Raw genomic sequence first — 57021 nt, forward strand, 5'->3', positions numbered from 1 at the left:
GATTCCCTGTAATGAGGCAGATATAGGCCACTGTGGATGCCGTCTAGCCTGGGATCCCACGGTGTCATTTGTTTTAGGCGTGCATAAAAGTGCGGTTGGCCACAGTTTTGTGCACTTCTGAAAAAAAGGACACCACTAAACAGAGGCCAGACGGAGTCCAGAGTAACTCTGCTGCCTCATTACAGTGAATGGATCCTGCAGGGGTTTCATCTGAATTACATCACTTGGAAAATTAGATGGAAACCCCGATGTAAGTGCTCAGCCTAGAGCGCCGGATAAATGTTACGTAAAATGTTCCCAATAAAAGCTTCAACTCAGTCCTCAAAAAAAGCTAGTCCCCACTCAGGTCCATCATCTGTTAAAAATATAAGGGACTTCCAAGTTACTGGTAGCAGAAAGGCTCTGGAAAAGCAAAATGGTCCTTGCCCCCCAAAAGAAATTCAGAAAATTTTGTGCTCCCAAATCCAAATGCCTATTCTACAATAATTTGTTCTCCAATTGTCAAATAGCGCTCCTTCCCCCTCAAATCTCACCGTATGGCTAAGTGGTACGATACAGCCACATATGGGGTATTGACACTTTTAGAAGAAATTGTGTGACACATTTCGGCACCATTTTTACCCATTGCCCTGTGTGAAAATGTAAAATCTGAGGGTAAAACATTTTTTTGTGGTAAAAATATAATTATGCTTTTTTCACTGCCCAATGGTATAAATTTAAAAATTAAAAAATGCTCACTACTTCCCTAGATGAATTCCTTGAGAGGTGTAGTTTACAAAATGGGGTCACTTGTGGGGGTTTCTGCTGTTTTGGCATGTCAGCGACTCTTCAAATGTGACATGGTGTCTGCTGCCTATCCCAGTCAACATAGCGCTCCTTTCTCTTCTGAACCCTGCCGTACACCAAAGCAGTGGTTTTCCCCCACATATGGGGTATCGGCGTACTCAGGAGAAATTGTACAACAAATTTCATGGTGCAATTTATCCTGTTACCCTTATGATAATGCAAAATTAGGGAATGAAAAACATTTTTTATGGGAAAAATGTGAAAATTTTATTTTTACGGCTCAATATTATAAACTTCTGTGAAGCAGCTGGGGGTGCAAGGTGCTCACCACACATCTAGATAAGTTCCCTAAGGGGTATAGTTTCCAAAATGGTGGCACTTGTGGGGGGTTTCCACTGTTTAGGCACATTAGGGGCTCCCCAAATGTGACATGGCGTCCGCTAATTATTCAAACAAATTTTACATTCAAAAAGTCAAATGGCGCTCCTTCCCTTTCAAACCCTGCCATGTGCCCAAACAGTAATTTGCCTCCACATATGGGGTATCGGCGTGTTCAGGAGAAATTGCACAACAAATTTCATGGTGCAATTTATCCTATTACCCTTATGATAATACAAAATTAGGGAATGAAAAACATTTTTTGAGGGAAAAATGTGAAAATGTTATTTTTACGGCTCAATATTATAAACTTCTGTGAAGCAGCTGGGGGTGCAAGGTGCTCACCACACATCTAGATAAGTTCCCTAAGGGGTCTAGTTTCCAAAATGGTGTCACTTGTGGGGGGTTTCCACTGTTAAGGCACATCAGGAGCTCTCCAAACGCAACATGGCGTCCGCTAATTATTCAGACAAATTTTACATTCAAAAAGTCTAATGGCGCTCCTTCCCTTCCGAACCCTGCCGTGCGCCCAAACAGTGGTTTTCCCTCACATATGGGGTATCAGCACGCTCAAGAGAAATTGCACAAAAAAATTTGGGGTCCATTTTTTCATGTTACCCCTGTGAAAATAAAAAAATTGGGTCTAAAGTAACATTTTTGTGAAAAAAGTTAAATGTTAATTTTTTTCTTCCACATTCCAAAAATTCCTGTGAAGCACCTGAAGGGTTAATAAAGTTCTTGAATGTGGTTTTGAGCACCTTGAGGGGTGCAGTTTTTAGAATGGTGTCACTTTTGGGTATTTTCTGTCATAAAGACCCCTCAAAGTGACTTCAAATATGATGTGGTCCCTAAAAAAATGTTTTTGTAAATTTTGTTGGAAAAATGAGAAATCGCTGGTCAACTTTTAACCCTTATAGCTCCCTAACAAAAAAAAATTTGGGTTCCAAAATTGTGCTGATGTAAAGTAGACATGTGGGAAATGTTATTTATTAACTATTTTGTGTGACATATCTCTCTGATTTAAGGGCATGAAAATTCAAAGTTTGAAAATTGCAAAATTTTCAAAATTTTCGCCAAATTTCCGATTTTTTCACAAATAAACGCAAGTGATATCGAAGAAATTTTACCACTATCATGAAGTACAATATGTCACGAAAAAACAATCTCAGAATCAGGGGAATACGTTGAAGCGTTCCAGGGTAATTACTTCATAAACTGGCAGTGGTCAGAATTGAAAAAATTGGCCCGGTCACGAAGGCAAAAACAGGCTCTGGTGCGAAGTGGTTAAAAAAATGTAATAAAAATAGATCAAAACATTGCATATACTCCTAAATGGTATTACTAAAAATGCTAGTTCACAACAAAAAAAAAATCAAGCCCTCATATAGCTCAGTTGACAGAGAAATAAAACAGTTAAGAGTCTCGGGAATCGGCAACAACTTCAATTTTTTTTTTAATTAATTTAATTAATAATTTAAAAAAAATGGTGCAAATTTGGCATCACCGTAATCATCCTGACCTGTAAAATCAAGTCACTAGATGTTTTTTTTTTTTTCTCACAGCACTTTCGGTGCACTATTTGGTAAAATGAATGGTTTGTTCAAAACTATTAAAAATAAGTAGCAATAAAAGAAAAAAATCAGCTCCCTCAAGGAACAAGGATCCCTGATGCGCGGATAATGCTTTGTAGTATGACAAGAGTTCACATGCAGGAAAAATGTAGAAATCCAGCAAAGGGGTCCTTAAAATAATATCTTTATTGAAGATCCATTAAAAATCCAATGTGGAGTAGCATACATGTATCTGAGGTAATGTCCTTAAAGAAGTTGTCAACTACTTTTCCATTGATGCTCTATCCTTAGGATAGGGTATCAATGTTTGATCGACCAGGGTCCCGCAGCCGGCAACCCCGCCGATCAGCTGTTATCGGTGCCGGCTGCCGGAAGTACTTACTTGTGGAGTTGGCCGTCTAGTTGTAGTGGCCACCACGGGGTACTGCACATCCGCCTCCTATACAATTCAATGGGAGGCGGACAGCAGCTCTAGTGGCCTCGCTCCATACACTTGTATTGAGTAAGGACGCGCCCACTGGATGGGTTCTGCCCAGGAGTATGTATAACGCATATATCACCGCCATTCCCAGCTCAGAAACCGCCAAGTCCTCGCAGGGCACAGTGTGTGCGCTGGGGGGGGGATTCATAAGTCTGCAGTCACAAAAAGTGACTGCAGACTTATCAGTTTAGACCAGACAACCCCTTTAAGGACCCCATTGCTGGATTTCTACATTTTTCCTGCATATTAAAAACAATCCGTCATACAAAAAGTTATGGCTCTTAGAAGAAAGGGAAGAGAAAACAAAGGTGCAAAAACTAAAACTGGAAGCTGCGGGATAGCGTTGAATACATAATTTGAATTAACCTTTAAAAATTCCATTTTCTGATAAAAATGTTTTAGGAAATCTTGCAAGAAACATACACATGAGACCATAACCTTGGGCTTGAATGAATACATATGCATGAACAAGCAAAATCTTATGTAAAAAATTCCAAGGAAGTTTATTAATGACAAGTAGAGTAAACAGTTTTATAACCAGAGGTAACATAAAAAAACAGCATACTTGAAGTTCCAACAGAGTATAAAATCCTTCTGAGAAACATGGCTTCACGTTTCTTCCATTCAACAAGAGGAATATTAAGGACTGGTAGCTGGCAGGCTTCCCGTGGTATCCTAATCTCCTGATCTATTATTTATGGCTTGTGGATAATCTATGATGCGTGTCTACGTCAAGTGGACAACGGGAGGTGAGGGGGAGTGAGAGATAGAAGGGAGAGATGGAAATTCAGAAGTGATCATATGCAGATAAAAAAAAAGAAAAGTCAAAAAGAAAATATATTGCACAAATATATATCTATCTATTTATGTGTATACATGCCACTCAGGTGAATGCAACTATGACGAATAGAGAAACCCAGCTGATCAACCAAGATATTTCTGCACACCTACCTGCAAAATCAATATCTAGCCTAGACAATACTTACTGTAACTGGTACACACCGCACCGTTTGTCACATCTATTACACATGAAATGCAAATAAACTGACCGCCATCAAATATCAGCGCATTGCTTCCTATTCCGAGATCGGACGCCTTTCTCCTATACGTGCTGGTACTCTATAAATGGATGGATGACGGGTCTACTTTATATATGCCGTAGAAAAATTCATAACAAAATACGAAATGTGATGAAACTTTATATTTATGTCGAAAGTATTCTCCAAGGGAGGCTGGTAAAGACGGCTCGTTAAGAGGAGAAGATAGAAGTGACTCATACATGACAGAATGTGTGATATTGAGAATTACAAGGGGGCAGAGTGTCAAGGAAATAGATAATGAAAGAGCAATGTTCTTGTAATACTTGTAAGAAAACCCAAAATGAGGAATGAGAGTGACCATAAAATATATTTGGGAAACCAGAGCTGCGGTGCCAGTTGGACGGTAAAACCCTGTGCATACATTATTACTGGTTACAAAAGCCTCTGAGGGTCAGGGGTTCGGAAAAGGTGTTTGACAGCTGTTCCTATTCTTCATTTGGTGTCAATGATTGTTGAAAAGCTCTGTAGTGTCTAATGAGGAACGTATTGCAAGAGCCGATCTATTCCTCTTCTTGTATAGGTAAAAACAATCCAAGCTGTAGGTGCCTGCAAATCTATTGCAAACCCTTCTGATTCCCAATGGGTCAAGAGGTGACTCCCAGACACCCCAAAAGATAAGCAAGAGAGCCCGGCTGGAGACTCTTTCCTGAGCGAGGCCTTGTAGCAGCACATCCTGAGTAGAAGGTAAGACGTGGAAGGAGGGGGCAACCTGAACAAGGTCCCTCAGGAGCACTTCCACACACAAATAGCCAAGCTGCCCCCAAAAAACATGTAAAGAAGGTTCTTGACTTCATGAGTGATCTCAAAACCAAAGCCTTCCCCGATCACTACGTGCCATGAGGATCCAAACTTCTTGTCCATTGTCTCTTTTATCATCTTCGCTGCACTCTGAAAAAAGAAAGATTAACCATTTCAGAATATCACAAGCATTAGCTAATGTCAATTTAAAGGAATTGTATCTTTTCTTTAAAGGGGTTGTCCAGCACTAGGATGTTTAGCCCCATTAAAATAAAAACATCCATACTCCCCTCCGATGCCGGCGCCATTCCAGCGGTGTCGGCACTCACAATCCCGGGGCTCACATGAGGTTATATCACGTGAGCCCTGGGAACAGGAGTGCAGACACCGCTGAAACAGTGATGGCAATGGAGGGGAGTACAAGTGTTTTATTTTAATGGGGCTAAACATGAGGAATGAGAAGGGGCTGTCCTAGTACTGGACAACCCCTTGAATCACCCATCAATTTCCAGATTTCGGCATCCTGTCAGTGAATAGCATTCTCGTTTACATGTGGATGTCTTTGCATAGTTCCATGATTGTTACAAATGAGTTTTCTGAGGTTGGGGGGTATCACAGAGTGGTCATATCTTGATCTAATGCCACTAGGGAAAAATTTACAGAATTAAACATGAGGTTCTTAGTTTGGGTGGGCTTTATACGGTCTGATCAGAATGTTACACTAAGAACTTCATGATCAGTTTTGTACATTTTTGCCTAGCGGCATTAGATCTACATATGATTTTTGGATGTGCGGTCCAAGTCTTTTTTATTACTATTATGACATATCGCATACTGTCCCCTCCTTTTTTTGTGTTTTACTCAGAACAGCAGTCTTCCATTTGACCTAGGTATTTTTAGTTAGCAGGAGACTGCAAGACGAGTTCCTCCTACTTTTGTTCTCAGCTAATACTTAGAAAACATTTAGAAGGTGAGTTTTTGTTTCTCCTTTCACTTGTGTTGTTGCTGTGTGCGGCCATTGCTGCCATGTTGGTATGCCTGTAGGGTGGAGTGGCCGGGAGCTATGGAGGCATTGCCTTGCAGCATGGGTGCTGTGGGGTGCCGGGTTGCTCCCCCTGCTGTTGTGCTGTCACTTCAGCAGTGGTCGGCACATTGCGCCGCACCTTTTAGGCTACGAAATAGAGACCAACTGAGAAGTTCACCGTGACGTGGTAGTGGGCTTCATACAATCTGATCAGAATATTAAACTAAGAACCTCATGTTCAATTTTGTAAATTTTTTCCTAGCGGCATTAGATCAACGTATGATTTTTGGATGTGTGGTCCATGTCTTTTTTCTACAGTTATGGGACCTTAAGGGTAAGCCAACAATATATAACATCGTTTGGTACAAATCGTTTACCTGTGTATATAGGCTATCAAACGACCATCGATCGGTGAAGGCTTACCGATTGGCAGTCGTTTAGTGCAGCTGGTCCTTGTAAACGGACCCTTAGTGCACTTGCATAAACTAGGGCAGTGACAAATACAATCATTAATTTATTTATTATGATTTGCTTATGAAGCACCATCATATTCCACAGCGCTTTACAGACATGGTCATCACTGTCCCCATTGGGGCTCACAATCTAGATTCCCTATCAGTATGTCTTTGGAGTGTGGGAGGAAACCATGCTAACATGGGGAGAATATATAAACTCCTTGCAGATGTTGTCCTTAGTGGGATTTGAACCCGGGGCCACAGCAAAGCAACAGTGCTAACACAAAAAAAATAGCTTAAAAAGTGTTGTCCGGCCTTAGGCTACAAGTCTGCAGTCACTCCTTGCGACTGCAGACATGTGAATCTTCATATCGCGAGCACTGCGTGCTGTGAGGATTCTCCGATACCGGCGCTGGGAGCGGGCGGTCTGCCGACTTGACATATCCTGACTAGACTGTATCCAGCCTTGCTCAATGAACTTGCACTGAGAGACGCCGCACTTACCTAGTCGGAAGGTGACTACATGGTAATGGTCAGTGCGCGCGATGTGAGGATTCACAAGTCTACAGTCACATAGAGTGACTGCAGATTTCTAGCCTAAGGCTGGACAATCCCTTTAAGAGAAATCTGTCAGCAGATTTTTGCTTCCTCATCTGAGAGCAGCATGATGTAGGGGCAGAGACACTGATTTCATTGATGTATCACTTATCGGGCTGCTTGCTGCAATTTTGATAAAATCGCTGCTTTATCTTCTGCAGATCTAGCAGTTCTCTGCTGCGCCCTTTATAACCCCATGATATATAGAAAATGGCAAGACACAATCAACCTTTCTTCAATGCTTCATTTATAAAAACGCAGTTTTCATTTCCGATATATAGAATACTATTCCTTAACATTATAAGGACCCTCTTACTTAATGTCTGGACGGTATCACTGGCTATGCTCCCGCTTGGTTGAAGCAAACAGGATAATTTATACGGAGTTTACTGCAGTGAATATGGTGATTGGAAACGGGTTATTACATTATAATATTCAGGAAAAGTATATACCGGAAATGAAAACTGAATGTTTATAAATGAAGCATTGAAGAGAGTTAGGCTGTGTGCCCACGATGCACATTTAATGCGTTTCCGCGGGACCATTTCTGCCACGAAAACGCATTAAAAACGCATGTTAAGATGTCTGCCATGTTTCCCCATGATAATCCGCATGTGTACATGCTGCGGAAATTTCCACTGCAGATTATCATTGCGGAAAAATCTGCAGCACTACCATTAATTTTGTGAAATCGCGGAGAAATCGCCGCCATTGACTTGCATTGGACCGCATAACATCTGCATGATTACATGTACACATGCGGATATTATGCGATTCAATGCGAAGATGGTATCCGGGTCTGGAGAAGAGGAGACTCTCCTCCAGACCCGGGTACCATAGTACCTGTAGTTAAAAAAGAATTAAAATAAAATAAAAAAACATATACTTGCCTTCTGATGGCCCCCTGTCTGCTCCCGGCGGTGCTGCTGGCCCTTCGGCTGCTCGCGGTGGTGTAAAAGGACCTTCCATGACGTCATTTAGTCATATGACAGGTCACGCGACTGCTGACGTCGGCGGTCGCTTGACCTGTCACATGACTACATGGTGTCATGGAAGGTCCTTTTTAGAGCACCAAGAGCCGCCGAAGACATCGGACGCACCATGCAGGAGACCGGGGGCCATCGGAAAGTGAGTATAATGTTTTTTTTTCAACACTTTTATTCTTTTTTTTACTATTGATGCTGCATTTGCAGCATCGTAACTTGGTCACACAACATAAATCCATGCCGGTTGCCTGGATTTATATAGTGTGACCAAGTTGTCAAGCACTTTTTCAAGTGATGCTAAAATCGCTTGGAAAACGCTTCTACCTGGCAGAAAAAAACGCATGTACAATCCGCATGCGTTTTTTCTGCCACGGAGATGCAGAAACGCTCTGCAGCATTTCTGCATCGTGGGCCCATAGCCTTATAGCATGTCCTGACGTTTTTCTATTTAGCATGTTGTATGGCAGTAATGGGAACTGCATCTTGGCGTTAGTCACACAAGGTGTAACCATTATGGAATCAGGGTCTGGTTTTTCTCTATATGTTTCGTCCTGTATAGCCCCACCCACAACACTGATTGGCAGCTTTCTGCCTATTCACAGTGTACATAGAAAGCTGCCAATCAGTGGTGGGGCGGGTTATACAGAGCTCATGAATATGGAGGACTACATGGCAGCAGGTTTACTAGTCCTCTAGTGATAATCTCCTGCTGATAAAACTGTGATTTTATCAAAACCACATCAAACAGCCCAGTAAGTGACACATGGCTGGAATCAGGGTCTCTGTCTCTACATTATACTGCAGATTAGGTGGCAAAAAAACTGGTCACAGATTCCCATTAACACTCCGTACAAATTAGTGCAGTAATAGGAAGAGTATTTTATTCTGGAAGTGAACGCTGACATTACCTCATTATTACTGGCAAACTTTTCACAGGCTGTAACACAGAGTTCCATGGTTTCTACCCTCATCTCTTCTGGCATGTCTGTGTGCTGGAGAGAGAATATACTGTTATACTCAGAGAAATGCTGTTAGGAATTACTTATACTATGAGGAAAGCTAACTGTACGCTATATGACCAGAATTCTGTGGACACCCCTCAAAATAGTGGGTTTGGCCTTTACAATTACACCCACTACTAATAAGCCATATGAGGGCTTGGTTTTTGTAGACCGAGTTGTAGTTTTAGCACATTTTGTACTGGAAAATGGGGGAAAAATGTTAGTCAAGTCTGATGAATTCTACCATTGTTTGGGGTTTTTATTTTTAATTTATTTTATGGTGTTCATTGTACCGTAAAAATGAACTGTCGACATGATTTATCAGATCAGTGCAATTATGGCGATACCCAACTTGTTCTTTTTTTTAGCTCTTAGTGGTGGTGAAAAAAAAAAAAAAAATTTGTAAAAATAAAAATAAAAAAAAGAATATCTTTATTTGTAATGGAGAAGAAAGGGGGCGATTTTTTTTAAATTCCATTTTAGGGACTTGACCTGCAATCATCGCTCACGGTCTCTGTAGCAACTTGACCTCTACGCTAAATACTGCATAAAAAGACAGAGAAAACAGTACAAAGATAATGAAGATCTAGCCCCAAAATACTACAGTTTATATGCGCTAACTGGGGGTATACGGGGCTTTTCACATGTCCGTGGTTTTTTGCAGACCGTATGGCCACAAAAAAAAAATCTCGGAGACAATTCTGTTTTTTAATCTGTGTCACGGATGAAAATCATTTGTCAAGTCTATTAACACTGCAATGTACAGGAGAAGCTTTGTAATTTATTTATTTTTTATTTTCTTTTATTTCTATTTTCCAATACATGAAAATCACTGACAAAATACTGATGGAAAAAAACGGACACACTGACGAAATTTGGATCCAAAAGTTATGAAACTTGTACTTTTTTTTTTGCATACATGAAAAATCATTGATGTCTGATAGGGGCTAATACAGAAAACTGGCTTTATTTAATTGGTGTAGCCATTCTTTTATAAACTTTCAATTGTGGAACAGAGGTGTTGTTACCCGTATTAGTGGGAAGCTGTGCATCCTCTTGTAGTCCGCCTCGTCCTTCTTGCCCTCTCCGGGATCTGCCATGACTCGTTCTCTTCAAGTAACAGCAATTAGTGATGTGCAAAACAGAACATATAGTGAAGAGTCAGGAGAAGCAGGCGACTTCAAATCACTAAAGAAAGACAGAATATATAATGTAGCACAAGCAAAATCAAATCAGCTCTGCTTCCCCGTCTCTTCTCTCCCATTATACAATGCCTTGATCTTTCTATTAAACATTGCAACGAGTCCCTGGACTAATATGCCACATTCAGAGAAAGGACAAACTGTATCAAGTGTTGGAAATGTTCTACGTATGAACTTTAGTGGCACCAGTGTGCGGATGAATTTATTTTTACTTCCAAATAATAGCAGCCTAAGCATTAAAGAGCACAGCCCGACTCCGTATCACCAGGGCAACTGGCAGATAGGATTGTGTTCAAAGAGAGAAAGGCACAAAGAAAGAAACCCTTTAAATGCTACAAGACAGTCGCCAGGAAATGATCCTTAAAGGGATAGCACGACATTAAATAACACCTCCCAAAGCCGCCCGTGGGCTGACTCCATCACACATGGTGTAACACTATATTTCTGCAGAATAACAAAAGGTTAGATGCCGCCAGATATTCTGGGCATCAATCTTTGTTTTTATTCGTGGAGGTGGGACAAAAAGCTGAGACATGAGGTCTCGAGAAAATTTTAAAAGGGTATTCCCATTTCATAGTTATGTCATATCAATATCTATCTTAAAAGGAACTCAGCACAAAATGACTGTTCAAATTAAGCACAGACACTCGGTGCTTCATGACGGGGGCAATCATTCATATACACCTTCCCACCTACTTGTTTGCCCTCTATTTCCACGCCCCCCTCTTCTTTGATTGACAGCTCTGGCTTCATAGAACCAGAGAAGGTGGAGATAGATGGAAACAAGCAGGTGGGAAGGTGTATATAAATGATTGGCCGCCGTGAAGCACCGAGTGCCTGGACTTGCTGACAGAGCCCCTTTAAGAACAGGGCCCTTTGTGTGATGCTTTCAGCTCTGCATCTCAGGGGATGGATGCAGGTCCCATCGGTGGGAGGGCATATACCATACATTTATGGCATATCCTGTGGATACCCCATAAATGTATGCAATAGGAATACCCCTCTAAATGAGCCAGGAGAGGAGAGTTTTGGGAGATTAGCAGTGTGAATTTTTTTTTATTGTCCTTTAATTTAGCTCTACCTCTTTATTTCACTTTACAGTAAGCGCCATCTAGTGGTGGCTGAAGAACTTTTCGGTTTTCATACATTTTTTTTTGTCCTGTCGACATTGCCATAGTTTTTTGTGGGGCAAGTTGTGTCATTTAATTTATCATTTAACCCCTTAATAACAGGGTGATGGGTTTTTTCCTCCCCATAAAATTTTTGCCTTTTTCTTTGGGCTACGAGTTGTAGCTTTGAATGACACCATTCACTTTACCATATAGTGCAGTGATACATGGGGGAAAAAAACTAGTGGGGTGCAATTGTTTAAAACGCAACTCTGTCATTATTTTTTGGGTTTAGCTTTTACGGTGTTCATTTACAGTAAAAATTACCTGACAGCATGATTCTGTTGGCCAGTACGATTACAACAATATCAAAAGTTGTACGGTATATATACATACAGCACAGACCAAAAGTTTGGACACACCTTCTCATTTAAAGATTTTTCTGTATTTTCATGACTATGAAAATTGTACATTCACACTGAAGGCATCAAAACTATGAATTAACACATGTGGAATTATATACTTAACAAAACAGTGTGAAACAACTGAAAATATGTCTTATATTCTAGGTTCTTCAAAGTAGCCACCTTTTGCTTTGATGACTGCTTTGCACACTCTTGGCATTCTCTTGATGAGCTTCAAGAGGTAGTCACTGGAAATGGTCTTCCAACAATCTTGAAGGAGTTCCCACAGATGCTTAGCACTTGTTGGCCCTTTTACCTACACTCTGCGGTCCAGCTCACCCCAAACCATCTCGATTGGGTTCAGGTCTGGTGACTGTGGAGGCCAGGTCATCTGGCGTAGCACCCCATCACTCTCCTTCTTGGTCAAATAGCCCTTAAACAGCCTGGAGGTGTGTTTGGGGTCATTGTCCTGTTGAAAAATAAATGATGGTCCAACTAAACGCAAACCGGATGGAATAGCATGCCGCTGCAAGATGCTGTGGTAGCCATGCTGGTTCAATATGCCTTCAATTTTGAATAAATCCCCAACAGTGTCACCAGCAAAGCACCCCCACACCATCACACCTCCTCCTCCATGCTTCACGGTGGGAACCAGCCATGTAGAGTCCATCCGTTCACCTTTTCTGCGTCGCACAAAGACACGGTGGTTGGAACCAAAGATCTCAAATTTGGACTCATCAGACCAAAGCACAGATTTCCACTAGTCTAATGTCCATTCCTTGTGTTCTTTATCCCAAACAAGTCTCTTCTGCTTGTTGCCTGTCCTTAGCAGTGGTTTCCTAGCAGCTATTTTACCATAAAGGTAAAATGAGAAGGTGTGTCCAAACCTTTGGTCTGTACTGTATACATATACACACATATATACTAGCTATTGAACCCGTTCTACGCCCGGGTGGCGAGCATTTTTATTGGTATATGGTCTCCCATGCTGGTATGTGCTGCCTCCCTCCTGGTATTTGTGCTGCCACCATCTTGTCCCCACCATCCTATCCTGGTACGCATGGCACCCCTCATCCCCTATCCTGGTATGCATGGCACCCCTCATCCCCAATCCTGGTATGTATGGCACCCCTCATCCCCAATCCTGGTATGCATGGCACCCCTCACCCCCAATCCTGGTATGCATGGCACCCCTCACCCCCAATCCTGGTATGCATGGCTCCCCTCACCCCCAATCCTGGCATGCATGGCGCCCCTCACCCCCAATCCTGGTATGCATGGCGCCCCTCACCCCCAATCCTGGTATGCATGGCGCCCCTCACCCCCAATCCTGGTATGCATGGCGCCCCTCACCCCCAATCCTGGTATGCATGGCTCCCTTATCCCCCAATCCTGGTATGCATGGCACCCCTCACCCCTATCCTGGTATGCATGGCACTCCTCATCCCTATCCTGGTATGCATGGTACCCCATCCCTCATCCCTATCCTGGTATGTATAGTACCCCTCATCTCTATCCTGGTATACATGGTACCCTTCATCCCCGAATCCTGGTATGTATGGTACCCCATCCCCCAATCCTGGTATGTATGGTACCCCATCCCTCATCCTGGTATTCATGGCACCACTCATCCCCCAATCCTGGTATGCATGGTACCCCTCATCCCTAATCTGGTATATATGGTACCCCTCATCCTGGTATGCATGGCACCCCATCCCTCATCCTGGAATGCATGGTACCCCTCATCCCTATTCTGGTATGTATGGCAACCCTCATCCCCCAATCCAAGTATGTATGGCCTCCTTATCCCCCAATCCTGGTATGCATGGCACCCCATCCCTCATTCTGATATGCATGGTACCCCGCATTCCTATCCTGGTATGCATGGGACCCCTCATCCCTATACTGGTATGCATGGCTCCCCATCCCTCATCTTGGTATGCATGGTACCCCGCATTCCTATCCTGGTATGCATGGCTCCCTCATCCCCAATCCTGGTATGCCTGGTACCCCTCATCCCCCAATCCTGGTATGCTTCGTACCCCTCATCCCCCAATCCTGGTATGCTTGGTACCCCTCATCCCCCAATCCTGGTATGCATGGTCCCCTCACCCCCCCCCCCCAATCCTGGTATGCATGGTCCCCTCACCCCCCCCAATCCTGGTATGCATGGTACCACTCATCCCCCAATCCTGGTATGCATGGTACCCCTCATCCCTCAATCCTGGTATGCATGGCACCCCTCATCCCCAATCCTGGTATACATGGCCTCCCTCATCCCCCAATCCTGGTATGTGTGGCACCCCTCACCCCCCAATCCTGGTATTGATGGCTCCCTTATCCCCAATCCTGGTATGCATGGCTCCCTCATCCCCTTATCCTGGTATGTGTGGCACCCCTCACCCTCCAATCCTGGTATGTATGGTACCCCTCATCCCTTTCAAGCTGCACACACATAAAAAAAATAAACAGTTACACTCACCTTTCTTCCCGCGTTGCTGCATCCTGTTCTGCCGGGGGAGGAGTGCGGCACCGGAGTAGCGCGTGCCCATACCGCGCTGTCCAGCGCCATTTTGCTGAAGACACACTACAAATGTGTCTTCAGTAAAATGGCACCGGATAGCGCTATGCGCATGTGCCGATTCCGACTCCTTCACTCCGCCCCCGGCGAGAAGAGAGGCGCTGTGGCAACGCTCCTCCCGGTCAGATAAGTATGTAAGTATGGCGCCGGAGATCGTGGTATGCATTCAGTGTCTATGCATACTGCGATCTCCGGCGCCATACACTCCTCTTACCTGTAACGGCTCCATGTGTGCTTCTGTCTGGAGCCAGACTGCGTGTTGCGCATGCGCAGTCTATAAAGGCTTCAGACAGAGAAACACATCTCCGATTATATTATAGATATATATATATATATACACATACATACATACATACATACATACACACACACACACACACACACACACACACACACAGTGGGGAAAAAAAGTATTTAGTCAGCCACCAATTGTGCAAGTTCTTCCACTTAAAAAGATGAGAGAGGCCTGTAATTGACATCATAGGTAGACCTCAACTATGACAGACAAAATGAGAAAACAAATCCTGAAAATCACATTGTCTGATTTGGAAAGAATTTTTTTCCAAATTTTGGTGGAAAATAAGTATTTGGTCAATTACAAAAGTTCATCTCAATACTTTGTTATATATCCTTTGTTGGCAATGACAGAGGTCAAACGTTTTCTGTAAGTCTTCATAAGGTTGGCACACACTGTTGCTAGTATGTTGGCCCATTCCTCCATGCAGATCTCCTCTAGAGCAGTGATGTTTTGGGGCTGTTGCTGGGCAACAAGGACTTTTAACTCCCTTCAAAGGTGGCCCAACCAGTTATTAGGTTTAGGGGGCAATCACTTTTTCACACAGGGCCCTGTAGGTTTGGATTTCTTTTTCCCTTAATAATAAACACCTTCATTTAAAAACTGCATTTTGTATTTACTTGTGTTATCTTTGTCTAATATTTAAATTTGTTTCGTGATCTGAAACATTTAAGTGTGACAAACATGTGATATTTCAAAGAAAAAATTGACCATATCCGACAGGAAATTTTCTCCCAATCCCCAAATGTTATGCATGCTCTCCCGCGCCACATTGTATCCTGCTCACTTTCTGATTTCGAACCAGTCACGGAAGATGAAGTGATCAGGCTCCTTGCATCTTTTCGCCCTACCACCTGCACCAGTGACCCTATTCCCTCACATCTCCTTCAGTCCCTTGCTCCAGCTGTCACCACTCACCTAACTAAAATTTTCAACCTTTCCCTCTCATCTGGTATCTTTCCCTCTTCTTTTAAACAGGCCAGCATACAACCTTTACTTAAAAAACCATCCCTTGGCCAGAACTGCACAGCCAACTACAGACCTGTTTCCAATCTTCCCTTTATTTCTAAACTCCTGGAACGCCTGGTCCACTCCCGTCTCATCCGCTATCTCTCAGACAACTCTCTTCTTGACCCTTTACAATCTGGTTTCCGCTCTTTACATTCTACTGAAACTGCCCTCACCAAAGTCTCTAATGATCTACTAACAGCTAAATCTAATGGTCACTACTCCCTGCTGATTCTCCTGGATCTCTCTGCAGCATTCGACACTGTGGATCACCAGCTCCTCCTCACTATGCTCTGCACTATTGGCCTCAAGGACACTGTTCTCTCCTGGTTCTCCTCCTATCTCTCTGACTGCTCCTTCTTTGTGTATTTTGCCGGCTCTTCCTCCTCTCTCCTTCCCCTTACTGTCGGGGTTCCTCAAGGATCAGTCCTAGGCCCCCTTCTTTTCTCCTTATATACTGCTCCCATTGGACAAACAATCAGCAGATTCGGTTTTCAGTACCATCTCTATGCTGATGACACCCAATTATACACCTCTGCTCCGGACATCACCCCTGAATTACTACAAAAGACCAGTGATTGTCTTTCTGCTGTGTCTAACATTATGTCCTCCCTCTGCCTAAAACTGAATCTGTCAAAAACTGAACTACTTGTCTTTCCTCCCTCCACTAACCTACCTGTGCCCGATATTGCCATTTCTGTTTGTGGCTCAACCATTACTCCCCAGCAACAAGCCCGCTGTCTTGGGGTCATTTTTGACTCAGATCTTTCTTTCACTCCTCACATCAAATCACTCGCTCGTTCATGTAATCTACACCTCAAAAACATCTCAAGAATCAGGACTTTTCTCACCTTTGACTCGGCAAAAACTCTTACTGTCGCTCTTATTCATTCTCGTCTTGACTATTGCAACGCTCTACTAACCGGTCTCCCTCTTACTAAACTCTCCCCTCTCCAATCCATCCTTAACGCAGCAGGGAGGATCATATTCCTCGCCAACCGCTACACCGATGCCTCTTCCCTGTGCCAGTCATTGCATTGGTTGCCCATCCAATATAGAGTTCAATTTAAACTTATCACGCTTACCCACAAAGCGCTCCATGCTTCAGTACCCCCCTACATCTCCTCTCTTGTCTCAGTCTACCACCCTACACGTGCCCTCCGTTCTGCAAATGACTTAAAACTAAAATCCTCCATAATCCAAACTTCTCACTCCCGTCTCCAAGATTTCTCGCGTGCTGCGCCAATTCTTTGGAATGCACTACCCAGGACAGTTCGATTAATTCCCAATACCCACAGTTTCAAGCGAACCCTAAAAACACATTTCTTTAGACTGGCGTATCGCCTAAACACACTCTGTCCGTCCCAGTTTTCCCTCATATTAAAATCTTCTTCAACTTCAGGTTCATACCAACCATGCACTTAATAGCCTCTGTCAGGACTGTACACATACTGGCTGGCGACCAGTCCATGTATTATTATTTATCCTATTTAGTATATCAAGGCTGCATTATACAATAGATGTACTTTTAACCTTTTGTGTCTTCCCCATTTCCTCATAGACTGTAAGCTTGCGAGGAGGGCCCTCACTCCTTTCGATATGAGATATGCTTATTCTGTATTGTCTGTATATGTCCCCCCTAAAATTTGTAAAGTGCTGCGGAATATGTTGGCGCTATAAAAATAAAAACTATTATAAAAACTATTATTAACATGCAAAAGAATAAGAAATCAGAAAGGGGGCAAATACTTTTTCACACCACTGTGTGTGTATATATATTTATATTTTTGAAAATAATACACTCCCTGGATAAAGTTATGATTCATTTCACCTACTGACAAGTCATGAAGACGACCTATCAGAAATCGTGAGCGGCGTGAGCCCAGATGCTAAGCATTGATATTTGTGGGACAAATTGTAGATTTTTAAGGGATAATTTTGGAACAAATAAGTTAATTTTTAATTTACATTTAGAGGGGTATCCTAGTCTCAAACATTGATTGCATAGGCACAGCATATTCCACAACTATATTATAAGTGATGATGTCTGTAAAGCGCTGTGAAAATTAATGGCGCTATATAAGTGAATAAAATAAATAAAGGTGTCTAAGAGGGAACGTTTCTGTTTGTGGAGAGTGCCAAGCCTGTGTTAGGAGACTTATAGGCCTGCAATGCTTCCCAGAGAATTTTTATATGCAAATAGCTTCTTCAGAGAGGAAGAGTACTAGAACTCCAGTGCCATCTATTGTATGTAGCAATCCTAAAAGTCAATATCGACTCTATAAGGAGCTTTGTCACATGACATATTATAAGAAGCCAAACCACAACCTCGATTTGCAGACACATGTTTTGAGGTGTTTGCACCCCCTCAGTACAAATCAGAAGATCTCATTTTGCTAAAGCCCCCGTCTCACATAGCGAGATCGCTGCTGTGTCACAGTTTTGGTGACGCAACAGCGACCTCACCAGCGATGTCGCTATGTGTGACACTTTGCAGCGATCAGGCCCCTGCTGTGAGGTCGCTGATCGCTGCAAAGTGTCCTGGACCATTTTTTGGTCGTTGCTCTCCCGCTGGTCAGCACACATCGCTGTGTGTGACCAGCGGGAGCAGCGATCAGGCTGGTAACCATGATAAACATCAGGTTACTAGGGGCACAAGCGCACCTAGTAACCCGTTGTTTATCATGGTTACGAGCCTGCTAAAGTGAGCGGTAACCTCCCGCTCACTGTAGCAGAGTGGTAACCATGATAAACAATGGGTTACTAGGAGCGCGTGTGCCCCTAGTAACCTGATGTTTACCATAGTTACCAGCCTGCTCCTGCTTCAGCAGGCTCGTAACCAGGAGCAGGACATCGTGGAAAGATTCTTTCCACGATGTCGCTGCTCCCCTGATCGTTGGTGAGCCTGCCTGTTTGACAGCTCACCAGCGACCACATAGCGACACAGCAACGATCCCTGACAGGTCGTATCGTTGTCGGGATCGTTGCAGCATCGCTAAGTATGACGGGGCTTTAAGTGAGAGGCCACTGATTGGGGTCTAAGGGGGAATGTGCCTCCTTATGGAGGGTGTAGGATTGCTACATTCAATAGGTGGCACTACATTTCAAGTCCTGTTCTTCTCTTATGAGGCTATTTGCATATTTAAATTGCCATAGAAACATTTCATGGCCTATAAGTCTCCTTACGCCGGCTTTGCACACACTATAAGTAGAAACGCTCCTCTTTAGACCCCCAGTCAGAGAGGCTCTTCAAATAGCCAAATCAGATTTCCTGCTTTGTACTGAGGAGGAGCAAACAAACTGAACGTGTCTGCAAATCTAGTTTATGCTTTGGCTTTTTATCCGAAGTCATGTCACAAGGCTTGTTAAAAGGGTTGAAACTAACTTTTAGAATAGCTACTTAAAATAGGTGGCGCTAGAGTTCAAGTCCCCTTCCTCTCTGAAGAAGCTATTTGCATAAAATAAAGAAAAAAATAAATAAAACACCCATGCCGATGTTGAGAATGCCCCGCTCCTTTCCCTTCCTTGTCTTATCTAATGAGGTGGCCAGATGCACCTCAGCATTCAGGTGGAGAGAGAATAGAAAGTCATGGAAAAAAAGAAACAAAGCATGATCGTTTCCTTTAGTTATTCCCATAGTAGGGAACGATCAGTGTCACGCTCTGTAAACAAATCTGTTCTTTCTTGGCCTGAATGCAGCCGTCATTATCTAGTGAGACAGTCCTTCTGGACAATGGCGCAGATCCCAGAAGTGGATGTGCACCTATTAGACATTTATGGTACCTCCTGTGGATATGTCATAAATGTCTGAGCTACAAATAACCCTTTCATTTTTTATAAAGGAGAGTTTCACCACTGATTTTCTGTTTACCCATTAGCAATAAAACACATTAGGTTTATTATGGTTAATACAGGCATACCAAATATCTAACAATTATTTCAGAACTTCTGTTTAATAGAAATATTTTTTTTTTAAAAAATGGTGTTATTTTTTTTCTCTTCTGGTCACACTACAGGGACAATAGTATGAAGAGTATTGTGATACCGCAATTTCCTCCGGGATAAAATAAAGTATATCTTATCTTATCTTATCTTAAGAGGAGACCAGTCCTGTCTTGTATGGAGACTTCCCTCCCTTTTATGATCAGATCTGCAGTAAACAGTATTCAGTTGTTGTGTCAACACAGAGCTTAATGGAGAACAATGGTGACCTGCCAAGTCCACTGTTGTGTAGCTTTGATGTTTTTGCTAGGGAGCTCTGAAGTGCAACATCCCCAGTGTTTTGGGGAACAAATAAACCTTGAGGACCTCCCTTATTGATGTGCTGAGAAAATTGTCTAAGGCCGGTTTCACACGTCCGCATATCTCCGGTACCGGAAAAAACAGTACCGGACATATCTGTGTCCTGTGTGTGTTTTACGTGTAGCATCCATGCATGGCACGTGTGCCGCATGAGGATCACACGGACGGGTGCTCTGGGAATCATCGCTACAGTTGGCGTTGTTCCCAAGCGCCGATGCTGAACACTGCCCTCATCATGATTCCCTGCCGGCGCTGTGATCAGCACCAGCAGGGACCATGATGAGGGTAGTAGTAGTCTGCTCCGGCTGTCCCCACCTGTTAAAATAAGAATAAAATAATAAAATCCATGTACTCACCTCTTCAAGGTGTCCCCTGCTGTAATCCATGCGACCACTGAAGTCGATGAGAATGAGCCGCTCCGGAGCTGCGCTCAGTGAGTGACAGGACACCGCTCCTGAGCTGCAGCTCTGGAGCAGCTCATTCTTCCCGGCAGCAACGGTCACATGGATTACAGCGGGGAACACCTAAGAGAGGAGAGTACATGGATTGTATTATTTTAACAGGTGGGGACACTGGGAGCAGACTACTACTACCCTCATTATGGTCCCTCCTGGTGCTGATCACAGCGCCGGCAGGGAATCATGATGAGGGTAGCGTTCAGCACCGGCGCTTGGGAACAGCCCCATTTCCACGGATGTCATCCGTGTGGGACGTTTTGCGGACCATGTGTTTTCCAATAAACTGACTTGTCTCCGTGTAGAGCACACGGACAAACAGTCCGTGAAAACACACTGAGATGTGCACAGACCCATTCATTTGAATGGGTCTGCGTGTGTCAGTGTTTCCGGTACGTGTGGAAACTGTCACCACTCGTACCGCAGATACTGACGTGTGAAAGAACCCTAAAGGCTTCTGCAGTTGTCCCTGCAAATTGGTCCCAGCATGAACAGCTGATGCACGGACTGACTACAGGTCTCCCTACCTGGAGTACGACAGCCTGATAGAAATACACAAAGCTGTCACACTCCGATCAGCCGTGGTCAGTCTCTGCATTTTGTGCCCACGATGAGTTTTTGATGTTGAAGATTTTCTGCACCATTTTTGCACTTAAGTAAATTAGGTTATTTGCGTTTTTGGGTGCACTTTTTTACATGAGTTTTTATTCTGTTTTTGACACTGCGGTTTTTGCCTTTTGTTGTTGTTATGTCATGTTTTAAATAAAGCTGTTTTTTTTTCATACTTCCTGGTATTTGGCTTTGACAAAACTTTATTGATATACTTATGTGCAGATGCGTTTCCATCACAGAAAAAACTAAAAATGCACGCACGTTTTACCTTCAGACTTTCCACATCTAATGCAAGTCTATGCGAAAAATCTGGATATAAAGCTCAGCATACTCACTTGATAAAGTGACATGTTGTGGATTTGAAACACGCACCGCAGGCGAGTTTACACTGAGTAAAAAAAAGCAAAAAGGGCATGAGATTTCTATCAATCCCATCAATTTTGCTGGAACTGGAAGGCTATGTTCACACATTGTGTTTTTTCAGCATTTTTTTCTGCAGCAAAACCTGATCCCTTGCCAGGAAGTTTGTTCGGGATTTTTCTTGCTTTTTTGCTTGTTTTTTGGTGCTTTTTTTTCCCATTCATTTAAAAAAGTGCTAACAGAACCGACATGCGGCAGATTTGAAAAAACACTTTGAAAGTTCAAATCTGCAAGGAAAAAATTAGCAGAGAGTGAGTGAGATTTCAGATGTCTCATTCACTAAAACGCTGCTTTATTTTTCCACAGCAACTCCTGAACAAGCCCGAAAAGGAGTTTGTTTTCACCTTATAAGATAAAGCAAGAACTCAGGGAAACTAGCTGCAATGCATTAACCCCTTCCCGACCCGTGTCACACCGTTTGTGACATGGAAAACAGTTCGTTCCCGACCCATGTCACAGCGTCTGTGACATGGAGGGAAAGAGCCCCTGCAGCGCCTGCGAGCGGGGTCGCTCAGGTGTCACAGTTGCTACTGCAACTGGACATCCTGAAGTCGACCCCCCGGGGGGTGGATTAACCCCCCCGTGCCTGGGACCCCTCCGATTGGCTGTTTCATTTTCACTTTTAATGAAACTGCCAATCGGTATGAATTAAATATTTCACCAATGAAAATTGGTGTAATATTTAAATCTGGGCATGGCCTGATGCTTACAGCATCAGCCATTGGCTGGGGGGAGTGTCACCTCTGCCCCCCCCCTCCCCCCAGATCTGATTGGGGGGCTAGCGTCACATGGATACTAGCCCCAATCAGATGTGGAGGGAGTTTTTAATGATGGCCGCAACTGCCCGTCCATGGATCGGGTGCCGGCCGTTGTGGACCCTCTGCTGCTGCCCCCTGTGGACCCTCTGCTGCTGCCCCCCCCCCGTGGACCCTCTGCAGCTGCCCCCCCGTGGATCGCTTCTGCCGCCGCTGATCGCCTGCTGCCGCCGCTGATCTGCATCAGGTAGTATTGCCCCCGCTCCCCCCTCCACCCCCGACCCCCCCTCCACTTTCATACCTGCACCCCGACCTCCGCTCCCTCTGCTCCCTCTCCCACGTCTTCATCCACCGGCTGCTGCTCTCCTTCTGACAGCCGGTGGACTGTGATCACAGCAGCAGCAGGCTCAGTGTAAATGCCCTGCTCCTGTGATCAAACCCACCATCCCCCAGTCCCAGTGATATCACCCCCCACCTCCCAATAATCACCCCTCCCCCCAGTGTTCACCCCCCCTGTCCCCAGTGTTCACCCCCCCTGTCCCCAGTGTTCACCCCCCCCGTCCCCAATGTTCACCCCCACCTGTCTCCAGTGTTCACCCCCCCGTCCCCAGTGTTCACCCCCCCTGTCCCCAGTGTTCACCCCCCCTGTCCCCAGTGTTCACCCCCCCCTGTCCCCAATGTTCACCCCCACCTGTCTCCAGTGTTCACCCCCACCTGTCTCCAGTGTTCACTCCCCATCCCAGTGATCATCCCCCCCCCGCAAACCCAGTGATCACCCCCCTGCTGCTGGCTCCTGCTCCCCTTTCTGCCCCAGTAATCACCCCCCTGATGCTGCCGGCCTCCTACCCCCCTTGCTGCTGCCGGCTCCTGCCCCAGTGATCACCCCCCTTGCTGCTGCCGGCTCCTGCCCCAGTGATCACCCCCCTTGCTGCAGCTGCTGGCTCCTCCATCTCTTCAGCCCCCCCCTACGTCTGACAGCCCCGTACGCCTGACAGCCCCCTACGCCTGACTGCAGAAGGTTACACCAAGCACACACACACACACGTACACTCACACTATAATAAAGTTTCGATTTTTTTTTTTTTTTTACACACGCACACAGCACACAAAATGTCCCGCCCGTCCCACTCATCCCAGTCTAGGGCGTACTCAGCTTAGGAGGCTATGTCAGGTTGGTGTGTGTGTTGTAGTGTGTGTGTGTGTGTGTGGTGTATACACTACAATATACCACACCGCACACCAACCTGACATACACTACACAATGGTGTCCACTAACAAATTGGAACCATGTTGCGTTTGGAGAGTCCCTGTGTGCCCAAACATTGGAGCTCCCCAACAAGTGACCCCATTTTGGAAACTAGACCCCCCCAAGGCACCTATCTAGATGCATAGTGAGCACTTGAAACCCCCAGGTGCTTCACAAATTGATTCATAAAAATGAAAAAGTGGAAAAAAAAAACACTTTTTTATTTTTACGGATTAATTTGTGAAGGACCTGGGGGTTCCAAGTGCTCACTATGCATCTAGATAGGTGCCTTGGGGGGTCTAGTTTCCAAAATGGGGTCACTTGTGGGGGAGCTCCAATGTTTGGCCACACAGCGGCTCTCCAAACGCAACATGGTGTCTTCTAACAATTTGAGCCGACAATTTGTTAGCGGACACCATGTTGCTTTTGGAGAGCCGCTGTGTGCCCAAACATTGGAGCTCCCCCACAAGTGACCCCATTTTGGAAACTAGACCCCCCAAGGCACCTATCTAGATGCATAGTGAGCACTTGGAACCCCCAGGTGCTTCACAAATTGATTCATAAAAATGAAAAAGTGGAAAAAAAACCACTTTTTTATTTTTACGGATTAATTTGTGAAGGACCTGGGGGTTCCAAGTGCTCACTATGCATCTAGATAGGTGCCTTGGGGGTCTAGTTTCCAAAATGGGGTCACTTGTGGGGGAGCTCCAATGTTTGGCCACACAGTGGCTCTCCAAACGCGACATGGTGTCCGCTAACAAATTGAATGGAAAATCGGCTCAAATTGTTAGCGGACACCATGTTGCGTTTGGAGAGCCCCTAATGTGCCTAAACAGTGGAGCTCCCCCACAAGTGACCCCATTTTGGAAACTAGACCCCCCAAGGCACCTATCTAGATGCATAGTGAGCACTTGGAACCCCCAGGTGCTTCACAAAATGATCTGTGAAAACAAAAAAGTACTTTTTTTTTCACAAAAATTTTCTTTTAGCCTAAATTTTTTAATTTTCACATGGGTAACAGGATAAAATGCATCCTAAAATGTATTGGTCAATTTCTCCTGAGTACACTGATACCTCATATGTGGTCATAAACCACTGTTTGGGCACATGGCAGGGCTCAGAAGAGAAGGAGCGCAATTTGACTTTTGGAGCTAATTTTCCATTCAAAAAGTAAAATGGCGCTCCTTCCCTTCTGAGCCCTGCCGTGTGCCCAAACAGTGGTTTATGACCACATATGAGGTATCAGTGTACTAAGGAGAAATTGACCAACAAATTTTAGGATGCATTTTATCCTGTTACCCATGTGAAAATTAAAAAATTTAGGCTAAAAGAAAATTTTTGTTAGAAAAATAAAAATGTTCATTTTTTTCTTCCATGTGGCTTTAGTTCCTGTGATGCACCTGAAGGGTTAATAATCTTCTTGAATGTAGTTTTGAGTAGCTTGAGGGGTGCAGTTTTTGGAATGGTGTCACTTTTGGGTGTTTTCTGTCATAAAGACCCCTCAAAGGGACTTCAAATGTGATGTGGTCACTAAAAAAATGGTTTTGTAAATTTTGCTGGAAAAAAGATAAATTGCTGATGAACTTTGAACCCTTCAAACTTCCTACCAACATTTTTTTTTTTTTCCAAAATTGTGCTGATGTAAAGTAGACATGTGGGAAAAGTTATTTATTAACTATTTTATGTCACATCACTCTCTGGTTTAGTAGAAAAAAAATTCAAAATTTGAAAATTGCAAAATTTTCAAATTTTTTCCCATATTTTTGATTTTTTCACAAATAAACGCAAATATTATCGACCTAAATTTAATACTAACATGAAGCCCAATATGTCACGAAAAAACAATCTCAGAATCGCTAGGATCCGTTGAAGTGTTCCAGAGTTTTTACTTCGTAAAGGGACACTGGTCAGAATTTACAAAAATGCCAAGGTCTTTAGGGTCAAAATAGGCTGGGTCCTGAAGGGGTTAAAGAGGTAATGGCTTCTTTGCACAATCCTACTTCACTTGTCACTGATCCCAGTCACTTCCTTATACAGGGGTTCCTGCCACTGTTCCATTTTATTTGCTTATACAGCGACAATTAATTATGCAGCGCTTTACAGACATCATCACTGTCCCCATTGGGGTTCACAATCTTGATTCCCTATCAGTATGTCTTGCAGATGTTGTCCTTGGTTTTGCAATCATTATTTTCCCTATTGATTATCTCCTCTGCTGCTCCGTATACTTTTTTAAAGGTTTAAGAATAGACGGATGCGAGTGGGAGCTGTTCAATGGAGAGTTTCTTTGCTGTGGCTGAAAAGGGCGCCCCGTATACCCCATGTCTAAAGAAAACACCGTGGTCACATGTAAAATGCAGGCACAGCATAATCACATGTAAAAGGTATAGTAATGGGAATACTTTCAATGTATGCTCCTAAATACTGCAAATAATTTAAAGTAGCATACCCATACACATTGTATCAAAGTTGTCCAAATCCAATGATTTTGGTGAACTAGTCAACTATGCTACTGTATGTGCACAGAGATCTCACTGCATAACTTGCAGTGTTAAGTGGCACAGCTACGTTTGCTGATCAGGAAGCTGTTTAATGGCCTATTTAGGCAGGGTGATCGCATTACCCAAAGAACAATGATTCTGCGCACACAGATTATCAGTTCTCAGCAGTGCGCGTCCTGGTTACACAGCGAATGGTAACTTTAAAGGAAAGTTATCAACAATAAATGACCTATTGTGTATATCAGGTCTTTGTGTTACTTTTTTTAGTCATTGGCAATGTTCTATTTCCAAATCACAATCTTTATTAAAAATAGAAATTAGGAATCTTGCAATTTTCTCACTGGCCACTGAGGCGTTTTTAAGACTCTTAACTTCCTGTTGTTTCAGGAAATAATACATGTACAATGAACAGACTCAGACCCTATCTTTTATATTGACGCATCTAATGAGCAAGTCATTATGGTGGGAGGGGGAACAAGATCAGCTGTGACATCACCTATTGTTTTTGGTGGATCTGGTGTTATCAGCTGTGTATAGAGGTGTTACCTGTTATGGTAATTCTGCCTCTGATCATATGCAGCCTGCTGAAAACTCTTCCTGAAAAGACATGAAGTATGAGTGTGAAAATTGCAAGATCTCTATTTTTTTTTTAAAGGCAACCTGTCACCAGTAAAAATGAGCCCGCACTTAGCAGAACACTCTGGGGAGAAAATTGACTTTATTCTCCCCAGCAGCATTCGGTTTCAATCACGAGGTCGGAAATGGTTCAATCATCGCTCTGAAAATACAGAGCGCCGGTTGTAACCTTGGCTGAAAGCCGGCCCCAATGCAGAGCCAGTATCAGTCAGGACCGGGGACGCGGTTACAGTCATCGCCCTGTATTCTCAGAACAGTAACTGAACCCGTGCTGGTGCCACACCTGCAACTGTAACCGAATGCTGCCGGGGAGAATAAAGTTCATTTTCTCCCTGCACCGTTCGGCTTTCGGGCAGTTTGTTAGTAACGTTATTAACTTGCAGATTAACCCCATATCTGCAGGTTAATAGTATTTTTGCTGGTGACGGTTTCCCTTTAAATTAAGATTATGATATGAAAAAAACCCTGTTGCCAACATTTTTTAAAAATACATCTAACACAAAAACATGATTTAAACAATAGGTCATTTTCTGATAACACATTCTCTTTAAAGCATACATGTCAAACTTTGGCCCATGGGCCAAATCTAGCCCGCAGGGTTGTTATATTTGGCCCAGACACCAGAACAGCCACCCCTATATGGGGCCATTATTCTGTATGGAGGACTATGTGGGGCCCTTTATTCTGTATGGAGCACTATGTGGAGCCCATTATCCTGTATGGAGGACTATGTGGGGCCCTTTATCCTGTATGGAGGACTATGTGAGGCCCATTATTCTGTATGGAGCACTATGTGAGGCCCATTATTCTGTATGGAGGACTATGTGGGGCCCATTATCCTGTATGGAGGACTATGTGGGGCCCATTATCCTGTATGGAGGACTATGTGGGGCCCATTATCCTGTATGGAGGACTATGTGGGGCCCATTATTCTGTATGGAGGACTATGTGGGGCCCATTATCCTGTATGGAGGACTATGTGGGGCCCATTATCCTGTATGGAGGACTATGTGGGGCCCATTATCCTGTATGGAGGACTATGTGGGGCCCATTATCCTGTATGGAGGACTATGTGGGGCCCATTATCCTGTATGGAGGACTATGTGGGGCCCATTATCCTGTATGGAGGACTATGTGGGGCCCATTATCCTGTATGGAGGACTATGTGGGGCCCATTATCCTGTATGGAGGACTATGTGGGGCCCATTATCCTGTATGGAGGACTATGTGGGGCCCATTATCCTGTATGGAGGACTATGTGGGGCCCATTATCCTGTATGGAGGACTATGTGGGGCCCATTATCCTGTATGGAGGACTATGTGGGGCCCATTATCCTGTATGGAGGACTATGTGGGGCCCATTATCCTGTATGGAGGACTATGTGGGGCCCATTATCCTGTATGGAGGACTATGTGGGGCCCATTATCCTGTATGGAGGACTATGCGGAGCCCATTATCCTGTATGGAGGACTATGTGGGGCCCATTATTCTGTATGGAGGACTATGCGGGGCCCATTATCCTGTATGGAGGACTATGTGGGGCCCATTATCCTGTATGGAGGACTATGTGGGGCCCATTATCCTGTATGGAGGACTATGTGGGGCCCATTATCCTGTATGGAGGACTATGTGGGGCCCATTATCCTGTATGGAGGACTATGCGGAGCCCATTATCCTGTATGGAGGACTATGTGGGGCCCATTATTCTGTATACTGGTTGGCCTGCGACTTTGTCCAAGTTTTTCATTTTGACCCTCTGAGTGTTTGAGTTTGACATCCCTGCTTTAAAGGGACTGTCAGCACAGAATGACTGTTCAAATCAAGTACCACCGCTCGATGCAACTTGGTGGGGAAAATCATTTAAATACACCTTCCCACCTGTTTGTTTTCCCTCTGTGTGCCCACTCCCATCTCCCCCCATCTTCTTTGATTGACAGCTCTGGCTTCATAGAGCCAGAGGAGGGTGGAGATACAGGGAAAATAAGCAGGTGGGAAGGTGTATTTGAATGATTGTCTCTGCCGTGAAGCACCGAGCGCTTGCTCTAGGTTTAAACAGTCATTCTGTACTGACAGAGTCCCTTTATATGCACCTTCCCACCTGCTTGGTTTGCCTCTATCTCCACTCTTCTCTGGTTCTATGAAACCAGAACTGTCAATCAAAGAAGAGGGGGTGGAGATTGATAGAAAACAATCAAGTGGGAAGGTGTAGTTAAATGTTTGGTCTGCCATGATGCACAGAGCACCTGTACTCAGTTTGAACAGTCATCCTATGCTAACAGAGTCCCTTTAAGGAAGCTTAAAGGGAGTATTCCCATATCCAAGATCCTATCCCAATATGTAATAGGTATAATAATAATATTAGAAAATACCTATAATTAGAAATGTAGTATAGTATTTCTGATTCGCTATGTCTCTTTCCTCATGTGCAGGCATTGCAGGACCTTAGGTATCCATGGTTACGTCCACTAATAAAGTGACAGTTAGCTAGCTGCTAGTGGTCGTAACCATGGATACCTAAGGTCCTGTATTGCCAGCACATGAAGTGTCATAGCAAATCAAAATACTATACTACATTTCTAATTGGAGGCATTTGCTAATATTATTATTATTACACCTACTGCATATTGGGATAGGATCTTGGAGATGGAAATACCCCTTTAACAATCATTTGAGCTGGCAAACGAGTGTCTTGCACGTTGCTCAGGTGATTGGCAGGCAGCCAGTTTACACTTCTTGATTATCAGTAAACGAGCCGTCCTAGGAACACTCGTTCATGATAATCGGCCAGTGTGAATGCACTCTTATCTGACAGATGATATCAGGGAAAGGATCGGGCATGTTTCAATTTGCAATCCTCTTGTTCTCAGGGGAGATAAGTGGCTGCCAGACACCTTTGACAGCGACCACTGAAATTCAACATGTGGCGCCAAAGACAGGCCCTTACACTCATAAACCAGGCGGATGCGTCAGCTGACTGTGCGCTAATGTGTATCAGGAGCTTTCCTCTCCTGTCACTATTCAGACCACACGCAGTCAGTGCAGCCAGGTGTACGTGCGTAAGGGACAGCCGGGAAAGATAGCCGCCAGCCAAGGGAGGTACCGAAGGCATGTGGATACCATAAAGGGGTTCTCCGGCATAATATACTGGCGAGTCATCATCTGCATAGGTCATCAATATCAGATCGGTGGGGCCGACCCTCAGCATTCCCACTGATCAGCTGCTAGCTGGAGCTAACACTAGCTGAGCTTGGTGTGCCGGGTGTCGGACCCTCACCAATGTGCCTGGAGAACCACATTAATAATACTGTCCTGAAAGATGCCCGACCTCATGGGTGAATATTGGAGCATTGCAGGACTGGACGTTCCCAGGACTTGGACAGCGGTTCTTTTCCTTTGTATGGTAGTTCAATAAGAAGGCGCTCCTGTGGGCAGCCATAGGTCTACTACCTGGTCTACAGTCATCTAGATGGTGGTAGACCTATAGCTGCCCACAAGTCTTTTTATTGAACTAGCACTAATTTAAAGGGAAACTAACTTTGGTTTCGGACACACAGAAGTGAGGAGCCCTCACCGGACTGATACTTGCCATGTGTTTTATACCGGCCCCCAGCCTAGTGGGGCAGCAATGAGCCCTGAAGTCCAGTACCACCAGACACACAGCCCATCAGTGCTATGGATGAGCAGTTCTCCAAACAAAGGCAATGTTCTGCTGCCTCCTACCCATGCTGCTCTCTGCGCTCCCAGTCTGCCCTCCCTGCACCCTCAGCCTTTCCTGCTAGGACTTCCAGCACTCTCCCGCTGGATCCATTCATCTCTATGTGCTGCCGTTTACTTTTGTTCTTTCCAGGTCTGTTCCTGCCCTCAGCACAACGTGCACACTGTGCATCCAGCCACCGTTTTAAAGTCCGAGGCACAACGACTTACCGCAGCCCGGGCCGGTCTGCATCGGTGTCTGACTTCACACAGCGTTCCTCCGCTTTCCGTTGCTATGCCGCGGCCCAGGCCTCCCCTGGCAACCGCAAGCAAACCCGGAAGCGGAGCCACCGAGCTGTAAACCACGCCCCCCTGCTTCACACGCCGCCTATGATTGGAAGACTGAGGGGGGCCTTCTTGCTGACGTATGTTGGGGGCTTTCATCTCGGTCGTCTAGGAGACGAAACCGCGGTAGTTGTCTGTGTTACTGCCTGACCATCTCCATAGCAGCTCAGCAAACACATTGCTATCCGCACTAAAGACTAGCACAGAGAAACATCTCCTGTAGAAGAGTCTGCAGAGAGATACCTATAGATAAAGCTGCCTATGTAAACGGAGAGGGACTGATATATGAATTAAAGGGGATGTTCATTTTGAATGACCCCCACCAACATTTGAGTGCCCCATGGATGGAGGGTATTCCTCAGCTGTTACTAGAGGTGAATGCTGCTCTTCCTCTTTGGGTTTGGCTTAGTTTTCTGTACCACTGGGGTCTGTCCTGTCAGGTTAATAACGTGGTGTTTCTACCTCACAAGAATGTCCTGTAAAGAAAATACAAAGCTCACAACGACGTATAAGTCAATGGAATTCATTCATCCTTCAATGACCAGGAAACTTTTAATTTTTGCACTGTCATTTTTTTACTGTCCTTCAAAGAACCATAACTTTTTTCAGCTTAGCCGTTAAAGGGTTAACTGCATTTACACTGAAACATTATCATAAATGAGAGTTCTTAAAAGGGTTTTCCAAGAATGTAATAAAAAATGGCCCCGTCACATAATTCAAACGGCAACCTACCTAGTCACCAGTGAGGACGGGCGGCTGCTGTCTGAGGAGAAACAGCTCCTGAGACCTGTGTCTCAATGACACGAGCACTTATACCGGTGAGGTGGCTGTGACAGGAGAAGAAATAAATCTTCCCCTCGTCTAACTGAACACAGAGGACTGAGGCTGGAGAAAAGAATCCTTTGTGCTCAGTCAGCTAAGGAGAGGATTTATTTCTCCAAAACACAGAACAGGTGTCAATCTTTCAATTATAATTTTCTCAATAAGTTTCACTCCTGGTATTGGTATGCAAACACTGATGAAAAATACTGATGTGTGAATGAGGCCCAAGGAAAAGAAACTGACAGACTGGTAGAGGAGAGGACCCTGCCCTGGTGGGCTTAAAATCCACAGAGTATTGAGTAAGGAGACAGTAGACTGGATTTATGAACAAACCCTTGAAGTTTCTGTAAGTGGATCCACTTTCAAATGAAAAAAAAACCTCAATGTGGACACAGCTTCCGACAGGGGTGTAACGCATAAGGTCACTGAAGGTGCAACCTGGCCCGTGCTGGAGGGGAGCCCGCAGACACCAATGTCACCTGGATTTGCGTCCTCGGACGCATATTCGGGTGAAATGCATTGCAGTGCAGAGACCTGCCGAATCCCTGAGCTGCAATACACGCCGCCGACCAATGAGAGACCGGCAGCTAACGTCGTCTTGCCAATGACTCCACATGCTGCCTATGCCAGCACGCCGATGTCGGGTGCCAGCTCCTGCAATAGCTATAGAGGAGGACGCAGTGCGGCCTGGGAGCGGAGGAAGGTGAGTAGAATCGTTTTTTTTTCTATTTAAAGTGTGCTGGAGAAGAACAGAAGGGGCACAGGATGGGGGACTTTATACCAGAATGGGGGGCATTATACCAAAATGAGAACATTATACTACAATGGGGGACATTATACCAAGATTATAGCAGGATGGGGGCATTATACCAGAAATGGGGGCATTATACCAGAATGGGGACCTTATACCAGGATGGGGATATTATACCAGGAAAGGGGACATTATACCAGAATGGGGACATTATACCAGAATTGGGGCATGATATATTAGAATGGGACATTATGTCAGGATGGGGAAGATTATACCATAATGGGGACTTTGTATCAGATGGGGGCATTATACCATAATGGGGACATTATACCAGGATGGGGGATATTGTACCAGAATGGGGGCATTGTAACAGAATGAAGGTATAATACCAGGTGGGTGATAGTATACCAGAATGGGGGCACTATAATAGAATTTGGTGCATTAGACCAGAATGGGAAATATTATATCAGAATGGGGGCATTATACCAGGGTGGGTCTAGGATGAAGGAAAATGTTATAGCATGGGGCCCAAGATGGAGAGCATTTTTACTGGAAAGGGCCCAGAATGGGGGAGATTATTATAAAAAGGAGCCAGGACAGAGGACATTATTACATGGGGGGTGAACACCTATGTCTTTATAGGATCTAGAACGCTACATGGGCCCATACATCTGACCAACATGCAGGTGGGGACCCAAATTAAATTTTTCACAGGGGCCCATTGGACTCTAGTTACGCCACTGACTTCAGGTGCAGGGATAGCAGCAAATTAGTAGGTGCTACAGGCCCCTGCAAATTCTCCTGTCGCCTCAGGCTGAGGTAAAAGAGTATCACAAAGTTTGTGCAAAGTGTAAGGAGACACGCGTTCTGTTATGATGTATAATGTGTATTGTGGTATGCGTTATTAGTGTTGGTGTTGTAATCCGCCCAGCAACAAGATGTGAGTAGGTATGGATAAAGTTAAGAGTAGGGACTAGCCCAGAGAGGTGGGGGCTTTGTAGCAAGATCAGAGAGGACTTCCTGATAGTGAGTCAGACATGGCCCAGCTTGCAGCTAGAGCAGACCTTTGGTCTGAGTACTCAGCAGAGTGGCATGATTTGGGTTTCCCCAAAGTGGGTGGAAACCGAGGCAGTGTATAGCGTGATCCTGAGCAGAGAAAGGAAAAGCGATAGAAGGACAGAGTGATTTACCATAAGGACGTCTAGCAGTATGGCCCTGAGTTTATAACTTAGAGAGGTAACGGGCCAGGACAGAACAGGGAACGTGAGACGTGAGATACAGCTGGACTCCAATGAAGGAGTAGAACCATCTCAAGGAGGATCACAAGGAAATGGACAGAATGTGACTTAAATATGAGTGCTTGAGCAAAGGGTCTGAATACTTATGACCATGTGACATTTCAGTTTTTCTTTTTTAATAAATTTGCAAAAATTTCAACATTCCTGTTTTTTTCAGTCAAGATGGGGTGCAGAGTGTACTTTAATGAGAAAAAAAATGAACTTTTTAGAATTTACCAAATGGCTGCAATGAAAGAAAGAGTGAAAAATGTAAAGGGGTCTGAATACTTTCCGTTCCCACTGTAAGTACACCACATTAGATGTGATGCAGCTGAAAGTACCTGGGATCTTATAGTCCTGATGTGAGTTGGGTATCTTTATCTTGTCCGTGGTCATTATAAATGTATACTTTTTTTCTGGTTGCAGGGAAAGGTTCCTGTAGCTGTTGGGAGAGGACAGCGAGCTTCTGACAATGATGCTTCTTAGATTTGGGGTCTGCCTAAAACACAGAAGTGGGGGGTCTGGAAAAATGGATTATAATCGAGCATCTTTTTGTAGTAAAGGTTGTAGTTTCCGTGCAGCTCCTCTTAGTCACCTACAATCCAAATCTGGAGGTGCTATTTGAGGCACCTGGTTTATTTTTTTCTTATTTTTGTAATGTAGGAGATGATTCCTTGATATTCTGGTGGCTCTTGTAATCTGGTTCTCAGTTGTTCTTGGATGGTAGCTCTGATTCAAAAAGGTCTTTCTGAGGCCACCAAGGAGTTTGTCTCTATCCATAGGGTTGGAACATATCCGATTGTATCTGATGGCTTGGCTGTAGACAATAGAGTTTTTTATGTGTTTTGGATGAAAACTGTCCCATTTAAGGTATGTTGGACGGTCAATTGGCTTCTGGTACAGGGATGTCTCTATTTAATTCTTCTGTAGCTTAATGATGGTGTTCAAAAAGTTAATTTCAGTACAGGAGTAGTAGAGTGTTAAGTTGATGGTGGGATGAAATTGATTAAAGTGTTCATGGAGCGTCTTTAACTGTTGCTCAGACTTCGTCCAGATGATTAAAATATCGTCAATGTATCGGTAGTAGGCCAGAGGACAAAGTCATTTTTAAGCTTGCCATGAAAAGATTTGCATACTGTGAACCCATTTTAGTTCCCACCGTTGTACCAGTCTTCTGTAGATATACTGTATATTGTTATCAAATTCAAAGTAATTGTGGGTGAGGATGAATTTTGTAAGTTTCACCACTGAATAAGAATCAATTCCTGTATTTTCCATGAAGACTTTGCAGGAATTTAATCCATCCTGGTGTGGGATATTAGAGTACAAAGACTCCACAACCATGGTGGCCAGGATGAGAGAGACAGAAGAGTATGGAAGTTCAAACTCATGACAACCTCTGACACACTCAGTGCAGGAATGAATGTGTCGCATGGATTTATGTCTTTCTATATCAACTAAGGAATGTGCTCCTCAGACGATGTGGGGGCATCACAATCATTATTATTATTTATTTATAAAACACCATTGATTCCATGGTGCTGTACATAAGAAGGGGTTACATACCAAATACAGATATCACTTACAGTAAACAAACTAACAATGATAGACTGGTACAGAGGGAGGAGGACCCTGCCCTTGTGGGCTTACAATCTACAAGGGATGGGCGAGGATAGAGTAGGTGAGGGTAGAGCTGGTTGTGTAGCGGTATGGTGGAGAGGTGGTTACTGCAAGTTGTAGGCTTGTCGGAACAGGTTCCTTTTGAAGGTTTCCACGGTAGGCGAGAGTCTGATATGTTGGGGTAGAGAGTTCCAGAGTAGGGGGGATGCACGGGAGAAATCTTGTACGCGATCGTGGGAAGAGGAGATAAGAGGGGAGTAGAGAAAGAGATCTTGTGAAGATCGGAGGTTGCGTGTAGGTAGGTACTGGGAGACTAGGTCACAGATGTATGGGGGAGACAGGTTGTGGATGGCTTTGTATGCCAGGGCTAGGGTCTTGAACTTGAGTCTCTGGGCAATAGGGAGCCAGTGAAAGGATTGACAGAGGGGAGAGGCCGGGGAGTAGCCAGGAGGACAGGTGGATTAGTCAGGCAGAAGAGTTTAGGATAGATTGAAGGGGTGCGAGAGTGTTAGAAGGGAGGCCGCAGAACAGGAGGTTGCAGTAGTAGAGGCGGGATATGATGAGGGCATGGACTAGAGTTTTTTCAGAGTGTTTGCTGAGGAATGTGCGGATACGGGAGATATTTTTGAGTTGGAGTCGGCAGGAAAGAGCTTGGAGATGTGGTTTGAAGGAGAGGTCAGAGTCCAGGGTTACCCGGAGGCAGCGAGCTTGTGGGACTGGGGAGAGTGGGCAGCCATTAGCTTTGATGGATAAGTCGGATGGGGGGGTTGAGTGAGGTGGGGGAAAAATGATGAATTCAGTTTTATCCATGTTAAGTTTTAGAAATCTAGCAGGGAAGAAGGATGAAATAACGGACAGACATTGTGGGATTCTGGTTAGTAAGGAGTTGATATCGGGTCCAGAGAGGTAGATCTGTGTGTCATCAGCATAGAGGTGATACTGAAAGCCATGTGACTCTGAGTTGTCCCAGGCCAAAGGTGTAGATGGAAAAGAGCAGGGACCCTAGAACTGAGCCTTGGGGGACACAGACAGATAGGGGGCAGGATGAGAAGGTTGTGTGTGAGTGGGAGATGCTGGATGTCTGGTCTGTTAGGTATGAAGAGCTCCAAGATAGGGGCAAGTCCGTGATGTCAAGAGATGACAGAGTCTGTAGTAAGAGGGAATGGTACACTGTGTTGAAGGCAGATGACAGGTCCAGGAGTAGGAGGACGGAGTAGTGTTGCTTGGATTTGGGGGTTAGTAGTTCGTTGGTGACTTTTGTCAGGGCAGTTTCAGTGGAGTGATGCGGTCGGAAGCCAGTTTGTAAGCGGTCAAAGAGGGAGCATGAGGAGAGGTGGACATGTTGTTCCAGTAGTTTTGAGGCATAGGGGAGAAGTGATATGGGGTTATAGCCAGTCAGAGAGGATGGGTCAAGGGAGGGCTTTTTGAGGATGAGTGTGATCGAGGCATGTTTGAAACATGAGGGGAAGACACCGGTTGTGAGTGACAGGATGAAGAGGTGGGTTAGGGTTGGGATGAAGACTGTGGTAAGGTTAAGGATGAGGTGGGACGGGATTGGGTCAAGTTTGCAGGTGGTGAGGTGTGATTTGGAGAGTAAAGAGGAAACTTGATCTTCTGTAATGGTGGAGAAGTTGGTTTTGGAGGAGTAAGGTTGAGTAGATGTGAAGAGGGGCTGTGGGGACTTTAGACAAAAGCCTTGTCTGATGGTGTCAATCTTCTGCTTGAAGAATGAGGTGAACTCTTCGGCTGAGATGAGAGGAGAGGGAGGAGGCGCTGGGGGACGGAGGAGAGAATTGAAAGTGTTGAATAGCTGTTTGGAGTTGTGAGACAGAGCGGATATGAGAGATGAGAAGTATGTTTGTTTTTCTGCTGTGAGTGTGGCCTTCAAAATAGTGAGGGACTATTTGAATGCGATAAAGTGCTCGTTGGAGTGAGATCTTTTCCATCTCCGCTCAGCAACCCTGGAGGCCTTTTGCAATTCTTTAGTCAGGTTGGTGTGCCAGGGTTGCCTGTTGAGTGTGCAAGCTTTGGTGTGTGTGAGATGGGTGACCGAATCGAGAGCTGCAGCTGTTGTGGTGTTATATAAAGCAGCAGCAACATCTGCGTCATGTAAGGAATTTATGCCTGTAAGAGAGAGAAAAGATTCAGAGAGTAAGTGTAGGTCAAGGTGTTTGAGATTTCTGCAAGGGTGTGCAAGTTTGTGAAGTGGGGATTGTGGACCTGGAGAGGAGAGGGCAGAGAATGTAAGTAGGTTGTGGTCAGAAAGAGGGAGAGGTAAGTTAGAGAGGTTAGATAGGGAACAGAGGCGGATGAAGATGAGGTCCAGTGTGTGGCCATCTTTTTGAGTGGCTCCAGCAGACCATTGAGCAAGGCCGAATGAGGAAGTGAGGGATAGGAGCTTAGAGACAGATGAGTGGGAAGTGTCAATGGGGATGTTGAAGTCACCCATGATGATAGTGGGGATGTCAGCGGAAAGGAAGTGAAGCAGCCAAGCAGTGAAGTGGTCAAAAAAAGGGGTGACTGGTCCTGGGGGACGGTAAATGACAGCCAGTTGGAGGGGGAGTAGATGCGCACACAGTGCACCTCAAAAGAAGGGAGAGTAACGGAGGTCGGTAGCGGGATTTGGGTGAAGGCGCAGGTGTCTGACAGGAGAAAACCAATGCCTCCACCATGTTTGCTGCTGAGACGGGCTTTGTGGGACCAGACCTCAATCACAGGACAATAAAACTTTCACACTCCTTACCTATGAACTGTTCCAATATTTACTGCCACAACTGTTTCTCCTTCTACCATAATGATAGTTCTACTTCACATCACTTGTCTCATCTATTGCATTATTATTGTTCCCTGTTGTGCATAAATATGTGACTCTTCAGATTTTGTGTTATTCTATGCCTGATGAAGAGACCCAAGCAGTCTCGAAAGCTTGCAATTTGTTACCATCTTTTCAGTTAGCCATTAAAAGGTATCAACCACTAAGGACTCTCAAATCTTAATATTTTTCTATCTACTTACTAACACAGTACAAAGATATTTATTTCTCCTGTATGGATAGGACAAAAATTGTCCTATTTTTATCTAACCCCATCCTGTGTGGTATATTCCGTGAATCTAATTCTATCCTGTGTGATACACTCCACTGAGCCCTGTATCTAATCCCATCATATGTGAAACACTACACTGAGCCCTGTATCTAGTCTCATCCTGTGTGATACACTACGTGTATCTAACCCTATCCTGTGTGATACACTCCATGTATCTAACACCTGCGCATGATAGAGTCCACGCATTTAATTCCTGCGAGTGATACAGTCAGCATATTAAATCCCAGAGCGTGATACAGTCCGTGGATCTAATCCCTGCGCGTGATACAATCTGCATATCTAATCCCAGAGTGTGATATAGTCCACTTATCTAATCTCAGTATGTGATAGAGTCCGCATATCTGTGTGTGCACCAACCAACAGAATCGGCCCTGACAACCGTCCTCGTCCACAGCTTGGTATCACATTGCAGTAACCAAGAAGATGTCTGTTGTTAGGAATCGTGGTTCTGTGCTCCCACCTGGGAATGGAGCAGGGCCGGTGCTACGCTACTCCGGTCGCAGGCGCCGCCACTATCCTGACCCTGGAGGTGGAGCTACTATGCGTGCAGGGAAACTGTCCCAATCTTATGGAGAATCGCGTTCTGGTGTTGTAGGATATGTGAGGACATGAGACGCTGTGTCTCTCACTGATTTCTCTGCCTGGGAAACATGGGACGCTGCCTTCCTTGGTTGCCAGGCAGCGCAGGATGCTGCTGTGTCTGGCACTAGGCAGTGGTGGGATGGTGTCCAGTCTGCTGGGCAAGCTAGCAGGGAGAGGCTGTCTGGGGATGATTAGGAGGTATTCAACACCTGATCATTAGATGGGCTATTTAATCCTGTTCCCTGCTCAGTCCTTTGCTGTTTATTGCAGTTTCTATGTGCTGTAGTGTTGAGTGGTGCTAGCAGTAGTGTTGCTATCTTTTCAGGGGTTTTTTCATTTTCTCTTTTGGTTACACTTCCTGGGGTTCTTGCAGGGGTACTCACCTAGCTCTTGACTAGGCACCGACCGCGTCACCAGGTGCCAGCTATCCGGCGACAGTGGGCCTAGGAAGCGCTGTGCCAAAGTCACCCTTCCATTTACTTGGACCTGGGTGAAGAGTATTCCCAGCCCTCAAGGGTTCGCCTAGCGTGTCTGTGGCTGCGCCTTTGCTAGTTTGGGGTCAGTCTTGCTGGGTCCCTCTGCAAAGCGCATAACATCTCTGCACTATGGAAACACGTGAGCAGATCCAGCCCACATTTACTGCAGTCTGTTTCCATTATTTTTCATATTTTATATAAAAAAAAGTAATTAAAAAACATTAAAACTTTACACATTTCCAATTGTTGAAAACATTTTTTATGACACTTTCCCAATCTACTGTCTCCTTCCCTATTACCCTGTAGACTATAAACCCATCAGGGCAGGGGACTCCCCTTCTCTACCAGTATCTCAGTTTGTTTCTTTTATTTTATATATGTTACAGTGGTGGCCAAAAGTATTGGCACCCCTGCAATTCTGTCAGATAATACTCAGTTTCTTCCTGAAAATGATTGCAATCACAAATTCTTTGGCCTTATTATCTTCATTTAATTTGCTTGCAAGGAAAAAGCACAAAAGAGAATGATGCAAAAATCAAATCATTGATCATTTCACACAAAACTCCAAAAATGGGCCAGACAAAAGTATTGGCACCCTCAGCCTAATACTTGGTTGCACAAACTTTAGCCAAAATAACTGCGAACAACCGCTTCCGGTAACCATCAATGAGTTTCTTACAATGCTCTGCTGGAATTGTAGACCATTCTTCTTTGGCAAACTGCTCCAGGTCCCTGATATTTGAAGGGTGCCTTCTCCAAACTGCCATTTTGAGATCTCTCCACAGGTGTTCTATGGGATTCAGGTCTGGACTCATTGCTGGCCACCTTAGAAGTCTCCAGTGCTTTCTCTCAAACCATTTTATAGTGCTTTTGGAAGTGTGTTTTGGGTCATTGTCCTGCTGGAAGACCCATGACCTCTGAGGGAGACCCAGCTTTCTCACACTGGGCCCTACATTATGCTGCAAAATTTGTTGGTAGTCTTCAGACTTCATAATGCCATGCACACGGTCAAGCAGTCCAGTGCCAGAGGCAGCAAAGCAACCCCAAAACATCAGGGAACCTCCGCCATGTTTGACTGTAGGGACCGTGTTCTTTTCTTTGAATGCCTCTTTTTTTTTCCTGTACACTCTATGTTGATGCTTTTTGCCAAAAAGCTCTACTTTTGTCTCATCTGACCAGAGAACATTCTTCCAAAACGTTTTAGGCTTTCTCAGGTAAGTTTTGGCAAACTCCAGCCTGGCTTTTTTATGTCTCGGGGTAAGAAGTGGGGTCTTCCTGGGTATCCTACCATACAGTCCCTTTTCATTCAGATGCCGACGGATAGTACGGGTTGACACTGTTGTACCCTCGGACTGCAGGGCAGCTTGAACTTGTTTGGATGTTAGTCGAGGTTCTTTATCCACCATCCGCGCAATCTTATGCTGAAATCTCTCGTCAATTTTTCTTTTCCGTCCACATCTAGGGAGGTTAGCCACAGTGCCATGGGCTTTAAACTTCTTGATGACACTGCGCACGGAAGACACAGGCACATTCAGGTCTTTGGAGATGGACTTGTAGCCTTGAGATTGCTCATGCTTCCTCACAATTTGGTTTCTCAAGTCCTCAGACAGTTCTTTGGTCTTCTTTCTTTTCTCCATGCTCAATGTGGTACACACAAGGACACAGGACAGAGGTTGAGTCAACTTTAATCCATGTTAACTGCCTGCAAGTGTGATTTAGTTATTGCCAACACCTGTTAGGTGCCACAGGTAAGTTACAGGTGCTGTTAATTACACGAATTAGAGAAGCATCACATGATTTTTCAAACAGTGCCAATACTTTTGTCCACCCGCTTTTTTAGGCTTGGTGTGGAATTATATTCAATTTGGCTTTAGGACAATTCTTTTTGTGTTTTTTCATTGAAGAGAAATTAAATGAAGATAATAATACCAAAGAATTTGTGATTGCAATCATTTTCAGGAAGAAACTGAATATTATCTGATAGAATTGCAGGGGTGCCAATACTTTTGGTCACCACTGTATATGTATGTCATCATCTTCACATGTGCTGCACCATGGAATTAATGGTGCTTTTAAAAAAAATACTACTAATAAAAAAAATAATAATAATAAAAATTAAAGTGCCGAGCTGTGATCCAGTTGTTAGGGGTTAATGGAGGCAGTGTTGGTGTGACTTCCACAGCTCCAGTACACCTCAACTCCTACTAAAGGTTGTATACTAACAGCTTCTGGTCACGCCCTCGTTCTTCACTCACAAGTTTAACCTCTTAGAGAAGGAGCTAATTTTGACCTTAACCCCTTCGCAACCCTGGGATTTTCCGTTTTTGCATTTTCGTTTTTTGCTCCCCTTGTTCCCAGAGCCATAGCGTTTTTATTTTATGGTCAATAAGGCCGTGTGAGGGCTTATTTTTTGCAGGGCGAGTTGTACTTTTCAATGCCATTACTAGTTTTACCATATCGTGTACGGGAAAATGGGAAAAAAATTCCAAGTGCGGTGAAATTGCAAAAAAAGTGCAATACCACAGATGTTTTTTTTTTTTTTTTTTTTTCGTTCACCAAATGCTAAAATTGACCTGCCATTGTCATTCTTCATGTCATTACGAGTTCGTAGACGCCAAACATGTATAGGTTCTTTTTTATTTAAATGGTGAAAAAAAATTCCAAAGTTTGCTAAAAAAAAAAAATGGTGCCATTTTCCAAGACCCGTAGCGTCTCCATTTTTTGGGATCTGGGGCCGGGCGAGGGCTTATTTTTTTGCGTGCCAAGTTGAAGTTTTTATTGATACAATTTTGGGGTAGATCCGATGTTTTGATCGCCCGTTATTGCATTTCATTGCAATGTTGAGGCGATCAAAAAACATGATTCTGGCGTTTAGAATTTTTTTCTCGTTACGCCGTTTACCGATCGGATTAATTCTTTTTTTATATTGATAAACGCGGTGATACCAAATATGTGTATGTGTTTTTTTTTTATTATTATTATTTTATTTTCAATGGGGTGAAAGGGGGGTGATTTAAACTTTTATATTTTTTAATATTTTTAAAAACATTTTTTTTTTTCACTTCATGCATGCTTCTATAGTCTCCATAGGAGACTAGAAGCAGCACTTGTCTGATCGCCTCTGCTACATAGAGGTGATCAGCAGATCACCTCTATGTAGCAGAAATGGTCCTGTGCTATGAGCGCCGACCACTAGGTGGTGCTCATAGCGATCAGCTCATGACAACCACTGGAGTCTGCTGCAGACCCAGGATTGTCATGCCCACGCATCGGTGACCCGCGATCACGTGATGGGGTCACCAATGGGCGGGGTAAGTGACATGCTTCCGGCGCGGCGATGTTAAATGCCGCTGTCAGAGATTGACAGCGGCATTTAACATGTTAAAACCCGGGGGTGGATCGCGATTCCACCCGCGGCTGTTGCGGGCACATGTCAGCTGTAATAATCAGCTGACATGTGCTCGGTTCAGTGCGGGCTTAGCGCCGGAGCCCTCACTGAACCGGGGGTTACAGCCTGTTGCGTATAAATATGGCACAGGCTGTAAAGTGGTTAATGACCAGGCCACATTTTTTAAATCTGACCACTGTCACTTCATATGGTAATAACTCTGGAACACTTCAACATATCCTAGTGATTCTGAGATAGTTTTTTGGGACACATTGTACTTTTAGGTCAATATGTTTTGCGTTTGTTTGTGAAAACATCGGACTTTTGGCCAAAATGTAGAAAAATTTTCAATTTTAAAACTTTCAATTTTTAGATCCTAAACCAGTTAACCCCTTCACCCCTTGTGATGACACAGTATTAAATCATAATTATCCAGACGTAAATTCAGTAGGCCAGGAGCCACTCACTTTTATCTTGATGGTGACTTTTGAATTTATGTGTTTCTCTTTGTTTGATAAACACAGACTATTGTTTGAATAAAGCTGTACGTAGACACTTGAGTTGACATTTGCGTTTACTTATTGTTTTATAGCTTTGCAAGACAGGGACTCAGGGCCATTGAACAATGAATGTTTGCTAAATATGCTGATTAGCATTGTATAATATTCCATGCAGCTTGTTGACTTGCATTGTATGGTTGGTTATAGTTTTGCTTTCAATGTTTGCAACTCAACATTGGGGAATGAGCTGTAGATACTAGGGCAATGTGAGTTAAGACCATCATCCCTGATCCTTGACCTGTGGATGATGGCTTGAAAGAACAGTTGTGAACTATATAATGGGGAATATGCCTCTGTATCAGAGATCCTTTACAAAAGCGCAGCCAGGAACACTGTATGTGACATCTCTAGAGGACACCATGGCTCCATCAAGAGAGACACAGATTTGGATTCTACAGGATGCCAGCCTAAGAGACCAATACCTCGGCTGGAGGAATACAGATCTGCTCCATTGACTATCACAGAACCCATGGATACATTTGGGGAAACCAGGTTGGTATCCTCCGGTCACCTGATTCCATGTAGAGGTTTGGGGTTGCCAGGTTGGGACCCTCCTGTCACCTGGAACCCATAGATACGCTCAGATAAGCTAGGTTGGGACCCTCCAGTCACCTGGTTCCATGAATGTGTTCGGAGCAGCCAGGTTGAGACCCTCAGGTCTCCTGGCCACATACCTCAATGGACTGTCAGCTTCCTAAGCTTGTCGTTACCTCTTCTCTGTGGGTGCTCACCAAAAGCGTGATGCCACTGGTGGGGGTAGTCGGCCCTGGAAGCCCCTTGAATTCACAGAGGTTTTAATCCCGGCGAGTCAGCAGAAGGGTGAGACTGTAATTTTGCACCATCTTGGGTATTTGTATCTGTTATATATGTTTGATGTCTGTTTGGTGGTTCAATAAATTTTTACCACACTGTTTTACCCTCACCATGTGTTGTCTGAGTTGTATTATGCCCACGGGAGTCCCCTGTGTCTTCACACCCCTCAAGCCTGTTTTCACCTTAATGACTAGGCCAAATTTTACAATTCTGACAAGGGTCACTTTATGAGGTAATAACTCTGGAACGCTTCAACAGATCCCACTGATTATGAGATTTTTTCGTGACATATTGTACTTCATGACAGTGGTAAAATTTGTTCGATATAACTTGCGTTTATCTGTGAAAAAAACTGAAATTTGGTGAAAATTTAGCAATTTTCAAACTTTTAATTTTTATGCCCTTAAATCAGAGAGTTATGTCACACAAATAGTTAATAAATAACATTTCCCACATATCTACTTTATATCAGCACTATTTTTAAAACATATTTTATTTTTGTTAGGAAGTTATAAGGGTTAAAAGTTGACCAGCTATTTCTCATTTTTCCAACAAAATTTATAAAGCCATTTTTTTTAGGAACCACATCACATTTAAAGTGACTTTGAGGGGTCTATATGACAGAAAATACCCAAAAGTGACACCATTCTAAAAACTGCACCCCTCAAGGTGCTCAAAACCACATTCAAGAAGTTTATGCTTCAGGTGCTTCACAGGAAAAATGGAATGTGGAAGGAAAAAATGAACATTTAACTTTTTTTCACAAAAATTTTACTTTAGACCCAATTTTTTTATTTTCACAAGGGTAACAGGAGAAAATGGATGACAATTTTTTTGTGCAATTTCTCCTGAGCACGCTGATATCCTATATGCGGGGGAAAATCACTGTTTGGGCACACGGCAGGGCTCGGAAGGAGCGCCATTTGACTTTTTGAATGTAAAATTTGCTGGAATAATTAGCAGACACCATATCTCATTTGGAGAGCCCCTGATGTGCCTAAACAGTGGACACCACCCACAAGTAACACCATTCTGGAAACTATACCCCTCAGGGAACTTATCTAGATGTGTGGTGAGCACCTTGAACCCCCAGGTGCTTCACAGAAGTTTATAATGTTGTGCCGTGAAAATAAAAAAATCTAATTTTTCTACAAAAATGTTTTTCTAGCCCCAAAGTTTGCATTTTCACAAGAGTAACAGGAAAAAATGGACCCCAAAATTTGTTGTGCAATTTCTCCTGAGCACGCCGATACCCCATATGCTGGACAGGTTTGAGGGTGCTATGTCCCATTGGCAGAGCCCCTGAGGTGCCAGGATAGCAGAACCCCCCAGAAGAGACCCCATTTTACAAACTTCACCTCTTAATGAATTCATCTAGGGTTGCAGTGATCATATTGACCCAACGGGTGTGTCACAGAATTTTATGCCATTGGGCAGTGAAGAAAAAAATAATTTAATTTTTACCACAAAAATCTTGTTTTAGCCCCAGATTTTACATTTTCACACTGGAAAATGGGTAAAAAGGGTGCCAAAATGTATGTCATAATTTCTACTGAATGTAGAAATACACCCTTTTGTGGCTGTACAGTACTGCTTAGCCACACGGTGAGACTCGGGAGAGACGGAGCGCTATTTGCCTCTTGGAGCACAGATTTTCTTAGAATAGTTTGCAGACTTCATATACATAGCCCCCAAGTGCTAGAAGAGCAAAATCCCACCTTAAGTGACACAATTTTGGAAATTATACCCCTTTGGGAATTTATATATAGGTTTAATGACGATTTTGTCTCCATGGGTGTTTTCCAGAAACAAGCAGCAGTGGATGTTGCTGAGTGAAAATAACAAACTGTCGTTGTAGTGACCAGTACGTTGTAGTGATCAGTACATTGTAATGACCAGTACGTTGTAGTGCCCGTACATTGTGCTCAGCCCATGCTTCTGCAGACATGCACCTGTAAATTAGGCAGGCTCCCATCACTACAGAAATGCCAAACATGTGGACGCTAACTGGGGTTTAGGCACACTGTGGTTCTCAGAAGGGAGAGAGGCATTTGGATTTGGTAGTGCAGAATTTGCTGAATTTCTTTTGTGGGGCAAGGGCTATTTCGCTTTTCCAGTGCCTTTGTGCTACCAGTAACGTGGAATCCCCCTATATTTCCATTGACAGATGACGGACCTGAGTAGGGGCTTTTTTTGTGGATTGATTTGAAGCTTTTGTTAGGAACATTTTACATAGCATTTTGAATCACATTTATCCAGCTCTCTTACGCTAAGCACTTATATTGGGGTTTCCATCTAAGTCTCTGAGTGACGTGATTCAGATGAAACCCCTGAAGGATGCATTCACTATAATGAGACAGCAGAGTTACTCTGGACTCCATCTGGCCTCTGTTCAGCATTGTCCTTTTTTTCAGAGGTGCACAAAACTGTGGCCGATGGCACTTTTAGGCACGCCTAAAAATACGGACGGATCACAGGTCAGACGGCGTCCACAGTGCCTCCATCTGCCTCATTATTGGGAATTCTTCCGCTAGGGTTCTATCTCAATCACTTATTTTAAAGATTGACACAGAAACCCCTGTGCAAGTGCTCAGCGCAGAGAGCAGGATAAATGTGCGCCGAGCCTTACTGTGATCTTTGGGAGGAAGAATGAATAAATCAACAGCAGGTGAAGAATTGGTTTTATTTATTTTTTTTGTCTTTTTGTTTTTAGGAGTCTGTGTCAGACTGAAGTCTGTGTCCCTCAGTTTAAGTGTCCATGAGCTGAAGTGTCTGAAATTTGAATTAATCCTGAATAATATGATGCATGCAGACTGTACCTTACCGGCCACCACCGCACTCTAATCAGCATCTCTGTTTATCCATTCCTCTTACAGGTACGTGACCCAACTTTTCCATCCTGATTTCCATGCAGCCTTCCCTATATCTCTCTGCTCCTACTATATACTAATGGTACGTGACCCAACTTTTCCATCCTGATTTCCATGCAGCCTTCCCTATATCTCTCTGCTCCTACTATATACTAATGGTACGTGACCCAACTTTTCCATCCTGATTTCCATGCAGCCTTCCCTATATCTCTCTGCTCCTACTATATACTAATGGTACGTGACCCAACTTTTCCATCCTGATTTCCATGCAGCCTTCCCTATATCTCTCTGCTCCTACTATATACTAATGGTACGTGACCCAAGTTACACTACCCACCCCCCACTTTCATTTATGACCCTGCTTACTGAACCTTTGAGTATCCTACATCTGGTTCAGCCTTAATCAGCTGATCAAGATGAGCACAGACCACTCCCCTCTGGTTCACAGCTGAATGCATTCTGTAGGCTATATATTGAGAACTAGGAGTCTGTGTCAGACTGAAGTCTGTGTCCCTCAGCTTAAGTGTCCATGAGCTGAAGTGTCTGAAATTTGAATTAATCCTGAATTGAACCTGAAGTGAACTGAAGGTACCTGGATACTAAATCACAGTAAACAATGTTTGTTTTTGTTTTCACTCTCACCCCCTTAATCCTTCACTTCTTTCAACCACCCCTAATCCCTACACCTGGAAAGGAACTCTTCATCTCTCCCTCCATTCTCCCCACCCATCTCACCTCTTCCTCAGAGCTATTCCACAACATACAATCCTTTGTCTCCAAACACAGACAGCCACCTGATGCCCTCTCCTGCTCCCACCTAATAACGCTTTCTCTGCTCCTCCTTACTGCCGGCGACATCTCTCCAAATCCTGGCCCTCCTCACCACATCCCTACATTCACTTCCACCTCCTACCCCCGATCTATCCCAAACTCTCGTAACCCTTCTAACCTTACACCTATCCGCCCAGCCCCCGCTTCCCCAGTTCCACTAACAGGAGCTCTATGGAACGCTCGCTCTGTCTGCAATAAACTTTCCTACATTCACGATCTCTTCATCACTAACAAGCTTTCCTTCCTCGGAATCACTGAAACCTGGCTCACCCCCTCCGACACAACCTCTCCTGCTGCACTTTCGTATGGCGGATTCCACCTCTCCCATACCCCCCGCCCCAACAGCAAGCACGGTGGAGGAATAGGTTTCCTCCTCTCAGAAAACTGCTCCTTCACCCAGATCCCACTGCCGCCCGCAATTACTCTCCCGTCTTTTGAAGTGCACTGTATGCGCATCTACTCCCCCTCCAACCTCCAACTGGCTGTCATCTACCGCCCCCCAGGATCAGCCACCACTTTCTTTGACCACTTCACCACCTGGCTACTTCATTTCCTCTCTGTTGACATCCCCACTATCCTCATGGGCGACTTTAACATCCCCATTGATACTTCCCTCTCAGCTGCCTCTAAGCTTCTATCCCTCACTTCCTCCTTTGGTCTTACCCAGTGGTCTTCCACACCCACCCACAAAGACGGCCACACGCTGGACCTCATCTTCACCCGCCTCTGTTCCCTATCTAACCTCTCTAACTCACCTCTCCCTCTCTCTGACCACAACCTACTCACATTCTCTTCTCTCTCCTCCCCGGGGCAACAATCCCCACTCCACAAACTTGAATACCCCCGTAGAAATCTCAAACACCTTGACCTACACTCTCTCTCTGAATCCCTCCTCCCTCTTACAGACATTAGTTCCTTACATGATGCAGATGCTGCTGCCACTTTATACAACACCACAACAGCTGCAGCTCTCGATTCGGTCGCCCCCCTCATGCATACCAAGACTCGCACAATCAACAGACAACCCTGGCACACCAGCCTAACTAAAGAACTGCGACGGGCCTCCAGGGCTGCTGAATGTAGATGGAAAAGGTCCCACTCCCATGAGCACTTCATCGCATTCAAACAGTCCCTCACTACCTTCAAGTCCACACTCACTGCAGCAAAACAAACATACTTCACATCTCTCATATCCTCCCTGTCCCACAACCCCAAACAACTATTCAACACCTTCAATTCTCTCCTCCGTCCCCCAGTGCCTCCTCCCTCTCCTCTTATTTCAGCCGAAGACTTTGCCTCATTCTTCAAGCAGAAGATTGACACCATCAGACAAAGCTTTTGCCTAAAGCCCCCACAGCCCCTCCCCACACCTACTCAACCCTCCTCCTCCAAAACTACATTCTCCACCATTTCTGAAGATCAACTTTCCTCCTTACTCTCCAAATCACACCTCACCACCTGTAAACTTGACCCAATCCCGTCCCACCTCATCCCAAACCTTACCACTATCTTCATCCCAGCCCTAGCCCACCTCTTCAACCTGTCACTATCAACTGGTGTCTTCCCCTCATGTTTCAAACATGCCTCAATCACACCCATCCTCAAAAAGCCCTCCCTTGACCCATCCTCTGTGTCTAGCTATCGCCCCATATCACTTCTCCCCTATGCCTCAAAACTACTGGAACAACATGTCCATTCTGAACTGTCCTCCCACCTCTCCTCCTGCTCCCTCTTTGACCGCCTACAATCTGGTTTCCGACCGCACCATTCTACTGAAACCTCCTCCTCCTAGACCTGTCATCTGCCTTTGACACAGTGGACCACTCCCTCTTACTACAGACTCTCTCATCTCTCGGCATCACAGACTTGGCCCTATCCTGGATCTCCTCATACCTAACAGACCGGACATTCAGTGTCTCCCACTCACACACCACCTCTTCATCTCGCCCCCTATCTGTCGGTGTCCCCCAAGGTTCAGTTCTAGGACCCCTGCTCTTCTCCATCTACACCTTAGGCCTGGGACAGCTCATAGAGTCTCATGGCTTTCATTATCACCTCTATGCTGATGACACACAGATCTACCTCTCTGGACCCGATATCACCTCCGTATTAACCAAAATCCCACAATTTCTGTCTGCTATTTCATCCTTCTTCTCTGCTAGATTTCTAAAACTTAACATGGACAAAACAGAATTCATCATCTTTCCGCCAGCTCATTCAACCCTCCCAACTGACCTATCCTTCATAGTCAATGGCTGCCCACTCTCCCCAGTCCCTCAAGCTCGCTGCCTTGGGGTAACCCTGGACTCGGAACTCTCCTTCAAACCACATATCCAAGCCCTTTCCACTTCCTGCCGACTCCAACTTAAAAATATCTCCCGGATCCGCACATTCCTAAACCATGAATCTGCAAAAACACTAGTGCACGCCCTCATCATCTCCCGCCTTGACTACTGCAACCTCCTGCTCTGTGGCCTCCCCTCTAACACTCTCGCACCCCTCCAATCTATCATAAACTCTGCTGCTCGACTAATCAACCTGTCCCCCCGCTATTCCCCGGCCTCTCCTCTCTGTCAATCTCTTCACTGGCTCCCCATTGCTCAGAGACTCCAGTTCAAAACCCTAACCATGACATACAAAGCCATTCACAACCTGTCTCCTCCATATATCTCCGACCTAGTCTCCCGTTACATACCTGCACGCAACCTCCGATCCTCACAAGATCTCCTGCTCTACTCCCCTCTTATCTCCTCCTCCCACAACCGTATACAAGATTTCTCCCGTGCTTCCGCCCTACTCTGGAACTCTCTACCCCAACGTATCAGACTCTCGCCTACCGTGGAAACCTTCAAAAGGAACCTGAAGACCCACCTCTTCCGACAAGCCTACAACCTGCAGTAACCACCTCTCCACCATACCGCTGCACGACCAGCTCTACCCTCACCTACTGTATCCTCACCCATCCCTCGTAGATTGTGAGCCCTCGCGGGCAGGGTCCTCGCTCCGCCTGTACCAGTCGCTGTCACATTGTGTTCAAGATTATTGAAATTGTTCTTGTATTATACCCCCTTTTTCACATGTAAAGCGCCATGGAATAAATGGCGCTATAATAATAAATAATAATAATAATAATAATGCAGTATAAGTGATTAGACAACTTTATTATTCGGGTCGCTGTGATTACAGCGATACCAGATTTATATGGGGTTTTTATGTTTGGCAGCTGTCACACCCTAGAATAAAATAATTTATAAATAACATTTCCCATTTCTACTTTACATCTTTATCATTTTTCAAATGTAATTTTATTTTGTTAGGATTTTAGATGGGTTAAAAGTTTAGCAACAATTCTTCATTTTTTCAAGAAACAGTCAGATTTAAATGGACTTTGAAGGGCCTATGTATTGGAAACTCCCCAAAAGTAATAACATTTTAAATACTGCACCCCTCAAATTCTTTAAAACTGCTGTTAGGAAATCATTTAACCCTTCAGGTGCTACACTGGAATTAATGCAAAAAAAAAAATTTTGCTTTAGCCCCTAATTTTTTCACTTTTACAAGGAATAGCACAAGAAAATGAATCCAACAATTTGTTACTCAGTTTCTTCTGAGTGCGCTGATACCTCACATATTGTAAGAAACCTCTGTTTGGGTGCACAGCATGGCTCAAAAGGGAAGGAGCACCATTTGAATTTTGGAACACAAATTTGGCTGAAAGAGATGGCAGGCGCATTTGCAGGGCACCTATGGTGTCTAAACAGCAGAAATCTCCCCCATCACAAGTGACCCCATTTTGGAAACTACACCCCTCAAGGATTTTATCCAAGGGTATAGCGAGCATTTTGAAATCACAGGTATTACACAGAATTTGATTACATTAGGTCATCATAGTGAAAAATTTCATTTTCTTTTCAGGAAAATGTTGCTTTAGCCTCTAATTTTTCACTTTTGCAATACTTAACATGAAAAAGTGGACCCCACAATTTGTTACCGCCTTTCTTCTGAGCGAAGCGATACCCCATATGTAGTCAAAAAGTTCTGTTTGGAAACACAGCAGGGCTCCGGAGGGAAGAAGCAACATTTGGTATTTGGAATGTAAATTTGGCTGGAATAGATGCAGACACCATGTCTTATTTGCTGAGCCCCTGAGGTACCAAAACAGCAAAAAAAACCACAAGTGACCCCAATTTGGAAACTAGATCCATCAAAGAATTAATCTAGTCGTGTGCTGAGCTTGTTGAACCCGTAGGTGCTTCACAGAACTTTTTAAAATGTGGATATGAAAAAGAAAATTTAATTTTTTCAGCTAAAATGTTGTTTTGACCCCAAATTTGTAATTTTCACAATGGTTAATAGGAGAAAATGGACCCCATAATTTGTTATGCAATTTCTCCTGAACATAATGTTACCCCATATGTGGTCAAAAACTGCTGTTTGGATACATGGCACGGCTGAGAAAGGTTAGAACGCTTTCTAGTCCCTGACATGCCAAAACAGCATAAACTCCGCAAGTGACCCCATTTTGGAAACTAGACTCCTCAAGAAATTCATCTAGGGGTGTACTAAGCATTTTTAGTCTTCATGTGATTCACAAAACTTTATAACATTTAGATGTGAAAACAAAAAATTTAATTTTTTTTTACGAAAATACTGATTTAGCAATAAATTTATAATTTACATGAGGGGCAATGGGAAAAATTGGACCCCACAATTTGCTATGCAATTTTTACTGAACATGGCAGTACCCCATATGTGGTTGTGCACCATTGCAGGGTTTGGAAGGGAAGGAGCGCTACTTGGCTTTTAGAATGTAGATTCTGTTTGAATAGATTGTGGGCTACATTAGCCGAAGCCCCGTGGTGCCAAAACAGCAGAAACCCCCACAAGTGTCCCCATATTGGAAACTTCACTTCTTAAGGAATTCATCTAAGGGTGTAGTGAGTATTTTGACCCCACAGATGCCTCAGAGAATTTTATAAGATTGGGAGTGGGATGTGAAAATATCATGTTTTAGAGGTAATGACATTTTTTTTATTTGCTGCAAATTTGTTAGTTACGCAAGGCTTAATAGGTGAAACTGGACCCCACATTTTATTGCGCAATTTCTCCCAAATCCGGTGATGCCCTATATGCCATCAGAAACAACTGTTTGGCCACACATCAGGGCTGAGAAGGAAGGAGCGTTATTTGGGTTTTGGAGCACAGATTTTGCTAGAATAGTTTGCGGGCGACATTTGGGGTTTCTGTGTAAATCCCACAAAAATGCAAATCACACGAAACCCCCAACAGAACCACCCACCATGATGAGGGAGATGTAGACACTTTGGAGTCCGTTTGGCGTCTGTTCCGATGGTATCCATATTTTTAGGCATGAACAGAACTGTGGTCGTCCACATTTTTGAGCTAAAAAGACGCGTAAAATGAAGGGATACCGCACGAACAGAAACCAGACGGAGTCCATGTGCCTCATAAGTGAGTGGTTCTGTCAGGGGTTTCGTCTGAATCGCATTTTAGGGATTTACACAGAAATCCCGACGTAAGCGCTCAGCGGAGGATCAATGTAACCCTAGCCTTGTTCTGATTTTTGGGAGGCTGAGTGAACAAATACATAGCAGAACAAGAACAGTTTTTATTTTTGCTTGGTTCACCGGTCGGTAATAGTGATTAGACTGCTTTATTCTTGGGGTCGATCCGATTACAGTGATACCAGATTTATATCGGTTTTTTATATTTTGTTGCTATCACTCAGTTAAAATGCTTTTTTTTTTTTTTTAAAAAAAAATTCTCGTCGACATATTCTGAAAGCTGTAACTTTTTTATTTTTTGCTGAATAGAGCCATATGAGGGCTTATTTTCTTGTGCGCCGAGTTTTTTTTTTGTACCATTTTGGGTCTTATTGAGCTGATATTTCAGATGCAGAATGAACAAAAACCAGCAATTCAGTTATTTTTTTTTTTATTATTTTTGGCATAGTTCATCATGTAGAAAAAGTGAGACAAATTTGTTCGTCGGGTCGGTATGATTACAGCGATACCAGATTTATATAGTTATTCACAGACTTATCCAATTGGAGTAATACTAAAATTCAACTTTTAATGGTTATAGATTAAAATCTCATCAAACACTATTATAACATTAACCCCTTTCTGGCCTGGGGCGTATTAGTACGCCCCAGGCCATCACCCCTGGTTTAGTGAGGGCTCTGGTCCTGAACCGGGCACATGTCAGCTGATTTATACAGCTGACATGTGCCTGCAACAGCCGTGGGTGGAATCGCGATCCATCCATGGCTGTTAACATGGTAAATGCCGCTGTCAATCTCTGACAGCGGCATTTAACATTGTCGCGCCGGAAGAGCGGCATTAGCCCCGCCCATCGGTGCCCCAGGTCACCGATGCGTGGGTATGACAACCTGGGGTCTGCAGCAGACCCCTGTGGTTGTCATGTAAAGATTGCTATGAGCCCCACCTAGTGGTCGGCGCTCATAGCACAGAAGCATTTCTGCTACATAGAGGCGATCTGCTCATTGCCTCTATGTAGCAGAGGCAATCAGACAGTTGCTGTTTCTAGTCTCCTATGGAGACTACAGAAGCATGCAAAAAGTGTAAAAAAAGATTTTAAAAATAATAATAATAAAAAAAAAAAAATCTAAAAGTTTAAATCACCCCAGTGTCGCCCCATTCAAAATAAAATAATAATAAAAAAAACACATACACATATTTGGTATCGCCGAGTTCAGAATCACCCGATCTATCAATATAAAAAAATAATTAATCTGATCGGTAAACGGCGTAATGAGAAAAAAATTCTGAACGCCAGAATTACATTTTTTTGGTCACCGCAACAGTGCAATAAAATGCAATAACGGGCGATCAAAACATCGGATCTACCCCAAAATGTTATCAATAAAAACGTCAGCTTGGCGCGCAAAAAATAAGCCTTCACCCGGCCCCAGATCCTGAAAAATGGAGACGCTACGGGTCTCTGAAAATGGTGCCATTTTTTTTCTGACTGCTAGCCCTGATGATCACAGCAGTCAGATTAAAAGATGATGAAACGCGTAGGGCTTTACTAGTGATAAGTTTAAACATCCAGGGTGTTAGAATCCACTAAACAGCAACTAAACTAGACACCTGTGCATATTAGCAACTGAAGGGATAAGCCCTAGCACAGCCATTTGATACAGGAGTGTCTAATATTTGTCCTGATCATATGGAGATCTGTGGTGTATACTATGGGCACTATATAACCATCTAGTGGTCACTATACCACACTCCAACAGTGATCAGGACAAAAAATTACTGAGTATGTAAAGACCATTAATACTGAGTAATAACAAGATTTTTTGCCTGACTAATCAAGTGGTCAGTGTCAGAACTAATTGACAGTAGTGTTGATTCTACAGTTAGAATTTACCAGATAAAATATTCTGAAGTGCCAAAATATTTATGGCAACCTGACTTTTAACAACACCCCATAGTGACTTTAATCCACAGTGCTAAAAATCGTAGTCACTGATTTTTAATGTTATGATGACGTTTTAATCTATAATCATTAAAAGTTCAATTTTAGCATTACTCCAATTGGATAAATCTGTGAATTAGTATTATTTTCTATCTTGGAAATATATTTATAATTTCTATATGGTGAAGATTTATAGATTTATATAGTTATTTTATGCTTTGCTACTTTTACAGACTAAAAACAATATTTTTCAAAGATAAATTTGTTTTTCACCTTATTTTAAGAGCTGTAACTTTTTTATTTTTCTGTTGAATGAGCCATATTAGGTCTTGTTTTTTGCGGGACAATTTGGCATTTTCACTTATACCACTTTTTTTACACATGACTTTGTGATATCTTTTATTCAATTTTTTGTGTGTCAGTATGATGTAAAAGCGACATTTTTAGTGTGTTTTTTATTTTATTTTACGATGTTTGCTGTACGGAATAAATAATATTCCAGAGTTATAGATCAGGTTGTTCTGGACACGGTGATACCAATTATGTGTATTGTTTATCTTTGTTTTAACACAAGCGATGCATTTTTAGCGGTGAAATGGCTTTCTAAGCTTTTTGTGTTTCTTTAAATATTTTATTTTACTTTTTCACTTAGTCCCACTGTGGGACATGTATATTTTTTACTTTGATCGCTGGTCTATTACATCGCATTTGTCGTGTACTGCAGTGCTTGAGACATGTCAGTGACTCACTGACAGTGCCTGTAAAACCCTGCTTATAGCTGGATCTAACAGGCACCATACCCTGGGGTCATGAGATGACCTCAAAGTGGAAACGATCAGACACGCGATTACTATAACGGGGGGTCGATACTGCCAAAAGGGGGTATTTTAACCCCCTTTTAACCACTTACAAACTACTGTCACAATTGGCAGGGGCCAATACCGCAGGGTGTCAGCTGTCATATACAGGTGTCACCTGTGGGATTTGCACCCGGTGGGCGGCACTATTAATGACCGCCGTTGAAAGGCGTATGGGCGGTCATTAAGGGGTTACCTAACCCTTTCATTTCCTCTTTTTTGTTTCTTTTAAAGGTTTTCGTGTAATTGTTGTTCTTGTTTTTAAATTAATACCCTCCTCAACATTAAAATTCCAATATCAAGAAGAGAAAGTCATGAACTTATGAAAGTCAAGAATGGATAGACAAGATAATGATATGCAAAGGAAGAGAAAAATGGAAACCCAATTTTTTAAACATCTCAATTTATTCAGTATCAAGTATGAGTGCCACACAGAATTACACGCACTTACACACATTGGCTGCTATCAATGAGGTTGTCTGATGAATATTCTGCGACACTGAATGCTGGCAGCTCCATTTGCAATTGATGAGCAATGACATCCCAGATGTTCTTCATGGGAGATCTGAGATTTATTTCCATTTTTCATCACTTGCTTATCATTAACATATTGTAATTTCCATAATTCCATGATATTTCCTTCTTGGCATTGCAATTTCAATGTTGAGAAGTGTAATTTTTTTCCTCATTTCTTCTTTTCTTTTTCCAAATAAGGTATGATGATTGCCAAATTTGGGGTGGTTTAAAGTGATTGAGCTAATAATAAAATGGTCACCACTGTATGTATCACAGGGTTGTGATTGCTTTTTCCCTTAAATAACGATTAAGAAAAATATTGACCAGTCTTTGTTGCTACAATTGATCCAAGTTATCAAAAACTGTAAATATTATCATCACTATCAGCTACAGTGGGGAAAATAAGTA

At 43.8% G+C, this 57021-nt stretch overlaps 1 protein-coding gene across 3 annotated transcripts; it reads right to left on the minus strand.

Moving 5' to 3' along the window:
- Positions 1–3695: 3695 nt before the first annotated feature.
- DNAL4 (dynein axonemal light chain 4) lies at positions 3696–30750 on the minus strand. 3 transcript variants are annotated; one of them, XM_073642709.1, is made up of 5 exons: positions 30569–30750; positions 26554–26604; positions 10146–10227; positions 9025–9108; positions 3696–5204 (listed from the first exon to the last, which is right to left on the minus strand). In XM_073642709.1, exons 3-5 carry the CDS (start codon positions 10215–10217, stop codon positions 5040–5042), a joined length of 321 nt encoding a protein of 106 aa, XP_073498810.1. In that variant the 5' UTR covers positions 10218–10227; positions 26554–26604; positions 30569–30750; the 3' UTR covers positions 3696–5039. The 3 variants fall into 3 exon arrangements, with proteins under 3 accessions (XP_073498810.1, XP_073498808.1, XP_073498809.1); XM_073642707.1 differs by having other exon boundaries at positions 10146–10305; positions 30569–30747; XM_073642708.1 differs by lacking the exon at positions 26554–26604 and having other exon boundaries at positions 10146–10305; positions 30569–30746.
- Positions 30751–57021: the final 26271 nt, after the last annotated feature.

Source organism: Phyllobates terribilis, unplaced genomic scaffold, assembly GCF_046119375.1.
Source record: "Phyllobates terribilis strain yellow unplaced genomic scaffold, ASM4611937v1 Scaffold_8__6_contigs__length_399053987, whole genome shotgun sequence".
In the NCBI taxonomy this organism is placed as follows: Eukaryota; Metazoa; Chordata; class Amphibia; order Anura; family Dendrobatidae; genus Phyllobates; species Phyllobates terribilis.

Bases quoted from the DNA above. Each gene is read 5' to 3' on its own strand.
- DNAL4 (XM_073642709.1), bottom strand. From the start codon at position 10,217: ATGGCAGATCCCGGAGAGGGCAAGAAGGACGAGGCGGACTACAAGAGG. The intron at 9,109-10,145 runs GTAACAACACCT...TTCTCTCTCCAG, and splicing joins ACAGCTTCCCACTAATACGG to CACACAGACATGCCAGAAGA. The intron at 5,205-9,024 runs GTAATGTCAGCG...TTCTTTTTTCAG, and splicing joins AGTTTGCCAGTAATAATGAG to AGTGCAGCGAAGATGATAAA.